At 42.2% G+C, this 60,948-nt stretch overlaps 1 protein-coding gene and 1 pseudogene across 1 annotated transcript; one reads left to right on the top strand and one right to left on the bottom strand.

Annotated features, from left to right (window-relative positions):
* Window positions 1-17,983: 17,983 nt before the first annotated feature.
* NBPF7 (NBPF member 7) lies at window positions 17,984-41,016 on the bottom strand. The gene is given in 9 exon segments (XM_025376113.1): window positions 17,984-18,123; window positions 32,593-32,804; window positions 33,873-33,897; window positions 33,900-33,947; window positions 35,690-35,901; window positions 36,771-36,843; window positions 37,893-38,107; window positions 38,940-39,042; window positions 40,795-41,016. Coding segments are annotated over 9 exon segments (1,203 nt in total). The 5' UTR covers window positions 40,970-41,016.
* A 3,769-nt stretch (window positions 41,017-44,785) lies between these two features.
* On the top strand, window positions 44,786-45,207 carry LOC112618763 (annotated as a pseudogene).
* The last annotated feature ends 15,741 nt before the right edge of the window (window positions 45,208-60,948 follow it).

Consider the following 60,948-nt stretch of genomic DNA (forward strand, 5'->3'; position numbering starts at 1 on the left):
GCAGGCACTATAATTCATTTTGAGGGGAATTGTCTTTGATAGGGAAAATACCTTGGTAAGTAAATTGGGGTGGAAAGTGAGACTCTAAGAATATTGATTAGGAAAATGCAAGGCAGTAAAACGTACTTAAATTGTTCTGCTTTTGAGCAATAAACTGGAAATGTAATGGAGGGGAGCAGGAGGGAAAGGTGAAGAGAGGGAGAGAAAGGAGACAGCAGAGTAGTAAAGCACTGCAATGTGTTCCAAAGGGCTTTTAAAAACATGTCTGTCTAATATTAAGCTAAATTTTTGTTTACTCTTTTGTAAACTGTAAGCTTTCCAAATTCTACTATATTCACAGAGGCCTTGTAAGAGTGGAGATTTTGGTTTACTTTGCTTTTATTTTTCTATTACAATTTCAAAGTGTTGTGTTTATTAAAAAGCACCGTATTATATGTAGACTACAATTTCATTTTTATAAAAAAAATAAGCTGTATAAGTATTCACGGGTGTATAAATTTGTATACATAGAAAAAAATGCAAATCACACCGATCTGTGATTATTCTCAGGGAATAAGACAGGAGTGGAAAAAGAGAAGAACTTTGACTTTTTATGTAAATTTGTATTGTTTGAAAATGGTCACTAGCATGTTTTATTTTGTAATTAGCCAAACAAATAAACACATGAAATAATCCCTTTTCCAGCCGCCTCACCAGGCTGCTGGGAAGATCAATTATGATAATCTATGTGAAAATTGTTTAAAACTATAAAGTGCTCTGAAAGCTCAGAAGTGCTATGAACACATAAGGGATTATTTATGTCTTTGAGCAAAATGTGCCATGACTTTGGTTTCTCAATTCCTTGTTATTAAAATAAGGGAGTTGGACTAGATGGTTTCTTAAACTGCCAGGTTCAGATTCTCTATGGTGTGTCTCTGTTCCTTGCTTTTCAATCCCCAAGCTCTCAAACTCACATCCTCCTGCCTTATGGGCTTCCATAGCATGTCCTCAGGGCTCACCTGGTCTGTAACCTTGGCCTTTGTGAGTCCCTGAAGATTATTCAGCCTGCGTTCAAGGAGGGCTGCTCTCCAGCACTAAATGTACAGGAAGGCTGCCTGTTTGCTGACTTCACTCGGTTGCCATAAGGCTGGATTAGACATCTGTAAACATCTTTAATAACCAGGATTATTTGAGAACTCGTCGTACCTCTTCTGGCTTGGAGAAAGCTATTTAACCAGAAGACCATGGCCTGTGATTTTTTTTTTCTTTTCTTTTTTCATTATACTTTAAGTTCTAGGGTACAAGTGCACAACGTGCAGCTTTGTTATATAGGTATACATGTGCCATGTGGGTTTGCTGCATCCATCAACTCATCATTTACGGTAGGTATTTCTCCTAATGCTATCCCTCCCCCAGGCCCCCAGCCCCTGACAGGCCCCAGTGTGTGATGTTCCCCACCCTGTGTCCAAGTGATCTCATTGTTCAATTCTCACCTATGAGTGAGAACATATGGTGTTTGGTTTTCTGTCCTTGTGATAGCTTGCTGGGAATGATGGTTTCCAGCTTCATCCAAGTCCCTGAAAGGACATGAACTCATCCTTTTTTATGGCTGCATAGTATTCCATGGTGTGTATGTGTCACATTTTCTTAATCCAGTCTATTATTGATGGACATTTGGGTTGGTTTCAAGTCTTTGCTGTTGTGAATAGTGTTGCAATAAACATACATGTGCATGTGTCTTTATAGCAGCATGATTTATAATCCTTTGGGTATATACCCAGTAATGGGATTGCTGGGACAAATGTTAATTCTAGTTCTAGATCCTTGAGGAATCGCCACACTGTCTTCCACAATGGTTGAACTAATTTACACTCCCACCAACAGTGTAAAAGTATTCCTATTTCTCCACATCCTCTCCAGCATCTGTTGTTTCCTGACTTTTTAATGATCGCCATTCTAACTGGTGTGAGATGGTATCTCATTGTGGTTTTGATTTGCATTTCTCTGATGACCAGTGATGATGAGCATTTTTTCATGTGTCTGTTGGCTGCACAGATGTCTTCTTTTGAGAAGTGTCTGTTCATATCCTTTGCCCACTTTTTGATGGAGTTGTTTTTTTTTCCTTGTAAATTTGTTTGAGTTCTTTGTAGATTCTGGATATTAGCCCTTTGTCAGATGGGTAGATTGCAAAAATTTTCTCCCAGTTTGTAGGTTGCCTCTTCACTCTGATGGTAGTTTCTTTTGCCATGCAGAAGCTCTTTAGTTTAATTAGATCCCATGTGTCTATTTTTAGCTCGTGATTTTTGGTTATTTGCTTTCTCTCATTTTTCTTTTTATTTCACATTGGATTCTGATGACTTCAAAATTTCTCCCTCCCTCCCTTCTTCTTATCTTTCTCCCTTTATTCTTTTCTTCTCCCCTGGTCCTTTAAGTCATTTTCTTTCTATTATGTATCCACTTGTTTCTTATCTGTTGTGTCTTACCATATCGCCTCCTCAAAATGACTAGGTGAAAATACGGATTCCTTTATTACCAAATTCCTTGTTTCATTTTGTATTTTATGAAGATTTTTGTGATAGCATTACTTTATTTGGTTTAATTTATATAGAATAAAATGCACACATCTTAACTATTAAACTAGAAGGATTCTGACATATCTATACACTTGTGTAACATTAATCCAGATCAAGATAGAGAACAGTTTCATCACCTTGGAAAATTCCTCCTGCCCTTTCCCAGTCAGTCTTCCCACCAATGATGCAACTATTCTTACTTCTTTCACCATAGATTAGTTTTGGCTTTTTGTCCATTTCATATGAATGAAATCATATAATATATACTCTTTTATGTCTGGATTTTTTCACTCAACATAATGCTTTTGTAATTCATCGACATTGTTGCCGGTACTAATAGTTTGGTTTTTTTTTATATTGCTAAGTACTATTTCATTATATGAATGTAGCACAGGTTATTTATTATTATTATTATTATTATTCATTCTTGGTTGATGGGCATTTTGACTATTTCTGGTTTTGGCCTAAAGTTGCTATGAATATTCCTTTTTTTTCTTTATTTCTTCTTAAAAAAACAACAACAACGGAATACATGTGCAGAACATGCAGGTTTGCTCCATAGGTATACATGTGCCATGGTGGTTTGCTGCACCTATTGACCCATCCTCTAAGTTCCCTCCCCTCTATCCCCATCCCCCAACAGGCGCTGGTGTGTGTTGTCCTCCTCTCTGTGTGTTTTGGTTACTGTAGCCTTGTTGTATAGTTTGAAGTCAGGTAGCGTGATGCCTCCAGCTTTGTTCTTTTTGCTTAGGATTGTCTTGGCTATACAGGGTCTTCTTGGATTCCATATAAATTTAAAATAGATTTTTCTAATTCTGTGAGGAATGTCAATAGTAGTTTGATGGGAATAGCATTTAATCTATAAATTACCTTGGGCAGTATGGCCATTTTCATGATATTGATTCTTCTTATCCATGAGGATGGAATGTTTTTCCATTTGTTTGTGTTCTCTCTTATTTCCTTGAGCAGTGGTTTGTCGTTCTCCTTGAAGAAGTCCTTCACATCCCTCGTTAGCTGTATTCCTAGGTATTTTATTCTCTTTGTAGCAATTGTGAATGGGAGTTCATTCATGACTTGGCTCTTTGCTTGCCTATTGTTGGTGTAAAGGAATGGTTGTGATTTTTGCACATTGATTTTGTATCCTGAGACTTTGCTGAAGTCGCTTATCAGTTCAAGAAGTTTTTGGGCTGAGCTGATGGGGTTTTCTAAATATAAAATTATATCATCTGCAAACAGAGACAACTTGATGTCCTCTCTTCCTATCTGAATACCCTTTATTTCTTTCTCTTGCCTGATTTCCCTGGCCAGAACTTCCAATACTATGTTGAGTAAGAGTGGTGAAAGAGGGCATCCTTGTCTTGTGCCGATTTTCAGAAGGAATGCTTTCTGTTCTTGTGATAGTTTGCTAAGAACGATGGTTTCCAGTTGCATCCATGTCCCTACAAAGGACACAAACTCATCCTTTTTTATGGCTGCATAGTATTCCATGGTGTATATGTGCAGAAAACCAAACACCGCATGTTCTCACTCATAGGTGGGAACTGAACAATGAGATCACTTGGACTCAGGAAGGGGAACATCACACACCGGGGCCTATCATGGGGAGGGGGGAGGGGGGAGGGATTGCATTGGGAGTTATACCTGATGTAAATGACGAGTTGATGGGTGCTGACGAGTTGATGGCTGCAGCACACCAACATGGCACAAGCATACATATGTAACAAACCTGCACGTTATGCACATGTACCCTAGAACTCAAAGTATAATAATAAAAATAAATAAATAAATAAATAAATAATAAAATAAAAATACAAAAAAAAAAAGGAATGTTTCCAGCTTTTGCTTATTCACTATGATATTGGCTACAGGTTTGTCATAATAGCTCTTATTATTTTGAGATATGTTCCATCAATACCTAGTTTATTGAGCGTTTTTAACAAGAAGGGGTGTTGAATTTTATCAAATACCTTTTCTGCATGTATTGAGATAATCATGTGGTTTTTGTCTTTGGTTCTGTTTATGTGATGGATTATGTTTATTGATTTGCATATGTTGAGCCAACCTTGCATCCCAGGGGTGAAGCTGACTTATCTTTCAATAGTCAGGTCCCTCTTCTGCAGGGCATCTGCAGTTTGCTAAGGGTTCACTTCAGGCCCTATTCATCTGGTTTGCTCCCATGCCTGGGGATGTCACTCACGGAGGCTGCAGAACAGCAAAGATGGGTGTTTTCTCCTTCTTCTGGGACCTCTGACCTCGAGGGGCACCAATCTGATTCCACTAGGATCACTCCTGCATAGGATGTCTGACAACCCCTGTTAGAGGGTCTCATCCAGTTGGGTGGCACAGGGAGCAGGACCCATTTAACAAAGCACTTTGTCCCTTGGTGGAGAGGGTGGGCTTTGCTGTGGGGACACCCACTGGTCTGGGCTGCCTGGATTCCTCAGAACTACCAGGAGGAGAGGCTGAGTCTGCTGGTCTGCAGAGACTGCGTCCACCCCTCCCGCTAGGGGCTCAGGCCCAGGGAGATCTGAATTCTGTCCCTGAGCCTCTGGTTGGAGTTATTGGAGATGGTGCAGGGAGGCCCCCGCAATGAGGAAGGATGGGTCAGGTTTAGGCCTGAAGAGGCACTCTGGCGGCAGACTGCCACAGTGTGTTGGGCTGTGGGGACAAGTCTTGGGACCAAGTTGTCCAGCCTCTCTGGCTCCAGCAGGGGAAAAGCCCAGCCTGGAGCTATAGAAATGGGTGCTGCCCTTCCCCCCCGACAGGGAGCTTAGCATGTTAGGCAGTTGCGAGTCCCAGTGCTGGCTGCTGCCCCTTCCCCAAAGAGCTCAAAAGGCTTAGACAGCAGGCAGCTGCAGCAGGTACTGGTCACTCTTCTCCCTGGGAGTTCTGTAGGCTTAAGCAGATTCTAGCTGAGAGGCCGTAAGAATCTGCACATTCTGGGATTGGGACGCTAGGCCCCAGTGGTGTGGGTTTGTGAGTGGGATCTTCCAATCCGTGGGTTGCCCAGTTCCGTGGAAAAAGCACAGTTTCCCCAGCTGGGTAGCACGTTCACTCACCACCTCCCTTGGCTTGGGGGAGAGGGTTCCCCTTTCCCGTGTGGCTCTCAAGTGGGCCACCACACCACACTGTTCTTTCTCTCTGTGAGTCATGCCAGCCTTCTAGTCAATTCTGATGAGAGAACTTGGATACCTTGGTTGCCGGTGCAGGATTCACACAGTTATTATGGTTTTTTTGATGGGAGTCTCTGATCGCTGCTGCTTCTAGTCAGCCATCTTGGCCCCACCACCCCGTGTCTGAAATGTATAGCTGAAATGGATTTATGGAGCCAAACTAAATATAAAAGTAGAAGCAGCAGCAGGAAGAGCTGTGTAGGCACTCCTGGTCCTCAGCTTGAGCACAGGGAAGCCATTCCTGGCTTTATCTCATGGAGGTCCTTGGGGTATGAATATTCTTACACAAGTCTTTTGGTGGACATATGTTTTAATTCCATGCGAGGAGTGGGATTTTAGTGTCGTGTGACAGGTGTATATTTAAGCTTATTGGAAACTGACAAGCTGTCTTTCAGGGCTTTTGAATCATTTTACATTCCCACTAGCAATGCAAGAGAGTTCCAAGTGCTCCACATCCTCAGTAATTGTTAGTAATTGTTAATCTGGCATTGTTAGTGTTTTAATACTTTTTGTCTTAATTCAAAAAGTGAGACATTTATTTTATGTGCTATAACTTAACACAAAGTAAGGGATTACAAACTGCTCAACTATCAACATAGCAAAAGGGCAACCCAAAGAATGGGAGAAAGTATTTGCAAATCATGTATCTGATAAATGAATAATATCCAGAGTATATAGAGAACTCTTAAAAGTCAGCAACAGGCTGGGCGCAGTGGCTCACGCCTGTAATCCCACCAATTTTGGAGGCCAAGGCAGGCAGATCACGAAGTCAGGAGATCGAGACCATCCCAGCTAACACGGTGAAACCCCGTCTCTACTAAAAATACAGAAAATGAGCCAGGCGTGGTGGTGGGCGCTTGTACTCCCAGCTACTCGGAGGCTAAGGCAGGAAAATGGCGTGAACCCAGGAGGCGGAGCTTGCAGTGAGCCCAGATCGCGCCACTGCACTCCAGCCTGGGTGACAGAGTGAGACTCTGTCTCAAAAAAAAAAAAAGTCAACAACAAAACATAACCCATGTTGAAGTGATAACAGCTATCTGCACTCCCACGTTCTTTGCAGCACTATTCACAACAGCCACAAGACATTGAGTCAACCTCAGTGTTCATCAGTAGATGAATGGATAAAGAAAATGTACTGTGTATACACAATGGAATACTATCCAGTCATAAAAAAGAAGGAAATTCTAGCATTTACGACAACATGAATGAACCTGGAGAATATTAAGTGAGATGAGCCAGGCACAGAAATACAAGTACTGTATGATCCCACTCATATGTGGAATCTAAAATAGTTGGTCTCATAGAAATAGGGAATAGAATGATGGTTCCCCGGGACGGGGCTCTTTGTAGAGGTTGGTGACTAGGGGGATGTTGCTCAAAGGATACAAAATTTCAGTTGGGGAATAAGTTCAAGAGATCTATTGTACAACACGGTGACTATAGCTCATAATATATTGCATTCTTGAAAAATTCTAAAAAGGTGGGTGTAAAGTGTTCCCATCACTAAAATATAACCTTGTGAGGTAATGCATATGTTGTTAGATTTAGTTTTCCGCAATGCGTATGTACTTCAAAACATCACATTCTATGTGGAAAATATATACCAATTTATCTGTCAATTAAAAAAAAAATCTGATTCAAAAATGGGCAAAAGCGTTGAATAGAAATTTCTCCAGAGAAGTTATACTAATGGCCAATAAGCATATGAAAAGATGTTCAACATCACTAATCATTAGGGAAATGCAAATCAACACTGTAAAGAGATAACACCCCACGTCCATTAGAATGGCAACTATCAATAAAACAGAAAATAACCAGTGTTGGCGAGGATGTGGAGAAATTAGAACCCCTGTGTACTGTCGGTAGGAATGTAAAATGGTACAGATGTTGTGAAAAACAGTACGGCTATTCCTCAAAAAGCTAGAAATAGAATTACTATATGATCCAGCAACTCCACTTCTGGGTATATACCCCAAAGAATTGAAAGCAGGGTCTTGAAGACGTGTTTGTACACCCATGTTCATAGCAGCATTATTCACAATAACTAAAACATATAAGCAACTTAAGTGTCCATCAGCAGATGAATGGATAAGCAAAATGTGGTATATCCATGCAATGGAATATTATTCAACCTCAAAAGGAAATAAAATTCTGCAATATGGCACAACAGGAATGAACTTTGAAGGCATTATTCTTAATGAAACTAGTCAGTCACAATAAGACGAAAACTGTATGATTCCACTTCTATGCGATAACTTAGAGCAATCAAAATTATAGAGGCAGACAATAGAGTAGTGATTGTCAGGAGCTTGGGGAGGTAGACAGGGGGAGTTATTGTTCATTGGGTGCAGTGTTTCAGTTGTACGAGACAAAAAGAGTTACAGAGAAAGACAATTGTAATGGTTGCACTTTATGAATGTATTTAATACCACTGAACTCTACATTAAAAAATGGTTAAGATGATATATTTTATGTTATTTGTGTATTACCACAATAAAAGAAAAAAACCCAATGGCTACTCAAAGAAAATGTCCCAGTTCTTCTCGAGACGATCAGTCTTTTGTAGGGGAATCAGTATGCCTTACCAGGCCTTGGTTTTCTCATCTTTAAAACAAAGGGGTTGGAGTGGGTGATTTCTGGCTTCATTTCTTACTCAAATAATGAAGTTAGAGGAAAGCAGATGAGTATGGTTGTCAGTGCCTGGGCTTTGGCATTAGACACTCAGGTTCTCATGGGGTTCTGCTGCTTATTAGCTGAAGGGTTTTGAGGTAGATAGCCTCAAGAATCCTCTATTTTCCTTCTAATAAAATCAGATATTAATTACACATCTGCCTTAGGGAAGTTATGAATATTAAATGAGATAATGAATCCAAAGAGTTTAGTATGGTGCTTGATACATAGTAAGAGCTTTATTAAGCTCTTAATATCATTTTTTAAAAGTGGACACTTGGGAGGCCAAGGCGGGCAGATCATGAGGTCAGGAGTTCAAGACCAGCCTGAACAACATGGTGAAACTTCGTCTCTACTAAAAATACAAAAAAAATTAGCCATGCAAGGTGGTGTGCTCCTGTAATCCCAGCTACTCTGGAGGCTGAGGCAAGAGAAGCGCTTGAACCTGGGAGGTGGAGGTTGCAGTGAGCTGAGATTGTGCCACTGCACTCCAGCCTGGGCAACAGAGCAAGACACAGTCTCAGAAAAAAAAAAAAAAAAAAAAGTAAAAAAAAAAACAGTGGACACTTCCTGAAGTATCCCAGTTGTTCCTGTGACATATACAAGCTGGGAATAAAGAAGAGAATATCATTTACTCCCAAGATTCTAACCAAAGTACTCACATTAGGCGGGATATAAATTTTCATGCACAGAGTTTATGCTTGAAAGTACAGGTGTTACTAAGCCAAGGCTCAAAGCCAGCTGTAGGTCTCAAGTACTTTCTACCTCCCTCAATGTTTGGTTTGCTCAGGTTTCCAACCTCTTTAAGGAAAACAAGAAAGATAGGAAGAAAATTATTATTTACCTTCAGTTCTAAAAATTATTCACATCCTTAAATGCTCTCAGGCTTTTTAATTTTGAATTTCAAAAGATGTCTTATCCTTCGCATAAGTAATAGATACATTTTATTTTAAAAATAGGAAGTGAATATGAAGAATTTATGTTGAGGGTGATACTATGGATTTATGGGAGTTTCTTCTTTTCTATGCTTTCAAATATTTATAAAAATTTATTTATTTATTGAGACGGAGTCTCGCTCTGTCACCCAGGCCGGAGTGCAGTGGCGCGATCTCGGCTCACTGCAAGCTCCGCCTCCCGGGTTCACGCCATTCTCCTGCCTCAGCCTCCTGAGTAGCTGGGACTACAGGCGCCCGCCACCGCGCCCGGCTAATTTTTTGTATTTTTAGTAGACACGGGGTTTCAGCGTGTTAGCCAGGATGGTCTCCATCTCCTGACCTCATGATCCTCCCGCCTCGGCCTCTCAAAGTGCTGGGATTACAGGCGTGAGCCACCGCACCCGCCCATATTTATAAAAATTTAAAAAGTCAACAAATAAGTGGACTTCATGCTTTCCGGCTGAGGGAGCCTTGAGGCCCTGGTACTGACATCAGGGGACTGAGAGGGCCGTGTTTGTTTCAGGTCCTCCGCAACGTGGTGGGCATTGGAGTTCATATCATGCAGTCCTACGTACTGAAAGACAGGCCTGCGGCTCATGCTTTCAAATGGGAGCAGTGGGTGTGGTTTGCTCTGGGAGTGGGAACTGCTGGTGATGGGTCCCAGGGTGTCTCTCAGTTGTTTCAGCAATCTTGGCCCTGACCAGCATTGACAAGCCATCTGGAAGCACCAGAGCCTGAAAGTGAAAGCTGAGGAAGTTCCTGTGTGAGGATGTGGCACTACGGATCAACTACAGGGTGCAGCAAAGCTGAGATTGTGACCTTGGTGATAGCAGAGGCTCATTTCTCTGTTTCAGCATCTGCCATAGAGCCCAGCATATAATAAAGGCTCGATGTATGGTTACTGAATACATGAAGGAAACATGGTGGGAATCAATGGGTTTATGAACTAGAATCCCTTTTGGGGCTTTCTGCCCTGTAGAGACTCCCAGCCATTTGGAGGAATAGTTTATCCCCCAGTGGTCAGCTTGGGTAATAGAGGCAAATCCACCTCTTCTGCAAGAACCGGTTGGAAGCAGTCAGGACCCATCTTTTCAGTTAGTAGATTGTGTGACTAGAGCAATTTCATATAAAAACTAGGAAACAGGATTTGTGTTGCTCCACTGAGAAAAGGAACAAGCTATCGATGCTGATACACAGCTCCACCCTCATGCATGGGGAGACCAAGTCCCCCGAGGGTCCCTCTGGCCATGGCACTGGCTACTCCTGGACTTGCTTTGACAGTTTCTTTTCAAATCGATGACAAAGAATGACTTTATTTTGGGCAAGAAATTGGTATTCTAATGAACATGGTCATAATATAGTTGACAGATTATGTGGATGGCAATTTCCCTCCTTGTGGGGTCTCCAAAGGCTTGAAGTATTTCCTTATTTAAATTTTTGAACGTAAAACAAAATTGAAAGACTTTTACAAAGGTGGGATGTTTTTCCCTGTATACCTATCTCTTAGATTCTATCATTAACATTTACTATCTTTGCTTTATCACATATCTATATATTTACCCATCTCCCAATCCATCCATTCATTCATCTTAGGTTTTTGATGCATTTCAAGGTAAACTGCAGACTTCAGTACACGTCCCACTGATTCCTTCAGCATTCACATCCTTTACTAAAGTTCAATATTTATCTACACCTTTTTTCCTTTTGAGGTAAAATTTATATACAATTAAATACTCAAATCATAAGTGAATATTAGATGAATTTTGACAAATGCATATGAAGATATGGAACATTCTCATCACACCCTAAACAGTTCCTTGTGCCCCTTCACCATCAATTTTGATTCCATCCATAGGAAACTACTGTTCTGTGGGGACTTTTTTCCACCAGAACGTCTGTCAGTGTGGTTAAAGAATATGTACTCTTTTGCATATGGCTCCTTTTGCACTCAATAAAGTATTTTTGAGATTCATCCATGTTATTTTGTGTGTCAACAGTTTGTTCCTTTAGCCATTCCATGGAATGAATATATCACAGTTCATTGCTCCATTCTCATGTTGACAGACACTTCAATGTTTCTAGTTTTTGTTATTACAAATAAAAGTGCTATAAACATTTTTGTGTAAATCATTTTGTAGACATATGTTTGAATTTCTCTTGGATAAATACTTAAGAATTACTGAGTCATAGAGTGGGTAGTTGTTCGGTTCTATAAGAATCTGCCAGACTTTTTTCCCCCACAGTGTTTATACTATTGTACATTCCAACTATTAATATATGAGAAGGGAGAAACCTTTAGCTACTTCCAAAGAGGCTTTTCTACATATGTGTAAATTTTTCCAACTGGAGACAGGCTGATGACTTCAGGGACATGAGCATGGGATACAGGACACCTGTCATCACCACCACCATCAAGTTGGGATTCAGGAAGAAGGTTAATCATATAAGAAATCCTGTGACCAGCATGAGCTCCTGTCAGACCACACAAGGCACTTGAGTGAACAGGGCACAGGGGGCCCTGGAGTCATGGTAAGAAAGTGTCTCATTGGTAAAACCTTTTCCTTTGGGGAGGTAAATAAATTATTTCTTCCTTCTTGGTAGCCCTTGAAGATAAGGATGGTCAAACAAAATAATATCATACCTGGAGAAACTCAGATCTTGGTAAGATTTACTAGTTAGGAATCCAATGTTAATGCCAAGAAGCAGCCACCAGTTGGGATCAAATGTGAGCCTATGGATCAAGGTGCGTACTCAGACACACAGAGCTTTCTGAAAGATGTTACCAGTAGTTTTTCCAGGGCAGAGATGGGTCCTTTATTTTTCTCTCTAATCTAGCCCATATGCTTAGCTGAGAAGGTTTCTTCATATCACTTTAAATGATGATGTCCCTTGATTCTTTAGATAAAATTTTTATGGGCATTTTTATTGCATTCTTTATTGCATTAGGATTAAAATTAATGCATCAAATTAATGCATCTTATGGTTTTATTGCACAGTGTTGCTTTGTTTCCTTTGTAAGATGATACAATTTATAACATGAAAGTTTGCTGTCTGTCCCCTCCCTTTATGTACATAAAAAATGAGCAAACATGTGGCCATGAAACAGATGGTCATAGAATTGGTTCAGTGGTTGTGAGTGCAGTAACCCAAGAGTGTCTATTCTGAAATACCACCAGGAATGCCTGGACACAATAGACAAAGGTGGTTCAACCGGACACCTTAGGACACATGCTTCCAAAAACAAAGTAGCCGAAAAGAAACCAAAATAACAGACCATCAGAGCCAGAGGAACATTTGGAGGTAATTCAGTACCTCCTCCTTTTCAACCTACAGGGGAGATGGTGGAACAGAAGCAGGGATGGGCCTGCCTGCTGTGCCCACAATTCACTGGAGATTGTTGTGGTGAAGAATTTCATTTATGACGAAGGAGAAATAAACTCCCATCAGCTTAAAGTCAGGCAGGTTTATTGAAAAGCTGAAGCAGCATCTTGCAGAAGCAAAGCATGGCTGAGGCTTGTGGGCTCTGTCTGGGAAAATGAGCAGCCAACAGTGGCTGATGCTGCCTCTGACTCTGGGGCCATGTGGTCTGTTGTTCCCTGTGAACATCTCTTCTCTTCTCTTGCATCTTCCCTCAGCCTGGCAGTCTCTGTATACTCTTCAACACATAACTGAGCAAGGCTGTACCAGCCCCAGTGCCACCCAGCACTTTAGGTCAAATTAGAAAGGCGTGAAATAAACTGGCCTGTTATAATACAGCTGTTGAAATAACAGTTGAAAATACAATATCTTGACTCCTGGTTGAGTGCTTTATGCTGAACTTTCTTTTCTGAAGAGAGCACAGACTTTGGGATATCAGAATACATTATGTTTCTTGGTTATTTGGGGTTTATGGTGTTCATGAAGCTTTGAAAGCTTTCATCCAGTATGTTTTAAATATTTTTCTATCCCTCTTACCCACTCCGTTCCCTTCAGGGATTCCATTTAGCAGAGTGTTTAAAGTTTTCCCACTGATGGGCTTTTTATTTCTTAAATTCATTTTTTCCTGTGTGTTTCATTTGTATTCGTTTCTATTGCTATTCCCTCTAATTCATTAATCTTTTCCTCTGCAATGTTCAATCCAGTGCATTTTTCAAAAAAATTCAGACAGTAAAATGTAGTTTTCACTTATGGAACTTGATATTTTAAAAGTATCTCCCACATCTTCACTTAATTAAAATTGTAATAACTGCTGTAATGTCCTTGCCTGCTATTTCTAACATATGTGTCATTTTCAATGAATTATTTCATTCTTCATTAAGTCTCATGTTTTCCTGCCACTTTGCCTGTTTGAGATTCTGGGATTTGATGCCACACATTTGATGTCAATGCCTAAATGTGCCCAGTGACACAACTCAGCTTCAGTGTCTGTGCACACCCAAGATTGTGCAGCAGGAGAGGCAGAGAGAGCAGAGGCGAGTGTGCCACACATGGGGGTAGGGAGTACCTCACTTGTGCTTGGGGCTTTCCTCTGCCTCACTGAAAAATAGGTGTTCATTTTCTTTTCCATAAGACCTGCTCTACTTCAGGCCCTGTCCCTCCAATGATCAGGACAGTCCTCTCTCCAGTCTCATCTCTCCAATGGACGGACAATGGTTCAAAACAATTCAGGAGAGAAAGCATTGTCTTATCAACAAATTGTGTTGAGAAAACTGGACATCCATAGGCAAAAATAGAAAAAAATTCACAGATGCTGGTGAGGTTTTGGAGAAAAAGGAATCCTTTTACACTGTTGGTGGGAGTGTAACTGTCAACCATTGTGGCAGACAGTGTGGTGATTCCTTAAAAATATAAAGGCAGAAATACCACTTGACCCAGCAATCCCATTACTGGGTATATACCCAAAGGAATATAAATTATTCTGTTATAAAGATATATGCACACATATGTTCACTGCAGCCCTATTCACAATAGCAAAGACATGGAATCAACCTAAATGCCCTTTAATGATAGACTAGATAAAGAAAATGTGCTATATATACACATGGAATACTATGCAGCCACAAAAAGGAATAAGATTATGTCCTTTTCAGGGACATGGAGGGAGTTGGAAGCCATTAGCCTCAGCAAACTAACACAGGAATAGAAAACAAAACCCTGCATGTTCTCGCTTATAAGTGGGAGATGAATGATGGGAACACATAGACAGATAGGGTCGGGGTGGAGACAACACACCCTTGGCCCTTTCGGGGGGTGGGAAGTGGGGGGAGGGAGAGCATCAGGAAGAGTAGCTAATGAATGCTGGGCTTAATACCTAGGTGATGGGATGATCTGTGCAGCAAAGCACCATGGCACACATTTACCTATGTAGCAAACCTACACATCCTGCACATGCACCCCTGAACTTAAAATAAAAGTGGAAGTAAAAAACAACTAACAAAGAAAGAAAAAAAATCCACTTAAACATCCATACTTGCACAAAAACTAACTCAAAATTGATTATACAACTAAACGTAAACTGCAAATCTAGAAAACTTACAGTAGAAAACGTAAGAGAAAATTTTCATGATGTAGAGTTAGGCACGAAGTATTCTTAGTTATCGTATCAACACAAACCATTAAAGAAAACATTGATACATTCAACTTCATAAAAATTAAAAATCCTTGGTCAGCACAAGACATCGATAATAGAATAAAACATATGCTACAAATTGGGAGAAAAATATGAAAATCCCACATATGATGAAGGACCTGTATAATGGTTAATTGTGTGTGTCACTGTGACCAAGCCCCAGTGTGCCAGGACATTTGTTCCAACATTATTCTGGGTGTGTGCTGGAGGGTGTTTCTGGATGACATTAACACTGGAATAGACAGACTAAGTGAAGCAGACTGTCCTCCCTAATGTGGGTGGGCCTCATCCAATCAACCAAAGGTCAGAGGAGAAGGAAAGGGCCTAATAAGAAGGAAATGCTTTCCTGGGTATCCAGCTTTCCATCTTGGGAATTGCAGCCTCTGTAATCGTATGTCCAAATTTATATGTATATATGCACACACACATACACACATACATGTACATGCATTATACATATATATATATATGTATACACACATTTCATAAGTAGGAAGGATTATATTTTTAAAAGTTCAGTTATTCAATGATAATTGCTGAGCTAGCCAATGAATATGAGGGAGTTCTATTATATGATTCTGTCTCCTTTTTTAATACTATTGAAATTCCACATTTGAAGAAGTAGGATAGGATAACAGCTGATTTTCTTAACATACACTTCAAAGCCCTAGGAATTAACAGGAGTCAAAAATACCACCCAGAACCCTGCCCCTAAACACCAGGGCTAGAGAACCCTGTGGCCCTCAGGTGATTTTATTTAGCAGGGTCTGGGAGCCACACAACTGCAGAGGGAGCAGGAAACACTATGCAAATAGAGGCCAGGACAGCAGGGAGGGCCTGTTCATGCCAGAACACAGGTAAAACTATCCTCAGAAAGTGAGTGTGAAGAAAGACAGATCATGTCTGAGACCTGGTAGTAAAGAATAATAAGCAAAGAAAGAAAAAAAAAATCTACCTAAACATCCATACTTGCACTAAAACTCACTCAAAATTGATTATAGAACTAATCAGTCCATACTTACACTGGCTACTGGGGAATTGAAAGGAAGGGGCTTCACGGTGCAGAGGACCAGAGGTGGCAAGCTCGGAAACCCAGAATTGCTGGGAGATGGGGGGGTGTGGACAAAGGAAGCATCCTCTGGAGACTTGTGGTGAAGAGAATGAATGAAGTAACTGGCAGAAATTAGAGGTCCTGGTAGAACGAAACAGAATCCCAGAATGGGAACACATACCATCCCTGTCCCCTAAAGCAAGACATTTTCTAAAAACTCAAGAAAAATCATTTTTGGCAAGTACCTTATATCTAGTCATGTGCACCATGTACCACGGCAGCGGGAAAACGTTATTAAGCAAAACTCAGCGAGACCCTATTCCCTCATGAGGACTTTCCCAAGAATAAATTCCCTTCCACAAGTGATGCCCAGGACACTCACTTCTGAATCGTTCATGAGCATCAGCATGTTTAATTGTGGACCTAAACCAAAAGCCAAGGTGGAGGCGAGGTGGGAAACACAGGCTGTCACTGGTATATGCTTGGGTTGAACTAACACTGTAAGAAATGGCAGGTTAAGAGGTCAGAGAAGAGGAAAATAATATCTTTGGTTGTCATAGTGGTAAAAATTTAAATTCAAAAGATATGATTAAAAATTTATAAACCAAATATTAGAAGTGTGTCAAGTTAAAAGGGGACTAGTGATGTCAAAACATTTTCAATGCAATGTTAAACATGAGCTACACAATCCTTCCTAAATAACAAACAAAAGGCACACACACACACACACACACACACACACAGAAAAAATAGCATTGATAAAGAAATGTAGTAAATACCATCTACTACTGCATATGATAAATGTAGACTAAAATATGGAAGAGTTTAAAATGTAAACAGGGAAATAATAATGTTTTTATTAATCTGTATCCTTATCCACCAAAACCAATCATAATAAAAGCTTAAAACATTGTATGTAAAAAAAAAAATCTACTAGTCCAGAATGATAGGCAAGAATATTTTAATTAAACAGATTTAAAACATAAACATTTTAACTTTAATAGACTAAAATTAGTCCTGGATGAAAGTTAAAATTTGGGCAGGGAATATTCTTTTTCACAACAGAATGCCAACAGAAATAAGTTCATAGTAAGAACTGAGATAGAAATTTCCAATGTACAAACATAAATATAATAACTGACACAGCCAGGGGTGATTAATTGATGATGAAATTCTCAGAGGAAGATTGTTAGAATATGGGGTATTTATCCTTTTACAAACCACTTTCCAAATTAATTATAAATAAGGTGTCTCTACAAAGGACAGATCTCCCAGATCCCTCCTTAACCACGTAACCAGTCCTGATATAACAACAATGGTGACAGACAAACCGGACCTTCTCTGCCTGCAGATGAGCTGAGGTTGGAAACTCACAGCATTGACTCTGCAGTGTTCCTGGCAAAATGTTTAGGCTGAATTTAATCATAAGGAAATCTTCTGACAACTTCAGAATGAAGACCATTGAGCCAGACAGCTGACCTGTCCTCTACAAACAAGTCCATGTCACCACCATCAATGACAACAACAAAAAGATGAGGAGATACTTTGGGTTCAAAATAACTAAAGAAGTGTAGCTACATTATCTTTCTACCCAAAATGTCTCTTCTCCTTTTTGTTGTGTGATTCGTGGTGATGTGGACTGTGTGAAGGAGACACGTCAGTTGTCCTGCTCAGTGTTCTATATTCTGCAGTTGTCTGATGATTACCTCCTATGAAACTCAGGCTAAGCGTTTTCAGCAAGAACATGGCATTGTTCATATTCTGCACCGGCAGAGTCTCGGGTGACATACTGTCTCCTGCCAGCAGCTCCTGACTCCTGTTCTCTACAGGATGGAATTGAGAGGAACAGGGCTAAGGCCTCTCAATGCTGTTTGTCCATCTGGGAATTGGTGTCCTTGGGTATTCATCACAAGTGGAAATGGGACGGATTGTGGTTTCTCAAATCAACGGATCCTAGTGGGTTGAAATCATTAAGAGCGTTCTGTGTCTAAAATTCAGTCCTCAGCAAAGGACCCCTGCAGTGTTGTATTTGAACTTCAACTTGCTTTGCTGTTTTAGTTTTTTCCATCAAGCGGAAAAGCTACTTTTTGTGACATCTTTTCATCTTTTTCATCCTTCCAGCAGGATTTGGTATCTGTAGGAGAGAGAAAAGTAAAAATGAAAAGAGCATCTATGTCAAGTCCTGCTGATGACTGAGTCTGGAGGGACTGTTAAGTTGTGATAGCCCAGGGGCAAACTGAGCTCCTGCTGGGAGGATGAGCTGAAGCCTCAGCCTCTGGCTAGCTGAAGGGGCAAGTGCCATCCACAAGTGAGAAGAAAACACCGCTGAACTTCCAGTCAGCCTGGAGTGCAGATATAAGGACCTGCCTATGCCCAACCAGCAGCCGATGACCCTTTCGTTCTGATCCTCTTTGTCCGGAGCAGTGATGGCTTTTCACACCTCCCAGAGAGGATGTGCTCAGCGTCAACCATGCACACTCAGAAGCAGAGGGCTGTAGAAGGAGAGGGCCCTTTGCAGAGAAACCCACCCCCTTACAACTCCATGTCCCAGTCTTCTGGGAAGGAGCGGGAGAGCAGACTATGGGAAGAACCTGGACGTGAGAAGCAGCAGGGGCCTCAGACAATACCCACAAATAGGGAAGAGAACAGCAGTGGGAGAATGAGCTGTCATCATAGACAGAGAGAAATAAGGAGTGAGTGCCGCTAAGAGCCATAGATGTGATTACTTTCCTACTCTAAGCTTGCAGGCCAGGGAATCTGCATGCCAGTCTCCACCTGCTGAACGGCAGTTTTCTTTTGATCATTTTCGGTTTTAGGACACTTGAGGCATGAATGTGGCCAATGACTTGATGCCCATGTGTGTTGTCGGTTGAGCCTTCAAGAGCATCACCTTCCAGCTGGGAAGGGTTCTTCATTCCAAGGCAAGGCTCCGAACCCAGCTCTGAAAATAAAACCACAGACAATGGGATCCACTGGCATCCATGTTCTCACTGTGACTTTCCTCCTACCCGAAGAACATCAAATAAGGAAAAGTGGCGTCCAAAGCCAATGGAGTCACTTTGATATTTTCTTTTTGTTGATCTTTCTTACGTTAGCCAGATTACAAGATTGCCAGGAAGCAAAGACACTCCCAATTCACAAAAATATTCAAACAACAGAGGATTGAGAAACACAAGTAGATTACAGGTAGATAAGGCAAGGAAATCACACTGTATCTAGATTGTGCTTTTGGGAAGGAAGAGATTATAAAACTCAAGCAAAATCAAAGTGAAATCAGAACTGAGCTCAAACAGGAGAAGGCGATGGCAGGGCCTGGCAGGGCGGCAGCCCATGGGGCACAGAGGTGAGATCAGACAGAGGTGACAGCAGCTGATGAGAGGAAAGAACCAGGAAGACTAAACATGGAGAAGTTACAAAACTTGCATCATTATATGATCTCCTGCATGTATGTATACCCTATATAACATACACACCAAATATGCTTAATATATATGACAAATGATACAAATGCATATATCTATATATACATATTAATCTAACAAAAATATTATACAGGGATATGGGAGCTATTGAATATAACAGTATAACCACTCTTCTCGTCCATAAAAATTGGAAAAAAATGGAAACATGAGAATATTGAGAAGAAAAAGTGTGGTGAGAAACAAATGACCAGTTGGAAAGCCAGGAGAAATCACCAGGTGAAGGAAAAGAAAACAAAAGGCATTCATTCTGTCCTCTTACCTGGAGCCTGGTTCATGCTCTAGACTCCAGGGAAAATGAGCAAGAGAGGGCGTGTCTGAGCCAGTGGGGTGAGTCTTGGCTGGGGGTGTGGGAATCCATGGAGAAACAAAAGAGATTCCAGTGGGAAGAAATATGTTTAAATATTCGAAGTTATCACGGCACATGTCAGGGACTACGCATTCGCTGACACTCACTGAGCGCCTTCCATGTGTCCTCTTCAGGGACCCAGATGGTGCTCGTTATATCACGTGACCCTCCCTCCTCCTGAGGACTTGGGTCTCCTTATTCTTCAGCTGAGGGCATCGCCTGACAGATGAGCACCAGGCAGCCCCAGGGGCTCCAGGAGGAGATGTTGAGTGGGACGGAGAGTAAGGATGAACACGACCCAGGGTTTTAAGGAAATCTGAGCAGAAGTGGATCCCTGGAAGAAGGAAACTGAGGACGTGGCTGTGGACGTAGTAGAGATGATGAACTAAATGGAGTTTCATAAAAGAGACTGATCTGTACACTTTCCATGAGAAGGTTGCCCTTTTATTTCAAAAAAGGCTGAAAAAGCAGAAGAAGCTGGATACGTCAGGAGACTGACTTGTGGGCCAGGATTTACACTTTTACTGAATGTGCCTAATAGGTTATTATTGAAAGTGTCTGGTAAAGGAAGATTGGCCTCATAAGGGATGGGTAATGAGAGGAAGAAAGCTGGCAAAGGAGACTTTGTAAGAAAGCAGTGGAAGAGGGGTCCCCAGAAAGCAGAGATCCTAACAATTGCTCTACCGCAGACGAAACACCGCATGTGTAGTCACTATCTAAGTGCGAATTTGCCAGAAAGAGAAAATGATTCAATATCATCTATTCATAGGTTTATTGAGCAATTGTTATTGAATCCGGCCCTCTGGAAATTATCATAATTAATACTCTCAATAATGATTACAGGTAGATATGATTTTTCAGGTATCTCACATGAGGGAACTGAGATACAAATAGCAAAAAGATAAAAATCTTGGCCAAAGCGAACAACCAGACAGTGGCAAAGCCAGGGCCTGAGAGCAAATTTGATCCTAAGCCCCAGGCTCTTGCTCACTTCACTGGGTTGGAGCATCGTGGATTTCAACTTGACTCTGAGGGAGCATGAAGAGGCTCCACTGTCTCCTCCACCCACAGCACCATGACCACCAACACCCGGATTACAGCTTCCTGGTCCCCTTTCCTTCCTACCTTGGAAGGGCCATTGCTGCCCAGGATCAGCGTTGGCTGTGAAGCTGCAGGTGGTGGAGGAAACGCCCCGCCTGGCTAAGCCATAGCCGCCGTCAAACCCTTGATCCAGCTGCGGTCGCAGACAATTGGGCACCAGGGTTCTCAGCTCCGGCTGTGCCTGTGAAGCCTCAACCTCTGACAGGTGGTGGCTCAAGTCTCCACTCCAAGGCCGGTGGGGACAAGCTGCCTGGGCGGGAGCTGAAAGAGAAGGGTCTTCAGTAGGAACAACCTCAGTTTTCCATTTGTTACGCATGCCCAGAACGCCTATCCTTGATGTCCCGGCCTCTCAGTAAAGCCACCCAGTGACCCAGGCCACGCAGACAGACATCATGTAAATGCAGGCATGGTCACCTTTCCTGTTTGTGCCTGGGGATGCTGAGATGGCAGGTGCCCAGGCTGGGCGTCCCTGAAGTGAAATACCCTTGTTTCAGCCCAGAGGGCTTTGGATTGGCTAACAAGGTCATGCTAACTATTCTGTCATTATTGATCTCTTTCCGGTGGCCTAGAGGGAAAGTTCTAGAGAGCCCTCAGAGCATAGGAGAGGAGAAGTTGTTTCCCTCCACACACACGGGTATAAGAACAGGGCAAGAGTTAGAGCCACCAGGCTTTGAGAAAGAACCATGGAAAAGGGGGCTGGGATCCTATAGACCAAATACTAAATGAGGAAAGCTTTTCAGGGTTCCAGGACATTTTGAATTTCCTATTGCCTATAATGGTTTTACCACCTGCCCACACATATACATCTTATTGCCATATGAACGGTCTCAGCAGCCATAAGCAAAGTATTAGAGGGACCAGTCCCTTCACGGACACTTAGGGGCCACAGGTATTACCGATCAGCGTGTGTGGTTCTGTAGGGAGATAACACTGAGCATAGTCCTCATCTTACCCGCTCCTCCAGTGGGGTCCGGGCAGCACCCCTCATAAAAATTATCGCTATTTCCACAGGAAGAGGAAATCACACTCTCAGAAAGTGGACTAAGGAAAGACTTCCGGTGGCCTCACGCCAGTCCAGATCTGCCTCAGAAGAAGGACGGGGCCTGCAGGGGCTGATCCACGTTGCTGCAGGGCTCCTCTCTCTCCTCCCCTCTGCACATCCTCATTCTCACCAAGATTTCTCTAAGTTTTCTTAAAAATGCCTTCTGTATATCTGTTCTCCTTCGTCTTCCTGAGAGCACAGACTCATCACTGATGCCTGGCTTCATACACCCCTGCAACTGCTTTCTCTGATTCTGCCATCTCCACACGAGCAATTATACCACAAGCAATTTATCACCCAAAAGCCCTGTTCTTTCCACGTTCCTACTCTGCTTCTGAAAACTCTCCACTGCCCACTGCACCGCTCTCCCTGATCACTCTGCCTGTGTGCTCCTACTATCTTCTGCCCCGTGATCCTATCCAGCATCACCTCCCACCACTCCCTCACACAGAGTCTCCCCTGGGGTCAGGCTGGCTGCTCCCTGGCCCAGCCCTGCACAGGGTGCCTTCCAGTTTCTGCGTCTTTGTCCAGGAGCACTTCTCTTGGCTTGGTGTGGCCTCCTTAGTTACTCAGGGCACAGTTTACTGATCGTTAACCATCAGTCAATCAGTCACTTAGGACACTCTAAGATTTTAAGATAGTTCACATTGGGCAAATGAGAACAACATGCTGAAACAACAAATCTCATTGGTGAAGACTGGGCAAACACAGGTCTCTCTTTCTGATCCTCTGCACTTGCTGTTTAGAATCAATGTCTAGGAATGTTTTTAATTATTACTACTTAATTTTGTCACGTCATTTTGTCCCTCTTTGCTAGACTACTGAGTCTTATTAAACTTATACTTTGAATATTCTTTGCATTTTCAGGAGAAAAGGGAAAATATTTTCTCAAACTTCTAAAATACGGTAGTATTGTGAGTTGGACAGGTGGGAAAAAGCGCTCAATTATAGATCAAGTGATCATTTAGGTTGTATTCTCCTTGGTTCTACCAAGCTTTCCGCTGTAAGGAGAGGATGGATGGAGCAGATCACCTGTGGAAACCGCTGCTGGGGTCAGGGCTGTGCACTGTGCACACTATTCACACACCATTGTCATGAACCCACACACAGGATGCATCCTTGTGTAATTTGACAGGTGCATTCATTCATCTCAACCCATCTGCATGGAGGATTGTGGCCTCCCCAGGCCCCTGTTTCATGATGCTCTGGCAGAGCCGGCCCATATCAGAGGCATGTCACTTCTGAGACATGTGTCTGAGCACTTCCCTTCCTCCTTGTAGAAGCCCTGTCCTGGTTGGGGTGCTCCTCAGACAGAGCCCTGCAGATTTACAGGGGCTCAAGGATGGCCAAGTTGAGAGTAGAAACCCTGGGGACAGGGGCTGGGGAGAGACTAAGACCTTTCATCCCCTGTGTGATTTTCCAAGGAGAGCCCCATGGAGCTGTAGGTCCCCCTGGAGGGGCTGGAGGAGCCACTAGCTCTGCTCACAGACAAAGCGCACAGAGGCATTCCTCCTTCGGGAATCTGCGCCAGGGGCTGCAGGAGTTCTTCGTACCAGGCTAGCAACTTTTCTGTTTCAACTTGAAATCATTCCAAATTAATTTCTACAAAAGAAAAACGGGTGAGCACCCATGTCGGCTCATCCCTGACACGTTCTGCCGCCAACACAGAAATAAATAACAGCGACTGTGCTCTGGAGTCAGGTAGATATGGGGCTTATGTTCCCACCGCAACTAGTCAAGACATCCTGGGCAGGTGAGTGGACCTTTCTGAGCCTCGGCGTCCTCAGCTCTAACATGGAGATGCCACCGCAAACTTGGGAGTGTCCCTGGAGCACTGAACGAGTTACAGCAAGGACAGAGCTTGCTTAGCAAGGGGCCTGGCATACAGCCGATGCAAAGTCAATGTGTATTTTATTTCTGTTTCATGAATTGCTGTGATCCTAAAAAAAGCCTTTGCTTCTTTGAAACTCATGGAGAAATGGAAAACAGGAAAGGGGATGGTCCCAACATCAAAGGCACTTACCAAAATAGCTAGAGGCCAACATTTTTGTTGCTAGTTTCTTTTCTTTCTTTCTTTCTTTCTTTCTTTCTTTCTTTCTTTCTTTCTTTCTTTCTTTCTTTCTTTCTTTCTCTCTTTCTTTCTTTCTTTCTTTCTTTTTCTTTTTTCTTTTTTTGAGACAAGGTCTCCTTGTTGCTCAGGCTGGAGTGTGGTCGTACAATCGCAGCTCTCTGAGGCCTCAACTTCCCAGGCTCAGATGATCCTTCCACCTCAGCCCCCCGCATAGTAACTGGGACTACAGGTGTGTGTCACCATGTCCTGCTAAGTTTTTGTAGAGACAGTGTTTTGCCACGTTGCCCACACTGGTCTCAATCTCCTGAGCACAAGCAAGCCCCCTCCCTCGACCTCTCAAAGCGATAGAATTACTGAAGTGAGTCACTGCACCTGGCATTGTTGCTAATTTCATTATAAAATATTCATATATTTTGGGGGACATCACAGAGTTCCTTGCTCTTACTAGAAGATGATTTGATGGGTAAAATCTCCAACAATCAGGCCAGGCATGGTGGCACATGCTTGTAATTCTAGCACTTTGGGAGGCCGAGTCAGGCAGGTCACCTGAGGCCAGGAGTTGGAGACCAGCCTCACCAACATAGTGAAGTCCCATTTCTACTAAAAAGGCAAAATTAGGCCAGTCTCGGTGGCTCATGCCTGTAATCCCAGCATTTTGTGAGGCCAAGGCCGGTGGATCACCTGAGGTAAGGAGTTCGAGACCAGCCTGGCCAACATGGTGAAACCCATCTCTACTAAAAATACAAATATCAGCCAGGCATGATTGTGGGCGCCTATAATCCCAGCTACTTGGGAGGTTCAGTAACAAGAATCACTTGAACCCAGGAGGTGGATGTTGCAGTGAGCCAAGATCGTGCCACTGCATTCCTGCCTGGGTAACAAGAGCAAGACTCCATCTCAAAAGGCAAAAATTAGCTGGGCGTGGTGGCAGGCACCTGTAATCCCAGCGACGCAGGAGGCTGAGGCACAAGAATTGCTTGAACCTAGGAGGTGGAGGTTGCAGTGAGCCGATACCATGCCATTGCACTCCAGTCTGGGTGACAGAGTGACTGCGTTTCAAAAAAAAAAAAATAGAATGAGCAAGAAGAAATGAACGTTGGATATTTTTCTCTACACATCCTGTGAAGCTGCTGTCTCAAGGGGAAGTTGCTAAGAGGAAGGGTTTTCTGGAGATCGTGGGGACGGGAACCACTCTGCTTTGTTCATCAGTTAGGCCAGCACCTCATCAGATATACGAGTTGTCAATGGCTTCTGTGAGAATATAGCACTGAGACCAACACGTGGTTGAAACTACAATCCCATCCATGTAAAATCTACTAGCGCTCTACAGAGGATGTAAGCTATGGCCTTGCATGGAGGAAAGGACACTAGACTGCTTCAGTGGAGGGAAGCTACCACAGAGGAAATACAATAGCAGTCACCAACCTTTTTGGCACCAGGGACCAGTTTTAAGGAAGACAATTTTCCATGGAGCAGGGTGGGGGGATGGTTTTGGGATGATTCAAGCACATTACATTTATTGTGCACTTTATTTCTATTATTATCACATTGTAATACATAATGAAACAATTATACAACTCACCATAATATAGAATTATTGGGATCCCTGAGCTTGTTTTCCTGCAATTAGTTGGTCCCATCTGAAGGTGATGGGAGACAGTGACAGATCATCAGGCATTAGATTCTCATATGGAGTGCACAACCTAGACTCCTCACATGCACAATTCACGATAGGGTTCAAGCTCTTATGAGAATCCAATGCTGCTGATGATCCAACAGGAGGCGGAGCTCAGGCGGTAATGCTCGCCCACTGCTCACCTCCTGTGTATCATGAACCAACGCAGGTCCATGGCCCCAGGGGTTGGGGACCCCTAAAGTAGAGAATCTAGCTTGGGACACAGAAATCATGAAACAGACCTCCAAAATAATTGAGCAAAACTGCAAGCACATGTGGGTGGCCAGAAAAGAGATAAGGGCACTGCTCAGGGCAGCAGTTAGCAACATAATTTCAGAAAAGAGAGATGCCCTATCTTAAAGAATGACACCATCTGATCTTCGACAAACCTCACCAAACAAACAATGGGGAAAGGATTCCCTATTTCATAAATGGTGCTGGGAAACCTGGTTGGCCATATCCAGAAAACTGAAACTGGTCCCCTTCCTTACACCTTCCTTACACCAGCTATAAAAAAGATTGAGATCATGTCCTTTGCAGAGTGAATGACATGGATGAAGCTAGAAACCATCATTCTGGGCAAACTAACAAAGGAATAGAAAACCAAACACCGCATGTTCTCACCCATAAGTGGGAGTTAAACAATGAGAACACATGGACACTGCGAGGGGAACAACACATGCCAGGGCCTGTTGGGGGTTGAGGGAAAAGGGGAGGGAGAGCATTAGGAGAAATACCTAATGTATGCGTGGCTTAAAACCTAGATGACGAGTTGATAGGCGCAGCAAATCACCATGGCATATGTATACCTATGTCACAAACATGCACATTCTACACATGTATCCCAGAACTTAAAGTAAAATAAAATGAAATAATAAAATAAAAAAAGAAAGTCTGTTATACAGATTTCTCCAGGTGAGCTACTGTTGTCAAGATTTTGCAACGATCCCTCACCATCCCCTTCTCTGGTCTGTTTGGATACGCACAGCCTGCTCTTGTGAGAAGATGCCAGGTGACAGATGAGCCAGTTGGGACAGAAGAGGAAGTTCCACCTAGTGGATGTCTGTGCTTAAAACTAGATCCAAGAGCCAGATTCAAAACAGGCTCAGTATACAGGGCCTGCCTACAGAGATGAACCGCCTCAGCTGTACAAGTTGCACAAAGCAAAACAGATAGGGGCTGCCTGGGAGAACAGTGGAGCTTTGTGACCTTCAGGCTGGAGTACTCACAGGCTATATCTAGAGCAGAGCAGGCGAGCTGATCCTCCAGTGAGTACAAGGTGCTGCTATAAGCCTGATGGCAGTCACACAGGTCATGGGGAACCGAAGGAGTCAAGTAAACTTCATCCAGGGAGTTCTCTGGGACCTCCTGCTCCTCCACCTCTAGCAGCTCCTGCCTCAGTCTGGTGGGTAAAGACGACATAAGGTAAACACCAGAGAGAACCAAAACCACTGCACTCAGCTGGGTCTATAGGGAGGCTCACAGGAGGGACCAGAGGAAGCAAAGGACAGTCCCCTCAGAGAGATACAAGGATGCTTCCCTGTCTCGAGCAGGAGACAGAGAGCAGCAGGTGCTCGGTGCACTGGACAGACAATGAGCTGGGGAGGAAAGAGATGGAACAATCCCTGTGTGAAATGGCCGTGACAGTGCATTCAGCACTTTTGCATACATTTGTTGAAATTAGCATCACTGGCCAAATGAATACAGGCTCGTAAGGCTTCACAGACAGAGTGAGTGCATCCTCAACATCCCTTGCTCTCAATATTGTAGCAGGACGTGAGTAATTTTCACTCACTTTCCTGCTATCAAATACTTGCAAACATGTTATTGTCAAAGTGGCAGACATCAGATGTGCACCTCTTCTTCACTTTAAGCAAAAAGGACAGAAAAGAGGACCGCAGAAAATGTCTGTGACTGATCAGTTCAGCAGAGTCAACTGAATGCTGACTAGTACAATTTACAGAGATTAATAAGGAGAAAAAACAAATACAGGTATACAATGAACAGAGTCAACATTATGAACATGGCTATTTCATGGTTGGCTGAACAGAGGAAACAGGTATATTCAGCACCCTCTCTGATTTTCCCTGCATGTGGAGTCTCCAGATATCAACACTGAATTGACTGTCCATGATTCCTCAGAGTTACCTGTGGCATGCTGGGTCTTGGTCTACTAGCTCCTCTTGATCCCTGTTAATTTCTGCAAATAAATTCAGACAGGGACAGACACATTAAGCAGGTTCCCCTACACACACAAACAATCCACTGTGCAATCCTAACATAGGAACATCGGTTTCCTCAGTGGGAGAACAGGACACTGTGAGAGAAATATTCCCGGAGGCCTGAGGTCCTGTCATGAGAGAGGTGCTCTGGGTTTCTTCCCTAAGCCTAGGGGTGAAATCTCCCTGTTGTGGTAGATCATCATCCCAATATCATCACTCCTGATTTTGTGCAAAGAGTTATGCAACATTTTTCACACCAATTTAAAGCAAATACCCCAACTGCTTTCTAGCGGAAATATCCAGCTTTCTATCATTAAATACCCACATTGTTCATGGTTGCGAGGATGTTAGACACTGAAATTAGCATGAAGGGGGGAATCAACAGACTCTTGAATCAAAATGAATCTTTGGTGCTATAAAGAAACATTGGCTATTCGTGGCATCTAGGAGTGACGAGGCCCAGTCTTGCTTCTGCAAACATAACAAAAGGTGATGGACTGCTCTGCTAAGACAGGCCAACATCGAAGACACAGAGAATGAGGCTTGGTTCATTGAAATCTGGGTAATATCTCTAACAGAAATGTAGTCAAAGATGCCACTGGCCTTGGGCAGGCATAGAACCTGAAGGAACATGGTTGGGGAAGGAAACTTGTAAGGAACACAATAGCTGGCAAGACAAAGTTTATTCAGATTAAGAGGCCTGACAGACACCTGTTGGGCATGTGTTACGTACACTGGTGTGAATTTTTCACACCTGCTTGGGGTCCAGTGTCCTAACAGTTGATCCAGGATGCCACAAGAATGGCCTGAGACTAGGAAGAGGCCAAAGTTCATGGACCCAATCTGACATCTTTGTTTCAGACTCGATTCCAGAGTGATACAAATCTACATGTATATCTAGGTCCAGTTCACAGTGTTGATAACTCTCAGTCCAGCCACGGGTGGGAGGCCCAAGGATTTTGGGGTCCACCTAGGACTTATATCACCTTCACAACGGAGTACTCACTGTCTACGTCAAGAGCCACGCAGGCTTGCTGTTCCTCTAATGAATGCATGGCACTCCTCATATCAGACTGGTAGGAGTCAGTCAGGTCAGGAGGGATCGGAAGAGTCGAGTCAGCTTCATGCCATGACTCCTGAGGGACTTCATGCTCCTCCACCTGTAGCAGTTGCCTATTGAGCCTGTTGGGGTAGGAAGGTCTAAAAATTAATCCATGGAAGATCAGGTGCCACAGAGGTCTATCTGAATTGGGTGGAAGGTTTGAGACAGTGGTTGCAGAAATCAGAGATGGGAATCTATTTAAAAGGAGGAAAAGTATCCTCTAATTTGTGGGATAAAGTGTGGCTTCCAAGGGAATGCGGTGTGGGGTTGTGTTCAGGGAACTGGCCAGATTATAAGGCGATGGGGAGGGAGAAAGGAAGCCCTCTATTATCACCCTCATGACACACAGTATGGAGAGACTACTAAAGCAGTGGCTTCAGTGGTTTTGCATAAAATGAGTTGAAGTTGATATGCAATAGGTACATGATTGCAGCATTAGAGGAAGTGTAGGCTTCAAAACCTTTCACTTTCAGGCAGGCCTCTTATTCTCAATATAGTGACAGGCTATGGTTTTTTTCTAGTTCCTTTTCCTATTACCAAAGTCCTAACACATGATGAAGAGAAACAAGCCAAAATCAAGTCTGCATCACACTGGTTGTGGCCCCGCACCCAAGAGAAAAGGGGCAATTGCAGGAATTCCCTAGTCAGGTGTGTTGACCTGAGTAACCAACTGCAGGTTACTAAATGTCAGAGGGAGGAAGTAATGGGATCCTATGCAGGTGCCACCATGAAAACAGACAATCTTATGACTAGGGATAATTTGTGACTTGCTGAAAGGATATAGATATATATAGATATATATAGCACTTTCTGTTTTACCTAGGTCTGGAGTCTCCAGCTGTCAACAGTGAATGAACAGTCTACAGTTCCTGAGACTTACCTGGGGCACAGTAGTTGTTGGTCTTCCATCTTCTTTCTGTTATTTAGATTTTCTACAAATAAATTCAGACAGGGCTGTCACATTAAGCTGATTCCCCTCCACACATGTCCAATTCACTGTCCAGTCCTAACACAGAGACATCTAACTTTCCAGTATGAGAACAGGATACTGCGAGAGACATATTTCAGGAGGCATAAGGTCGTGTCTTGAGAAAACTGGCTTATTGACTTTCCTGAGCCATGGGGCAAAATCTGCCTGTGCTAGTAGGCCATCATCCCAACATCCTCCATTCTGACTCTGGCCAAACAGTGAAGTAATCCTTTTCCCCACAGACTCTAGGCAAATAGCTAAATTGCATTGTGTGAGGGAGACTGTAATATTCAGCCTTCTTCACCAAATACTCAGGTTTTGATGATTTAGAACAGGGGCCCCCAATCCCCAGGCCACAGACCAGCACCGATACATGGCCTGTCAGGAACCAGGCCATAGAGAAGGAGGTGGGTAGCAGGAGAGCCAACATTACAGCCTAAGCTCCAGCAAATCAACCTGTGTCTACGAGTGATGCCCACACCAATGACACGTCTAAGTCCAGCCAGGAGTGCGAGGTGCAAGGATTACAAAGTCTGCCTGGGGCACCAATAAGAGATTTATCATGTTCACAATGGAGTACTCACTGTCTACAAGAGCCAAGCTGACTTGCTTTTCTTCAAAAGAATACAAAGTTCTCCTATAAGGCTGGCAGGAGTGAGTCAGGTCAGGAAGAACAGAAGCAATCAAATAACATCCATCCAGTAACTCCCGGGGGACTTCATGCTTGTCCACCCTCAGCGGTTCCCTGCTGAGCCTGCAGGGTAGGAAGGACTACAGATTAATCCAAAAAGTTTCAGAGCCCTAGCTGGATTTCATGTGAGGCATGAAGGAGCGATCACAGAAAGCAAATGGTCAACCCATTAAAGAGTTCAATATTCTCCTCTTCTTGGTGGGTTGCAGTGTGGTTGCCATGGGGTGGGTGAGCAATACAGACGGAAAGAGAGACAAGAGAGAGAGAAGCATCAGGTACTGGCCAGATGATGATTTTCTGAGGCAGGAGACTGAGTGTTTCTGTATGGTACAGTCATGACTTACTGATGATCATGTCCCAGAACAGTGGTTTCATCCTTTTTTCTTAAATTGTATTGAATTTTATATGTATTGGCCAAGTAAGCACAGATTTTGAGGCATTATAATATCCCCAAAATCTCATGTCATCAAGTCCCCTTTCTCTTAATCTCGTGGCATGGTATAATAATAATTTTTCTATCAAATTTTCTTGCCGTGGAACACTCACCACTGTGCTAATGCAAAACCAGCAGAAAGCAGATATGCATCTCAGGGTGGTTGAAACCATAAGAAGAACATATCTGCTTGCAGGAAATCTCTGTGACTGATTAGTTGTTCACAAGGTCAACTGGTTTTGTGTACGGAACTTGAGAAGTTAATAAGAAATGGCAAATAGTACAAGTATCACAATGAAAACAGAAAACATTGTCCAAAAGGATCATTTCTGGTTGGCTGAAGGGATGCATTAGGTATATTCAGGACTTTCTGGTTCTCTGTGGATATGAGTTGTACAGATATCACCCTGAATTGACAGTTCCTGATTTTTCTCAATTACCTGGGAGCAATTGTTTCTTGTCTTTTCACCTCTTCAAGACCAAGTTGCTTTTCTGCAAATACATTGAGAGAAAACCAGTCACATGAACTTGATCCCATTCATACATGCACACACTTGTGTCCAAACCTACACAGTGGCATAAATACACTCAGTGTCATAACAGCCTATTGTGAGAGGAACTTCCTAGGAGGCCTCAGCATGAGCCTTGTGAGAAGCCACTAGGTTTACTTTCCTGAGCCATGGAGCAAATCTCCTTAACATAACAGGTCATCATCACAGTCCCTTCTGTCCTGAGCCACAGCACAGTTAAACACATCCTTTTTTACTGAGAGATCCTGGGGATCCACTTCAATGCTTTCTAGGAGGGTTACTGCAGTATTCAGCATGCTTCCTTCTGATAAGTTACCGTTGGTGGTTTTGTAGAATTCACATTTAGATGGATAGATTGCATCAAAAGAATCTCTCATGCTCTGCAGAAACACTGGCCTTTCATCTTGTAGGGAGTTCCAGGGCCCAGCCTTCTTTCAGAGAAACATCAAAAGTCCAATAGTGGTGTTCATGTTCTGGTACTCAGAGATTTCTTAGCTAAGACAAGCCAACTAAAAAGAGACAGTGTCTAGCCTGACAGAAGGGAACAAGAGTAATGACAGTCCCAGGAATATAGAAATGGCTGCCAATGGCCTTGGACAGCATAAAAACTCAGGCTGTTTGGGTAGAAATCCCATGTGAGATGACAGATTCAATCTAAATTGGGAGGACTGATGGATAAATCCCGCATCCAGGCCGCAGGGGTGCATGTGAATTTGTCAGGTCAACCTTGGGTACAGTGATTTGCTAGTGGGGCAAAGATGAAAGATGACATGTGATTTGCAGCTAGGATGGAGCAAAACTCTCTGACTCATGGGATGCCTTCTTCAAACTCAATCCTAGAGCCTGGTTCTAACCAGTATATGAGTATAGGGTCCATCTGAAGGTATAGCATCTGTCATTCTAGACTGGTCGTGGGGTGCCAAGAATAGGGAGCCTACCTGGGAAGCCAAGTGGGGTTTCCTCCCCTTTGGAATTGGAGCGTTCGCTGGCTACGTCCTGAGCAGAGCAAACTTTCTGTTCGTCCAGTGCCAAGAAAGTGGCTTCGCAAGGCTGGTAAGATTGGGACATATCATGGTGACTACAGGAAGTCAGAACACTTTCCTCCGGGGAGTCCTGCAGCACTTCCTTCTCTTCAGACTCCTGCAGCTTCCTGATGTGCCAGACAGGAGAGGAGTGACAAGAGGGATTCAACACCACAGCATCTCAGGTGGTTTCATGGGACACATAAGGGAGTGGTCACAGAAACCAAAGGGGTAGTCTCCTCCAAGACAGAAAAATCTATCCTTCTAAATGTGGGGTGGATGTGACCGCCCTGGGGACAGAGCAAACGCAAGCAGCAGGTGCTCAGCGCGTTTGCCACAAACGAGCTGCTGCGGGAGGTCCCAGACTCTCCCCGTAAACCGCGATCACGACTTGCAGCGCAGAGAACTGACACAGGGCTTGGCTTCCTATGCTTAAATGTGTTGATGTTTACATGCAGCACCCAAGTAAACACAGCTCTTGAGGCATTCCAGATACACAGATCTTATCTTTTCAAAGCCCATTTTTAAAATATTTTGACATAAATTACCATTTCCCTGTTTTGTAATGAAATACTTGCCAACACGCTGACATCAAATATGTAGAAAGTATACATGCATCTCACTCTGGATCAACCACACGGGAGAGAACAGGTGACATCCCTGAGTTTGGTTAGTTCACCTGGCTCAACTGATTGCATATTCCTATGCAAGAGGGGATTAAGAAATTGAAACCTGGCCAGGCGCGGTGGCTCACACCTGTAAGTAATCCTAGCACTTTAGGAGGTAAAGGCAGGCGGATTACAAGGTCAGGAGATCAAGATCATCCTGGCTAACACGGTGAAATCCTATCTCTACTAAAAATACAAAAAAAAAAAAAAATAGCCCAGCATGGTGGCAGGTGCCTGTATTCCCAGCTACTTGGGAGGCTGAGGCAGGAGAATGGCGTGAACCCAGAAGGCAGAGCTGGCAGTGAGCCGAGATCATGCCACTGCACTCTGGCCTGGGAGACACAGCAAGACTCTGTCTCAAAAAAAAAAGAAAGAAAGAAATGTGTAACCTACTCAAGTACCACAATCAAAAAGACAGCATTGTTAAAACGTATAATTTGCAGCTGGATGAATGGATGAGGCAGTTCTGTTCGTCACTTTCTATTTTTCCCTGGATCTACAGTCTCCCGGTGTCACTATTGTACTAACATCCCACAAATCTACAGAGTTACCTGGGGGGCACTGGCGCTTTCCCTTCCTCTTCCTCATGATCATTTTGATTTTCTGTAAACAAATTCAGAAGAGCAGGTCACATTAAGCAAATCACGCTTCACACAAGACCAAATCAGTGTCCAGTCATAGCACAAGGACATAAATATTCTCAGTGTAAGAATGTGATATTCTGGCAGGAACGTTCTAATGTGCCCTAGATTAAGTCTTGACAGAAGTAGATGAGCCTGCTTTTCAGATCCGTGGGACAAAATCTCCCTCATCTGGTGGATCTTAATCTTATATCCTCTGACCTGAGTCAGCACAAACAATTAAATCATTTTCCCTAAGATTTTCAAAAATTGCCCTAACTGATTTCCAGAACTGCTGCTGCAATACTGATTTATCTCTTCATATATCATGGTCAATGAATGGTTAGAGAAATTTATATAGAAAACTGAACTGATAGATTAATTCTAACAACTTTTGCTTAAAAAAGAATCTGTGGGGCTGGCTGGTGGCTCATGCCTCTAGTCCCAGCACTTTGGGAGACCAAGGCAGGCAGATCACTTGATGTCAGGAGTTCAAGATCAGCCTGGCCAACATGGTGAAACCCCACCTCTACTAAAAATACAAAAATTAGCCAGGCGTGGTGACGCACACTGGAAGTACCAGCTACTCGGGAGGCTGAGGCAAGAGAATCACTTGAACCCTAGAGGCAAAAGTTGTAGTGAGCCAAGATCACGCCACTGTATTCCAGCCTGGGTGACAGAGTGAGGCTTCATCACAAGAAAAAAAAAAAAAAGGAAAAAAAGAAAAAGAAAGAAAGAGAAAAGAAAGAAAGAAAAGAAATCTGTGGTGCTACACAGAAACAGTGGCCACTCATGGGGTGAAGAACTCAGGACCCAGGCTTGCTTTATGGAAACTTATAAGCAAGATAAGGGTACAAGTGTTGATGTCCTGGTTTCAGTTGACTGAATAGCTGAGACAAGCTGGTTTAAAGGAGATCCAGACTGGAGATGAGGAGAGTGAAACCAGGGAAAGAACATCTTCAAATAAATGGACAAGGCTGTCAGTGGTCTCAGACAGGCAAAGAAACTCCACGGACATTGTTCAGAGACACAAATTACACCATTGCAGCTGACAAGAGACATAGGGACTGAGCTAAGAGGCCTGACAGATACCTCCTGTACTCCTCCTGTACATGGGTAGCTATGGCTTTGTCACACCTGCCTCTGTTCCAATAACCTGATACTGGGGCCAGGATGACAAAGGTATGACATAGGCCAAGGAGGACAGGAAAGCTCTCTGATCCACTGGTATCTGTGTTTAATATTCCATCCTAGTTTCTCATTCTCTCTCTCCTCTTTCACTTCTCTCTCTCTATCTCTCTTTCTCTCTCTCTCTCTCTCTCTCTTTTTCTTTTTGACACAGGTTCTTGCTCTGTCGCCTAAGTTGGAGTGTCGCAGTGCAATCACGGCTCACTGCAGCCTCTACCTCCCAGGCTCAGACAATTCTTCCACCTAAGCCTCTTGAGTAGTTGGGACTATAGGCATGCAGCAGCATGCCTGGCTAATTTTTTGTATTTATTGTAAAGATGGGATTCACCATATTGTCCAGGCTGGTCTTGAACTCCTGATCTCAAGTGATCCACCCACCTGGGCCTCCCAAAGTACTGTGATTATACGTGTGAGTCACCGTACCTAGCTCCATCCTAGTTTCTGACTCAAACCAATATGTGTGTATACAGCCCATCCTCAGAATTGATCTTCCATAGCCTAGACAGAGGTAGGAGACACAAGGAAAATAGAGGTTACCTGGGAGAATGTTTAGAGTATCCTGCCATTCATCTTGAGAGGATTCACCATCTACAATCAGAGTTGAGGTGGCTTTGTCTTCCTCAAATGTGATTTTTGTGTTCCTGTGTGGCGGGTTGGAGTTACAAGGGCCGTGGCTATTTGAACAACTGATGACACATTCCTCCAGTGAGTCTTCAGGGACTTCCTTTTCTTCAGCCTTCTGCGCCTCCCTGATGAGCCAGGTGGGATAGAGATGACAGAAGATTAGACCGAGAGGGATTGGACCCCAGGGAGTCCTAGCTGGTTTTGACAGGAGGCATAAAATAGTGGTTCCAGAAAGCAAACAAGAGGTTCCCATTAAGAGAGAACAGGCAATCCTCTTCTCTCTGCAATGGAGCATGGCTGCCATGGGAGCCAGAGAGGAAGAGAGCAACTGGTGTTCACTGCACTGGACAGATAGGAGCTGAGGAGGATGAAGACTCAGCTATCCCTGCACAGTACAGACATGACACTCGGCACACACAGAGAGACAACAGCTGCCACACCCTGTGTCTAAGCTGGGTTGAATTTCACATACTGTGGCCAAGGGAACGCAGGCTTTGGACCCATTATAGACTCCAGACATGGTGTGCCTTCTAGGCCTTTTTATTTTAACATTGTGAGATAAAATGTATTTTTTTTTTTTGTCTAGGTACTTTTCCTGGTGTTTAACTTTGCTAGGTACTTCCTAATTCCTCTGCTTGTTGCCTCTTTGCTATTTATCATTCATAACAAGTATCTAAAGACAACCATGGAGAAAGCAGCTTTGCACCTCCTCCTGGTTTTCACAACAGGGTAGAACAGGCCTTCTCTGTGTGTGCAGGAAGTCCCTGGGGCTAGTGAGTTTATTGAGGGTCTTCCTTAAGGTACCATGAAGACAATGGACAAACATGTTAACAGGCCTATTTCCTTGTTGGGTGAGTGCAAGAAATCAGTGTACTCTGCAGCTTTCTTTATCCTGCATCCGGAATCTGTGACTACCTTCACTCCCTTTGTGTTCTTGCTGAGACCTTTTCCATATGTTACCACCCATTACCTGCTCCTGATTATTCAGTCTTACCTGGGGGCAGGTGATTCCTGTACTTTATCGACCTCCTCAGCTTTATCATTTTCATCCTCATCTTCATCATCTTCTGTAAATACAGAAGTGTTCGTTCAGATATTTCCCACTTCACACTCTGCAAGCACAGTCAGCCCAATGTGCACAGAGACATGAACATCTATGATGGGTCAGCATTGAACTGAAAGCTCTCATGTTTTATCTTTAACAAAATGCCCTGGCGTTGTTTCCTGATCCATCAGGCAATGCATTTCTGATCTGGAGGGCCACCATCAAGATGTGGCCAAACACTGAAAAGACGTTTTGCTCCCCATATCACTGGAGGCTTGTGCAGCCTTTCTCTGGCCTTTGGCAGCTGTCTCCCCCATCCCGCCACAGATCTGATTCCCAGGCATGGGCTTGGTGTCCTGTCACAGTTCGCATTTAGAAACTAATTCTTTCTCTTAGGAGAGGACAAACTTGTCCCACAGTCCTCTATACATCAGAAGACTGCACAGGCCCTCCACGTGGCTTCTGCTGTGTTATTCAGGGACATTCTCTCCGTGGGGAGTGCTCCAGTCTAAAGCCCTTCCTACCACCAAATGCCCCCACATCAGGTGCCTTCTCCAACACCACATGGCGAGGGGCTTCATCTCATTCTGAAAAGCAGTCATAAGTGTTCCGGCATTTGAATGATAGAGACACTTGCAAGAGATAATGTGTCTGCCTTTGCAGAATGAGAGACAGTAACCCAGGAAAGATAAATAAATCACTCACCAACAGGTACTAAGAACATTGCTGAAGAGACAGCCTGGGAACTTTCATTCTTAGTCCAGAGCTCTTTTCACTCTAACAAGCGTCCTCCCGTCACAGCCTCCTTCCTGTCCTTTAAAACTAGACAGATACTGCCTCTTGCTCCAAAGACCACCTTCCATCAAGGAAGGAGGGACATTTGCAATACTGTGACCTCCAACCTCATGGGTTTCTCATCTCTGTTCTTACCCAGGAAGTCCTGGTCATGTCATGGCCACATATGTTTAGTGGAAAAACCCCACCGATACAACCGTCATTGTGAAAGTGTGGAGGTCTGGAGTCTCTCATAAGCCTGGGGTTTGGGGTCATCAGGGCCTGTGGCCACCTTACCTGAGCTGAGCTTGTGGACAAGGTGCCATGCCAGCCTACACCCCTCAGCCAGCTGTTCTTGGAGGTCCCGCCGCTGGGACTTGTCCGGCTCATCCGGAGTGAGGAGGGCCTGGAGATGCTGAGTCAATGAGCGGGAGGCATCTCTCCCTTCCCGTAACTTCTCCCTTAACTGGATCAGCTCTCGTGCCTGAGAGTGAACCAGAACTTTATATTGCCTAAGGTGAGAGGGTAGAGAACATTTAACAGTGGAAAGGGATGAGTGATCAGTTCTAATACTGCAACAGAGATTTCTGAGACAATGTCCTCAAGGAGACCTCCAAGCAGAAGGTCAGCACATGTTTAAAGGAATGTCTGTGGCCAAGAGAAAGAATAGAAAATGGTTTACAGGCTTCCTCTGTATCAGAGAGGACTCCTGTAAGATCCTTGATGATATTTCATTCATCTTTCTCTTCTGTAAACAAAAGTAGGTGTCTTCCTAATTCCATTTCAAAAAGACATCCTTTCAGTTCCTCACTCTGGCCACGGACATTTCCATGTGAAAATACGCATAGTGCACCTTGCGGCGATAGATACAAAGTCAGGGACAGAAATGAGGCTGGGTGCAGATGGGGTGAATTGAAAAGATGAAAGAAGAAAAGAATGACAGGGCCGAGAAGGCAACATTGATTGAGTGGAAGAATGAGACGCCGTAACCAGTCAGGAAGTGATTCTGACCAAGGGTAAGTGGGGTGGTGATGACACACCATTTTGAGTATACTGAATGCTGCTGGGTGGTTCCCACTTCTTTGGTTAATTTTGTGTTATGCAAATTTCACCTCAACAATTACTTGTTTGAAAAAGAGAAAACAAGGCTCTGAGAAACAACTGCAACCCATAACTTATTATTATCCTTGTTCTCTGTTTGATAAATATTTGTGTGTCGTGAGCCTGCCATGGCAATTCCTGCCCTTCCCTGACCCAGCTTAGCTCTTACTTCTCCCGCCGAGCTGCTGTACGTCAGAGATTTACACACCTGCCCACCTGCCTGCCCCCACGGGGCCCCCTCACCTGAGCTCCTCAGCTTGCTTGAGCTGCTCTGCGAGCTTCTCCCCCTTGAACTGCAGCTCATCCCTCAGCATAGATTTTATGAGGTCTTTGCACTCTTCATACTCTGAGAAAAGACAGACACGCCTGCCTCAGTGGAAGGCTGGACATGCTGCTGTGGTCACTGCCTACAGGGCAGGAGGCAGGTCCATCCCAAGGACAAAACTGTCCCCACTACCAGGCTCTAGGCAGGGATTTCCACATCTTTACTCTTCAGTCTCCCGAATTTCTGGCATCTGATCCTCCAAAATTTAGAGACGAAGAAAGAGAAACTCAAGGGCACATCAAGGAAATTGACAAGATGATTCAACCACAAGGAAGTGGAGTCAGAATTCACAGCCCCTGAGGTCTGAGTCTGAATGCGGGGCTGCTTTCCCAAGCCTTCAGCCTCTCCTCTAAAACACTGCACTGGGCCATGAAGCAGTGATTTCTTGTAAGTCGGGAAGGCCCCTAGGACTATGGGACTGATGGTTTCCCTTTTACTGGGAATTTCAAGGACAAGTATGACAAAGATTTTTTAAATCTTTGATTTCTAAATCATATCTTCAGATAAGATTTTAAGAATCATATCTGAAACATAAAGTATGAGACATAAGACCATAAGGCCATGAAGGAAATATGCCCAAATACTAATAAAGTTTGTGTTAATTTAGAAACAGTAGAATGAAGAACTAATAGATAGTGTTTACTCTGTGCCAGTAACTGTTCCAGGAGATTGGCAAGAAATAGCTCATGTAATTCACTGCAGCAATTTACAGAGGTAGGTATTATTGTAGTATTCTATGATCAAATGATAAAACTGAGGATTAGAAAAGACAAGCAACTTGGAAGGAGCACAGGACACAGGCCCAGGGTCCCTGCTATGCACACTGCACTGCTACTTCCACACATTCTCGGGTGTGATCTTTCTTCCTCTTTAGGAACAAGAGCCTGTGCCCCAGGAAGCAGGACTTCCTCTCACCAGGGTACTCTCTGCTTTTTTTTTTTTTTTTTTCTTCGAGTCTTGCCCTGTCCCAAGGCTGGAGTGCAAAGGCGTGATCTTGACTCACTGCAACCTCTGCCTCCTGGGTTCAAAGGATCCTCCTGCCTCAGCCTCCCAAGTAGCTGGGGTTACAGGCACCTGCCACCATGCCCAGCTAATTCTTGTATTTTTAGTGGAGACGTGGTTTCACCATGTTGGCCAGGCTGGTCTTAAACTCCTGACCTTGTGATCTGGCTGCCTCAGCCTCCCAAAGTGCTGGGATTACAGGAGTGAACCACCACACCCGGCTCCTACTCCCTGCTCTTGATGCTGTCACTTATAGCTACCACAGGTTCTATTGGGAGCAGACTCCTCTTGAAGCTCCTCAGAGCAGGTACTGGGTACTATCACCAACTTTCCCTCAGGGTCACTAGAACAGAGCTTTACCTTTTGGGCCTCAACAGAAGCTTGAACTGAATAAAAGTTCACTAGTCCCAGACATTTAGAACAACAGACTAGATGTTATTTGTCTGCAGGATCTTATATGGTACAGAGAGGATTCTTGAAAACATGATTGAGCCTCTTGGAGAAAACAGGTCGTTCTCTGCCTGTGTCAGAAAATCAGCAACTGGGATTTGAACTCTAGTCCCACCCCCACCTGACTGCAAACATGGAAAGTTGCCAAATACTTTGGTACCTCTGTCTTCCAACTTTAACAAAATGTTAAAATACCCATTTCTATTTTCCTAGAAGTACGGGGAGGATGAAATTATTTTTGATGGAGAGAGCATTTAGTTTCTCAGAGAGAAGACAGGATGTCATTCATCACTTTCATGATGGTGAGCCTAGAGATCTTACTGTATTTATTCTGCTGGTTGGCCAGGAAGTAGGCCACTTGAGTTACAAGAAATTTCTCTTTTATGTTTCTGAACTGTTGTTTCTTCTCTGCCAGCTGGGGGCGCAATTTCTCATTGATTTCTAGAATGTTCATCTCTGCCTTCTCACTGGACCAAGGGCCGGCAGATACCACCATGCTGACGTTTGTGGCAGAAGAGGTGGAGTCAGGGACTGGGGAGAAGAAACACAAATATATGGTGGGTTAAAAATTGGTGGAATCATATAGGTTTAATCAGGACTGAGGGATGTCAGTAACTGAAATTCTTAACTTACTGTTGAGAAAAACGTGATCACTCCGCACAGCACTTTAGGATCCTTAACCACAAAAACAAGGTTCGAGGTACCTTAGCTCAGAGCTGAAGGCACTGCCCGTAGCTCAGACTCTAACAAGAGTGAGGGAGATTGTGGCCAGCGTGCCAGGTAACGGTCTCCAGTTGCAATAACAGAATTAGAAGGTGGGGGTGTCATGGAATCTTAGGAGCCCTGCATTCCAATTGCCCAGGCTTTGCTGAAACACAGGCACCCTGGTCTCACCTGAGGGTCACCACCAATGGGGATCATTCCTTCAGCATTCACTCTCAGTATTTGTGTACCATTGTGACAATGGCACAGACCCATCTCTTTCCCAATACATCTAAGCATATTCCTCACTGTTTAGCTCTTGTCTGTACAAAATCATCAAGGCAGAAACAGTTTCCCAACAGGTTATATTTTCTTAATGGTAGTCATGAAGTCACCCCACCTGCTCTAAGTTAAAACACATCTTAAGGCTTCTCCACAAGTGTAAGATACCAAACTTTTAACCTGCCCTGATATCCTCTGGGTCTTCTGCAGTTTTTTCTGTATCTACTAGAAAGTGAATGAATAATTCATTTTTTAAAAATGTTTTCTTTTCTTTCTCAGTATTCTTCTTGCTGCATCCCATTGTTATGTTGATTTCTTTTATCTTACTGGGGCACCATCTTGGGTTTTCATCACACCCAAGACCAGTTTGGCATCCCTACGTCCAAAGCTCTTCCTCTATGTGGGTTGATTTGTTTTTTAATGTCACTGAGCACTACATTTTATACTTGTCACTTATGGATGTCATTCTAGTGCCACAAGAGCACTTTTCAAGGTATCAAGTGATAAACATCATTTATATAGACGTCTCCTGAAAACATGTGTGACCATCTATCTTGGGAATTTTTGTAAACTTGATGCTATTTTGTTGTTTCCATTTTGTTTTCCCATATACTGAAAAGAACAGGGCCACGAGCAGTTCTTGTGGAATATGGTTTGATGTATATTTTGTTGAGCTGGACTAACACCATTGATTTTTGGTTGCATTCCACTAACAGAACATGGCAAGATCAAGGTTATGGTCAGGGTTGGTTGGTGATCCTCAGTGTTGCTGTGCAATAGAAGGTGAGTTTGAGGGGAGAGGAACGAGTAGGAAAGAGTGACCCCCTGAACCACCTCCTCACTTTCTCAGCTTTCATTCCCACCTAGGTTTTGTGAGCCTGGAACTTGGGAGACTGTCCTGTAGCCCAGGTCTCCTAAGATTGGCTGGTGGACTTGCCTGAGTTGAGGGTGCAGTGGGTGTGACCCTGGGTTGCCCAGCATTCATGTGGAAGTGAAGGAAGGAGAACTGGATCAATCCCATTTGAAAGCATCCATCTCTGCAGCCCACACCATCCTCCAATGACACTGTAAGGATATTGCTTTGAGATGCATCAAAGGCTTTAAGTCAGTGCATTTTCTGGGGTCTGGGAGTCCTGACATTCTGTGTCAGAATGAAAATCTGTCAAGTATGATAAAACTGCAGGTTCACAAAGTTACATGGCTTACATGAGGTCACACAGGGATGAGTTTTCAGCACTGCCAATAAAAGCAATCACAATAATTATTCAGTAATTACTCATATGATTCATATAATTCAGTAAATATTCACATAATTATTTAGTAATTATTCATTGACCAATTCGTACAAGGCATTTTGTTCAAAACTGCTCATATTTGGACATTGTATCTTCTTCATAATCCTTAAGGTAAAGCTATTATCCATAAGTAACAGGTAAGAAACCTGAAGAAGAGGGATAGCAAATCATGTGTTTGGCCATATTTCTATTTTTTGGTATTTGTGATGCTGGAAGAATGAGCAGAATGAGTCACGGGAAGAGAATTCATTCCTGTATTATTTTCCAGGACAGAGATGTGCCCTCCTAGAGTACTGGGACCAAAATTCCCAAGTGTCTGCAACCTTGCTTTAACAGTACGGGAAATAACCTCTATCACCTGGAATTTCCCTGGAACTTTGGATATGCAAGAGAAGTATGAGACTTGGGTCTTCCCTTGGCTGTGTTTAATTCACTCTTTGATTCACTCACTACCTTCTCCCAGGGTGGGGATTATTCTATTCATGAGGGATCCACTCCCATGCCCCAAACACCTCCCATTAACCCCCACCTCCAACACTGGGGACCACATTTAAACATGTAATTTCGAGGGGACCAATATCTAAACTATAGCAGCCACCATAGATTAATTTTGCTTATTCGTGTGCTTCATAAAAATGGAATCATTTTGGCCGGGCCTGGTGGCTCACATCTGTCATCCTAAGACACTGCGAGGCCGAGGCACGCAGATCACCTGAGGTCAGGAGTTCGAGACCAGCCTGGCCAACATGGCAAAACCCTGTCTCTACTGAAAATACAAAAATTAGTCAGGCATGGTGGCAGGTGCCTGTAATCCCAGCTACTTGGGAGGCTGAGGCAGGGAGAATTTATTGAACCTGGGAAGCGGAGCTGAGATCGCGCCACTGCGCTCCAGCCTGGGCAACGGAGCAAGACTCTGTCTCAAAAAAAAAAAAAAAAGGAATCATTTAGTATGTTCTCTTGTTTTGACTTTTCTTACTTAGGTGGTTATATATGACACTAATTTGTTGGATTGTGTTTTTCCCTTGTTTCATTTTGTTTTGGCCAAGTAATATCCTATTGATGGTATGATTATCACACAATTTGATATCCATTTTTCTGATGGGAGACAGGTTTGCTTGTTGGCTACTGTGCATAAGTAACTATGAATATTCTCGTACAATTATGTTTGTGAATATACATACTTATACTTATTTTACTTATTTTCCTGGGTATCTAAACCTAGGGATGAAATCGTTTGGTGAATGGGTAGAAAATGGTCACAGAGTTTTGAAAAGAAGTTGTATTATTTTACATTTCTATGAAAGATACAGGCCATTTCCAGGTGCTGTACCTTCCCACACACTTAATATTTTCAGTCTTTTAAATTATAGCCATTCTACCATGTGTATGGAGATATCCTATTTTGGTTTTCTCATACCTATTGTTCATTTAGATAACTTCTTATGGAAAAGACCTTTTCAAATGTTTCTGTTCATTGATATATTGGGGTGTTTGTCATTTTCTTTGTAATCTCTAGGAGTTCTTTATATATGTTGAATGAGTCCATTTATATATACATTTTTTGATATTATATAGCAAATAATTATTTCTGGTCTACAGATAGCTTTTAAGTTGTTAAACAAAACATAATAAGCAGAAAGTTTTTAAAAATGAAGTGCAATTCACTTGATTGCTTACTATGGTGAGTGCTACGGTATCTCATCTAAGAAATATTTTCCTATGTCAAGTTCATGAAACTATTTCCTGTTTTTCCTTCACAAGGTTTCTCATTTTAACTTTCATACCGCAAGTTAATTTCAGTGTATGGTGGAGAGTGGTTGTTAATATTAACTTTTTAAAACAACAAATATTATTTCACTCAAAAACGTTTTACTTAAAAGTCTTTCATTTCCCCAATGAAGGGTGTTGGTGTCTCTGGCAGTGCCAGTGCCTTGGTCAGGACGGCAGCGCCTGCCCTGAGCTCTCTGCCTCTCGCGCCCGCCAGCAACAGCAGCACCAGCAGCAGCGACCAGAGGAGCCCCTGCAGAAGCGCAATGGCCGGGTGGATGCCTCTATCTACAGCCTGGTGGCGGACGGGACCTGTTAGGACGTGGCCATCGTGAGCTACAAGGACTCGCCCTCTGTCTGGGCCGCCGTCCCAGGGAAAACTTTCATCAACATCACCCCAGCTGAGGTTGGTGTCCTGGTTGGCAAAGACTGGTCAAGCTTGTTCATGAATGGGCTGACACTGGGGGGCCAGAAATGTACTGTGGTCCCAGACTGACTGCTGCAGGATAGGGAATTGACCATGGATCTTCATATGAAGAGCATCAGTGGAGCCCCCACCTTCAATGCCATTGTCACCATGACTGCCAAGACGCTAGACATGCTGATAGGCCAAGAAAGTGTCCATGGCAGTTTCACCAACAAGCAGTGTTATGAAATGGCCTCCCACCTTCAGTGTTCCCAGTACTGACCTCCTTTGTTCCTTCCCCTCCACCGCTTCCCACAACTTTGCCCCACTTTCCTTCTCATACACACATACACCATTTTAATTCTGGGGGCCATCACCCCACACCCCTTATTGCTGCCAAAACCACATGGGCTGGGGGCCGGGACTAGAGGGACAGACACCCCCTGTACCCATACCCTTCCTGTGTGTGGTTGGAAAACTTTTTCATTTGGGGGTTTTGAGTTTTTTTAATGAATAAAAAAGATTCTACTAAAAAAATTAAATAACTGTACATATGTGGGCATATTGTTTGAATCTGTATTCTTTTACTTTGATGTACTTATGGATACGTACACCAAACTACCATTTTTAAATTACTGTAGCTTTAAAATCAGGTTTGAAATCTAGCAGAGTAAGTCCTCCAAGTTATTGCTTCTTCAAGACCGACTTGCCTATTCTAGGTTCTTTGATTTTCAAATACATTTTGAAATTAGTTTTTAAATTTCTCTAAAATCTCTTACTAGGAATATTAATCAGAATTGTGTGGATGTACTATGCTAACAACATTGAGTCTTCCAATCAATGAACATGATATATATTTCTCTGTTTAGTCTTATTTAATTTTCTCACCAATTGCTTTTAGGGGCCTTGTACCTGCTTCATTGCATATATTCTTAAGCATATAATGATTCCAGCTATCAATCTCTATTATATTTTATTGAATTTCATTTTCTAGCTGCTAATTGCTAGTATGGAGAAATTAAGATAATGAAATCAACTTTATGAAGGTATAATTTAGGTACAACAGACTGCACCACTTTAAAATGTATAATTCAATGCATGTTTACAAATGTATACACTAATGGAACTACTGCCACAACCAAGATAGAGGAATTTCCCTACGCCCCAAAGTTTCTTGTACCCCTTTGCAGTTCATCCGTCTTTCAACCCTCAGTTCCAAGGAGCCACTGTCATTTCAGGTCCGTTTGCATTTTTAACTGTTTTCTATAAATGAAATGATACCTGTGTTCTTTTGTGTCTGCCTTCTTTCATGCATCAACTTCATTTTAAAATCCATCCATATGAGTATTTGCAACAACAGTTAATGCCTTGTAATTGCAAGTAGTATTCCTTTGTGCAGCTATACCATGTTTGTTTATACATTCACTTGTGATTGGACGTTACTATCATTCCAGGTTTGGGCTATTATGAAGCTAACATGAGCATCCATATATGGAAGGCCAGGTCTCACTAATGCAGGCCTCCCTAACTACTGTTTCAGTACTGACTGAGTGGTCAAAATAAATATTAAGAGCAGAAAATAAGCCAGTGCCCTCATACAAAGGCTAGAATGTAACAAAAGCCCACCAAGAGTTTTGCCTAGGCTTTTCCTGGGCCTTAAAGCAAGACAAAATAATGAAGGAATTCTTGACAGGAATCATTTAGGATTAAACAAGTTTTATTGGAGGTCTGAAGGAACTCCCCAAACCTCTGCGATTTAGCAAGAGACAAGATAAGGGTCCACAGTCCCTAGACCCATTAAATTAAGTGAATTTACTGAGGCTCCAGAGGAAGGTCTTCAGGACTCAGACTTAGTTATAGATTGAAAGAAGTTAATCACTTATGTATTTAGATGAATGCACACTTCCACATACACATATAGCTTAGAAGGTATATAAACTCTGGAAACTTTGTAGTTTTGAGTTGGTCTGGTGATAATTTCCAGGCCTTCTCCCTGTAACCAGTTGCAGAAGTAAAAATTCTCTTCCTCCTCAGTTCATCTGCATCTTGTTACTGGGCCATGAGAAACAGCAGCCCGCCCCTCAGTTTGGTCTGGAAACACACATACAGATCATTGTGCAGACATCGTGTGTAAATTCCTAGGAATGGAATGACTGTCCGTCTGATTTGTATATGTTTAACCTTTAAGAAACTGTTAGATTTTCAAAGGAGTTGTACCATTGTTCATTCCCACAAGTATAAGACTTCCAAGTGCGTTGTATCCTCACCAACATGTGCTATTTTCAGCCTTTTTAATTTCAACCATTCTCATGGATATGTACTGGTATCTCATTGTTGTAATGACTGATCTCCCTGATGACTAAACAGTGGAGCATCTTTTCCTATGCTAATTGACCATTCATGTATCTTCTTTTCTGAAGTATCTATTCAAGTCTTTTGAGAAATTGTTTCATTGTGCTGTTTATCTTATCAGACTGCATTATATATATATATACACACACTCTAAAAAAACCCTTTATTGGAGATAAATATGATATCTCCTATATTGTGGCTTCTTTATATGTTCTCTTAATGTTCCCTATTTGGAAATAATGATAGATAATCTTCAAAACGGTGACTCTATATATGTGTGTGTGTGTGTGTGTATACATACATATATGTCCTAAGAATCATTAATTAGACATATATGTGAGTATCTATTTCTGGATTCTCTCTTCTCTTCCACTGATATATGTTTTATTTTTTTCAACAAAACACATGCTCTTGATTTTCATAGCTGTATAGTAATTCTGGAAATAGGTAGTGAATTTATTTACCATTATTCTTTTATAATATTACTCTTTTATTCTTGATCATTGACATTTCCATATAAATGGTAGAATCAGCTTGTAAATTTCTACCAGAATGCTGGTTGGAGTTTTTTTTAGAATTCTAGTGGATCTGGAGATCAATTTGGGAAGAACTGACTTTTTAAATATAACAACTCTTCTGATCCATGACAAGGTTTATCTCCCCACTAATTTAGTTCTTTTATTATTTCTCAAAGCAATTTTTGTAGTTTTTGCTGTACTGGCCCTACATAAACTTTGTTGACTTTCTTTCTTCTTTTTTTTTTTTTCTGAGATGGAGTCTGACTCTGTTACCCAGGCTGGAGTGCTGTGATGTGATCTCGGCTCACTGCAACCTCTGCCTCCCGGGTTCAAGTGCTCCTCCTGCCTCAGCTTCCTGAGTAGCTGGGACTACAGTCATGTGCCACCACACCCAGCTAATTTTTTGTATTTTTAGTAGAGACGGGATTTCCCCGTGTTTTGCCTTATGGTCTTGATCTCCTGACCTCATGATCTGCCCACCTTGCCCTCATGAAGTGCTGAGATTAAAGGCATGAGCCACCCCACTCAGCCTGTTAAATTTATTTATAGGCACATCATATATTTAGATGTTACTTTAAATGAAATGGTATTTTAATTTCATTTTCCAAATGCTCATTGCTAATATACAAAAATACAAAAGACTACTTATATTGAGCTTATATTCTGCAACATTACCAAACTCACTAATTAGTTTTGGTAGATTTTTGTAGATTTCTAGGATTGTTAACATACACAGTCATTATCTGTGAATAAAGACAGCTTCAATTATTTAGTTTTAAACTTTTCAATGCTTTTATTTATTTATTTTCCTTACTTTATTGCATTGGTTTAGATCTCTAGTATAATGCTGAATTGAAAGAGTAACAACAGATATTCTACTTTTTTCTCTGATTTAGAAAATGTCTGGCATATTCTTATAGAACTATACAACTACCTACTCTATGACTCAGTAATTCCTAAGTATGTATCCAAGAGAAATTAAAACAGATGTCCAGAAAATGATGTGTACAAGAATGTTCATAGTAATTTTATTCATAATAGGAAAAACTGGAAACATTCAAGTATCTGTCAATACAAGAATGGATCAATAAACTGTGATACATTCATTCCATGGAATGGCTAAAGGAACAAACTGTTGACACACAAAACAACATGGATGAATGTCAAAAAGATTTTGAGTGCAATAGGAGTCATACGCAAAAGAGTATGCACTCTTTAATTCCATTAGTAGATGTTCTGGGGGGAAAAAAAAAGCAGTAGTTTCCTATGGATGAAGTCCAGGAAGGGGCATGAGGAAATTTTAGGGTGATGAGAATATTCTATATGTTCATATGCATTTGTCAAAACTCATCTAATGTTCACTTATGATTTGAGCATTTTATTATATGTAAATTTTACCTCAAAAGCAAAAAAACTGTAGATAAATATTGAACTTTAGGAAAGGACGTGAATGCTGAAGGATTCAGTGGGATGTGAATTCAGTATACTGATGTCTGCAGTTTACTTGAAATGCATCAAAAAAAGTAGATGAATGAAGGGGTGGGTTGAGAGATGGGTAAATATATGGATATATGATAAAGCAAGGATAGTAAATATTAATGATAGAATATAGGGGATAAGGATATAGGTAAAAGCACCCCAGCTTTGTAAAAATCTTTCAACTTTGTTTTATATTTGAAATTTTTAATAATGAAATACTTCAAGCCTTTGGAAACCCCACCACAAGGGAAATTACCATCACTTCATCTGTCAACTATATCATGACCATGTTCATTGGAACACCGACTTCCTGCCCAAAATACAGCCATGTTTGTAATCACTTTAAATGGAACTGCCAAAGCCAGTCCAGGAGTAAGCAGTGCTATGGCCAGAGGGAGTCTCACTGGAGAGAAAATTGGCAAATACTTCAAACTTAATGAAAATAAGAACAAAACATTAAAATTTGTGAGATGCAGCTAAAGTGATAGGAAAAAATGTATAACTTTATATGTCTATACTAGAGAAGAAAATTTTAAAATCAATGATCTAAATTTATAGTCTTAAGATTCTAGAAAAAGACAAGCAAATTAAAACTAAAGTAAGTAGAACAAAAGAAATCATAAAAAGCAGCAATCAATGAAATAGAAATCAGATAAACAATGAAAAATTAAAGCCAAAAGCTGTTTTTTAAAAGATTAATAAAACTGATAAATACGTACAAAGACAAATTAAGGAAAAGGAAAGAAAATGCAAATTATCTTTTTATCAGGAATTAAAAAGGTGATATCCATGGATTCTACAGACATTAAAGGGATAATAAAAGATCATGGTAAACAACTTTATGTCCATAAAAGCAATAACTCAGATAAAATGGGCAAATCTCTTGGAAAGTACAATTCACCTGAAATGACAAGAAGAAATAGCATGAATATCCCTCCACCTATGAAAGAAATTGCATTTATAATTTTAAAGTCTGACACTAGGCAAAATCTAAGCCCAGATGCTTTCAAGTAGAATTCTTTCCTTTATCTACGAATGACATGATACAAATATTAAATAAATTCTTTCAGAATTTAGAAGAAGAAACTTTTCAACGTTTTTGAGGCAAGCGTAACCCTGATGCCAAAACCAAAGCAAGTATAATGCTGCTATCAGAAGATTTTATAAGAAAAAAATTATATACCACTCTTTCTCATAAACATAGATTCAGGAAATCCTACAAAATATTAACAAATCAAACCCAAATATATAACAGGTATAATAAATCCTGACCAAGTCTAGTTTATCCCAGGAATATAAAGTTTCTTCAACATTTGTAAATCAATTAATGTAATTCAGCCCATTAACAGAACAAAGAAAAAAATTATACAATTGTTTCAATAAATGCAGAAAAAGTATTTGACAAGATTGAAACTCATTCATGATTTTCAAAAGAAAACAAAACATGTGGCACACTAAGAATAGAAGAAATTTTCTTTAACTTACAAAATGCATCTATGAAGAACATAGAGCTAATATCGTGGTTAATCGTGAAATGCTGAATGCTTTCCATCTCAGACAGGGAATAAGGGAATGATGTCAGCTATTCCAACATTTATTCACTAACATCCTGGAGGTCTTAGTCAACATGTAAGTAGAAAATCCTAAGAAATATTCTTAATATTACTAGTATTAATCTGTAAATTTAGCAGGGTTTAAATGGACAAAAGCTAGAAAGCCTCAACAAATGGAGAGATGTAACATGTGGAAGAATGGGAAGATTTTTAATATTATCACGGATGTCATTTTTACTTTGTGTCTCCTGGCTTTCCAGTGTTAATTGAAAAATGTATCCCTATTGCCAATATTACATATATACTTCCTTAAGTTGTCTTGAAAGATTTTAAACTACAATAAAATTTTATTTTACATTTTAGGCTTAAATCCATTTAGAAATTACTTTGAGTGAGATGAGATCCAACATTATTTTCTTCCAGATGGACACTAAATTTTGCCAGCATAGACTATTTTTTAAAATTTATTTCCTTCACTGATTTGACATATCATTACTAAGTATTAAATTTTTATAGACAATGATCTCTAATGAGTTATCTATACTTTTTCACTTATCTATTTATTTGTTGGTTTATATACTGATACCATATAATTGTTCCTAATCAACTTGTGGAGGCTGAGGCAGGAGGATCACTTGAGCCAGGAGTTGGAGGCTGCAGTGAGCTAGGATCGCAGCACTGCACTCCAGCCTGGGTGACAGAACAAAACTCTGTCTTTAAAAAAAAAAAAAAAAAAAAAAAAAAATGCACCTCTCAAGTATACAGCTGAATGCATTTTGACAAATTCATACAATTTTAGTAGACTCATAGAGTTGTGCACCTATCACCAGAATCCAGTTTTAGAACAGTTTCTTCACCTCTTCAATTTCCCTCCAGCTCCTTTGCAGTCAGTCTCTCCTCCCTCATCTGCCCCCACCACTCCAGCCCCAAGCAATCATTAATCTGCTCTGTGCCTCTATAAATGTATCCTTTCTGGCCATTTCATAGAAATAGAAAAAGACAATATATAGTATTTTGCAACCAGCTTCCTTCACTTAACATGTTTTTGAGGTTCATCCATGTTGTAGCATATATGAGATTTTGTTGCTGAATAGAATTCCATTCCACAGATACACTACATTTTGTCTATCCATTTAGCAGCTGATGGACATTGAGATACTTCCAGTTTTTCACTCTTGTGAATAATGCTGCTGTGAACATTCCAGAACAAATCTTGTGTAGACATATGTTTTGATTTTTCTTGGATAGATTTCTAGGTGTGGACTTGTTGGATCATATGGTAACCATATGCTTAACTTTTTAAAAAACTGTCAAAGTGGTTTCCAAAGTGATTATTATTTGACCTTCCCACAGGCAATATTAGAGGATTCCAGTTTTCCCACATAGTCAGCAAGGCTTGGTATTCTCTGTCTTTTAAAGCATAATCATATTCATGAGTGTATGCAGTATATTAGTGTGGTTTAAATTTGCATCTATCTAAAGACTGATGACACTGAGTACCCTGTTATATGCTTTTTAGCCATTTATATTTCTTCTTTAGTAAAATTGCATCTATACCCTTTTGCTGATTTTTAAAATTAGGTTGCTTCCTATTGAGTTAAAAGAGTTCTTTATATATTGTGAATTCAAGTCCTTTGTAGGATGTATGATTAGCAAACATTTTCCTCCAGTCTATGACTATTTTCTTTGTAATGGTCTCTTTTGAAGCAGAAAGGTTTTTAATTTTAATAAAGTCCATTTTATTAATGGTTTCTATTATGGCTTGTGCTTCTGGTATATTATCTTAGAACTCTTTGCTTAACCCAAATTCACAAAGTTTTTGTCCTATGAATTCCTTCTGAACTTTTATATTTTAGCTCTTACAACTAGGTCTATATCCATTTTGAGTTAATTGCTGTGTATGTGTTATGTCAAGCAAAGTGCCACGAGGGAGCTTTGTCTGGATAGCAGCCGGGGAACTTGGAGTTAAGTTATGTTTAGAAGTTATCCTTCCCCAGCCCATGAAACTGAGATTTCCTGCTGCATCTGTTAGTGATTGGCTAATGCCTCGAGGGAAGAGAGATAAGTGGGATATATGGATTATACACTCCCATATACGTCCCGTTTGGGGAGACTGGGTGCAAAATAGTTACAGTAGCCCAAGGATAGTCCTACTAGAAGAATCCTTAGGAGCAAAAATGCACCAAAAGCAGGGAAGGATTGTACAGAGGGGCTAACAGGGATCTCAGGTGATGGAGGTTGGGTTCCTAGGAAGTCTTCTCCTGAGATGGATGCAAAGGGGAACTTGCACATATCAGGGACTCAGTAAACATATGTCTTGGGAGTTAGGAGCAGATTGAAGGTATTTCTCAGTTTGTAAACATTTTTGTCAACATGAAAATGGCAGGCATCTAGACTTATAATCTCCTAAAGAAAAGATAGAGAAATTTGACAACCATGGGTTCCATCCATTTAAGAACCAGTGATCTCTGAGAGAATCCTAAGTGTTAGCTGATATTACCCTATCCCAGCCCACAGACCCCACACTTTTAAGATTTGTTGGGTTTCCTATGTGTGACCAAAGGAACACTAGCCCAATGAAATTGACACTGTGAGTAAATACATACTTCAGGGAATGTATTACTTACCACTCTCACTGCAGTAGCCTTTCTGAAAATGAAAAATGAAACCCTTGATAGTCAACTGAAACACATGGTAGTCAAAACAGGGGAGATGGACAAAATTGGAAAGGCTGGGTTTGTAGTTAAAATTATTGTGTCCTCAGCATGAGGGGTAAAGGGAGAATGCAATTATATAGCTTAGTATAACAAAATCTCTTTCCCACCTCAGAATTTTTTTTTATTTTGTCTGATCTCCAGATTCCAGGCCCAAGTCTGGCACCAATGCCTAACCATGGCAGGGAAGAATCGACTTCCCAGGTACCTTCACGTATTTGGGGGCCTGTAAAGGTGGAGATTCTCAAAGGTAGGATTGCTGGCATGTCCTAGATGTCTCAGAGGCTTTTGGACAGGAAATGCCCAAGTGTGCAAGTGAGGGGATGGTCGCCTTTAACAAAGTCCAGCAACGTAATTTCTGAGAGCACATCCTGTACCAAGAACTTTGTTGTTCTGTTTTGTTTTTGAGACGGAATCTCGCTCCGTCGCCCAGGCTGGAGTGCAGTGGTGTGATCTCGGCTCACTGCAAGGTCTGCCTCCCGGGTTCAACCATTCTCCTGCCTCAGCCTCCCCGGTAGCTGGGACTACAGGCATCCGCCAGCACGCCCAGCTAATTTTTTGTATTGTTAGCCAGGATGGTCTTGATCTCCTGACCTCGTGATCCGCCCGCCTTGGCCTCCCAAAGTGCTGGGATTGCAGGCCTAGAACTTTGATACCCATCCCAAAATACCATATCTATACATTTGAATTTGGAATGTGTATTCCTAACAGTATTTTAGGGTGGAATTTAACTTCACATCATGTAGCCTTATGGAAGCCAATTTGGTATGCAGCTCAATTACTGGCTTGGTCAGGCTATTTCTTGGCCCCATCCCCAAGTCATACAGTACCTCTAAACCGGTTTCACCACTGGGAAAATGATGTGTGTCCAGGATACAATAAAAAGCATTAGAGACAGATTATTGCACACCATAGGGGTGTTCTTAAGTGTGTAATGATTGCAGATAGGATTGCTATCATGCTATTTCTAAGAATAATACTCTGAACTAATTCTCTGAGATCTGGCACTGACTAATGGCCAATGCTGGAAGGAATCATTGTTCCTTTTCTTAGACAAGGAAATTTGAACTCCCGCTGATTTGGCTAAAATCTCCACAAAATTATTTGGAGAAAAGACACAAAGGACTGTTTATTTCAGTTGCTATGATCTCCCTTTACTGAAGGATAGCCTGGGAAAGGAAAAAAGGTAACCCAGTCAATTTTCATTGTAAACAAATAATGACAGACTGCTTGGTAAATACACCAATGGTCCTTACCATTGGAAACCTTCTTACATGTGGAATGCTTTTAGTAAGATGTGTCATATCTATGTAGGTAATCATGGTAGTCAAACCTGGAATCTGTAGATTTACTTGCTTTTGTTCCTTGGAAACTGTCACATAATCTATGCGGCTATCAGCTTTATCAAATGGAGATGACCAAAAATGGCTCCATATTTATGTAAGTTACAATCTCACGCATCACTTACAGAGTTCTTATGTTACATCTGGGCTACATCATTTCCTAATATGGAAGGGAGGCTCTTTGGGGAGTGATGGTGGTGCTCTCACACTTGTGCTTGATTTGTGTGTGTCTTATAATCAGTTTTCTTCTTAAGTACGACAATATAAATTAATAAAATTTGATACTAGGTATGGTTTATGATTCTCATAAGGTTTATTTGCAATCCGATCTTTTGTGTTTTCTCCATTTCAGGTGGATATTCTCTTATGCAATTCCCTGACCTTTCTTAAAATAGAGGTCATGTCCTTTGCAGGAACATGGATGGAGCTGGAGGCCATTATCCTTAGTAAACCAACTCAGAAACAGTAAACCAATACTGCAGGTTGTCACTTATAAGTGGGAGCTAAATGATGTGAGCACATAGACACAAAGAGGGGAACAGCAGACACTGGGGCTTACCTGAGGGTGGAGGTTGGGAGGAGGGAGAGGAGCAGAAAAAATAACTATTGGATACTAGGTTTAGTACCTGGGTGAGGAAATAACATATAGAATATGAGCTTATATAACAAACCTGCACATATACTCCTTAACCTAAAATAAAAGTTAAAAAAATAGTGACCGTTGGCCAAAGTCAAACCAGAATAATCAGTGTGTAGGGTCATGGTTAGCTTATGGATCAAATACTCAGTGGCCTTTAGGTCCCTATTAAACTAAATACGTTGCCGAGGTTCCTTCCCAAACCATATATTCTTTTGTATGTGCCCATTTGCAACTCCAGAAGCATGATGCCATTTTTCACTGCTGTCTTATGATCTTTGTTTTGGACTCCAGTAATCTTAACTTACAAATTGAAGCTTTCTGTTTTATTACATGGACTGAGAGGTCAAGATAAGTACAGCTTATTGAAGTGCATAAAGAGACTCTTGTTTCTTTGCAGAACAATGGAGTTGAGCAGCACTCTTTGTTCTTAATGAATTATCTTTTATATTTATCTGGAAAGTGGGTGATTTTTATATTTATTATTACAAGTTGTATACAGAGTTATTTATACTGCCCCTATTTATCCTATTGAGAAATGAGTTCATATTGTACCAGTAACTCAAAGAAAATTCATCACTCTGAAAATGTACTTTTGCCCACTGAGCAATTACAGGCTAGGACGCCAATGGATCTTAATAAGCTTGGTACATAATTGCTCAATATATGGTAAGTGATAAGCTTAATTTTATTAGCACTCCTGATAAATCATCATAATGTGATTTTCAGAGGGTAGCCAAATCACTTGGAGCTCTGGCATACTGAACCTTGTTTGTGGTCAACAGCTCTACGGTGATGTGGAGTCTTATGAGGCTTCCTGATAGATGAGGGGTATCTCAAGGGACTCTATTTCAACAGGGAGATAATCACAGCTTCCTCATTCCCAGCATAATTTAAAACACCTTTGTTCTCAATCATTTTATTCTCACACACTCTTGGGATCCCGTTTCTTTTTCTTCTCACACACTCTTGGGATCCCGCACCTCCCCCTCAAGGCTGTATCTCTCCTTCTCTCCCATCCACGACGGTCTCCGGGCCCATGGGACTGAGGAAGTAGTTGTCTGGTGGTGGCACTGAGTTTTTCACTTACAAGCTGCCCTAGTGCTGCCATGTCCCACTGAGGCCTCTTTGGTGACTTGACTTCCTTAAACCATTATTTCACTTCAGCTCATCCATGTAGGTTGGAAGAAAATCGGGCCATTTATAAAATGCGTAAGGCAATTCTTCCTCATGTCTCCTAACACAGGCAGCAACTGTGACCTTCAAGAAAACTCTTGCCCTGAGCTCCGAAATCCTCCAGTATGAAAAAGAGAAAAGATAAACTGAGGCTGAACTGCAAGGCTGGACTCTGGGCCTTCCAGATAGGACCCCTCCCTGGAGGAGGGAAGTTCCTTGCTAGAGGTCACCAAGGACAAAGGACTTGCACCACACCTGCTGATTCCTTCTATTTGCCTCTGATTTTAAAACAAATTAAAACATGCGCAGGTGCCTACTGTATATTAATTTACAATATAAATTAATAAAATTTGATTTAAAGAATAAGTTGGTCTTCCAGGTTAGCGCTGCTTCTAGGGCCAGGAGGATCCCTAGGGCTCTCTGTTTGCAGTCCCCACGGGGGCCACAAGAGTGCGCCATGGTGCTTTCCCTTGGAACTCTGCTGGTTTCAGTTCCGGGGAGACTGTGGCAAATATGAGCCCTGCGTATCCAGAGGTTCCTGACTTTTGGTCACACCATTCCAGGGAGCGGCCTAAGGTCTGCACTGCCCAGGCCTCGGGAGTTGGCTGTGGAGGCTCAGAGCGTCAGGTGAAGCAATCTTGCTTGATTTCCTCGACCTTGACCGGAGAAAGATGCATTCATGCTGCTTCTGCTGGTGGAAAATATTCCCTCGTATTTCTCTCAGACTGGGCAAACCTTCCAGTGGTCCGGAGCCTCCTGCTGTGTGCTTTGGGGGGATTCAATTGGGAGAGTGGAGGAGGAGCAGTAACAAGATAGGAGGAGAATGGCAAGAATGGGGAGGTGGAGACATGAGAAAAGGGCCAGAGAGACACATGTGGAAGAGTGGCTGGGGGCGGGGGGCGGGGGGTGGGCGAGCTATCAAGGTGTTCTCTTGTCATTCCCAGAAGGGCAGACCCTTTCTCTGGAATGCCCCCGACCCTACTCTGTGCCCACACATCCTACCCTGGTCGAGCATCCCCTAGCTGCCTTTCTTTCTACAAAACAGCTTCTCATCCCTTTTCCTTTCCCCTGATTATGGGGATTCTTTCATTTTCCTTTTTTTTTTTTTTTTTAAGAGTCAGAGTCTCACTCTGTCTTCCAGGCTGGAATGCAATGATGTGATCATAGCTCACTGCAGCCTTGAACTTCGGGGCTCAAGCAATCTTCCCACCTTAGCCTCCTGAGTAGCTAGGACTATAGGCGTGTGCCATTATGCCCAGCCCAATTTTTTCTTAACCTCAAAAAGGCTTAGATTAGTGAAACACAGGGCCTGGAATTCCATTCCGTGTGTGTAACCCAGAGACATTGGTGCTCCCATGCCCCGGACACCATTACATGAATGGCCACAGCCGCACTGTGTCTAACAGACACAAACTGGAAACAGCCCAGATGCCCATCATCAAGCGTATGCATAAACAGATTACGGTATATTTCGTTAGCAACGAAAGTGGGTGAATCAGTGATGACTATTAAATCCATAACATTTAGTTTAAAAAAAAAACCCAGGCATAAGGGAATACACGTGTATGATTACAGGTTAAAACCTAGACCCATTAGGAGGGCGTGAGAAGCAGAAAATTGTAAAGAACCAAACATCGTGAAAATCAGGTAATGGTCATTGCTAAAGGTAGGAGAGGCGCTGTGGTGCGGAAGGGGCATGTGGGAAGATTCTGGAAGCTAGTATTTAGTTCTGGCTAGTGCTTGCATGTTAACATATGCAAGAATTTATACCTGTGTTTTATTCAACTTCTGTATATTGCATTACACAATTAAAGAAAAAATATTATTTCTTGTCAGTACATATTCTAATAGCTAATATTAGCAGAGCTTTTACCAGGAACCATACTGTGCTAAGTGTGTATTTGGGTTATTTCAATCGGCACAGCATACTGAGCTGTGGGTACTATTATGTCCATATGACACACAGGGAAAGGACAGGAGGTAACCCTGGTCCCAGCCAGGCCAGCGATGTCACCAGGACTCAAGGAGGCCCTCTGTGTAGAGATGGTGCTGGCAACCACAGGCCATACCTAATGTCACAGAGCAACGGCAGTGCTTCGGAGGAGCCTGGAGCCCTTTGCATTCTAAAGCCTTGGACTGTGGTGCCAAGTGCTTTCCAGGGGGGAAAGGCTTGTCCTGACTCCTGGAACCTCTCAAAGCAGGAAGTGTGGAAACTGGCACAGCAGAGCACAGCCAAGTTACCCGCAGGTATTTTGTGAGCCCAGAGGATAGAGTTCCTTGAGGACAGGGTTGTCGGAGTGTTCCAGATGTCTTAGAGGCATTTAGACTGGATGTCTAAAGGCAGGAGCAAGGGTTGGTAGTCTCCAACAGAGTCCAGAAAATTTGGAGAGAATGGACAGCAGAGATGAGACAGAGCCTACAAGATATAGCATAAGATTCCCACATGCACTTCTTATGTGGTCCTGAAAGATCATTCCTGATAGAAACATGTGGAAGCATGCTTGCATGTACACGTATGCACACACACACACACACACAGAGAGCAACAACAAAATGAAAAATAGAAGCTGGCAGCAATGGTGCAGTGACCGTGCTGCAGCCTTTTACTTGAACCTGATGGCACAGGGAAATGTCCTGACAGAAAGGGCAGGTGGTTTATAAGCCCCAGTAAGATGATGTTCTAGAGATATTCCTGGATACCTGGATGTTCCTTAGGAAATGAAAGTAGTCCTGAGGGTTGGATAGAGATGAAGCACTTTATTGAACTGTATTTGGCCTCAGGCCATCTTATCAGAGAATTTCTGCTCTGGTAGATATCCACACAAGAAAGAAAGAGGTTTTAAAGACCCCAAAACTTCTTAGAGCAGTGTAGATTAATGTTTTGTCTACATAGATTGTTATCTGATTTTTTTTAAAGGTTCATTTCCTCCAGAATTAAAGTTGACCCTTAGCTCAACTCACAAATTCCTCTCTGTGGCTGCTTTTGACTTTGGGCTCACTTCTGGGGCAGATGTGATTTATTTTCTTGTGCTTGTTATTAATCCAGAAATGTAATTTCAGCGTGGGCTTGGAAGAGTGCTCTGGGACAGGAAGCAGAAGTGAACAATGGAAGTTAGGTGGATATGAGTCAAAGAAAACTGACCACACTTTCTCTCAGCTCTCCTTTAGAGCATGATGAGCCTCAAGAGCTGGGGGAGGTTTCCATTGCTGTGGGTGCTCCCATTTCAGTAAAAATGTTTGGCGTGAGTTGCAAGTACATTCGCCAGAGGTGGCGCATCAGCTCCTCGTGTCTGGGAATGGAGACTTTCCTCATGGTGCTCTTATTCTGAGCTGGATGTTCCTGTCTCAGTCCAGCCTCTAGCTGGGGTGAGTTATTCTCTAGAGTGAGGCTTTTCTCACAACCATTTTTCTACTTTGTTTAAGACTGTGGGGATGGAGCTTTTTGATTGAGAGACTAAACTACTTAAATCTGGGACTGGAAAGGTATTCTCATTTGTATTCTGCGTGGAGGAATGGGAAAAAGGTCTCATATTTCAATTTCTCTGCTGTCAACTTGATTGTGAGGACTCTATAATAAGCGTGTTCTCTGAATTCTACCTCCTCACCCCAAATTCAGTTTCCTATCAGTTGGGCAGACTGCCACAGTGCTAACCTGAAGCACCCTTGCCCCAGATGTCCCAGAGTTGATTAGTGGCGCTGTTGGCGGAAACAGGGATAGTCTAGCCCCACATGCAGGAGGTGAGACTGCAGGATCTTTCCTGCCCTACAGTTGGTGACTCAGGGTGTAGCCTTGGCTATGTTACAGGCATGATCCAGTTTAACTTCGTGGCTCTTTAAGCCCCCATGGAATGATTGTAAGTAGGTTCAATAACAGATATTTATTGAACAACTACTACATAGAGTATATTACACTAGAGGCTGTAAGAGACATAAAGAAAAAATTAATTCCTATTTTAAGAGTAGTAAAATTCACTAGGGAGAAATAAGAAAGTCTACACATAGTCACACTGAGAAGAAGAAGATATGTGTGTATGTTAATTTCTATTTTTTAAAATTTTTATTATATTTAAGTTCAGGGATACATGTGTAGAATGTACAGGTTTGTTACATAGGTATACACATCCCATTGTGGTCTGCTGCACCTATGAACCTGTCAACCTGTCATCTCCATTAGGTATCTCTCCTAATGCTATCCCTCCCCTAGCTCCCCACCCCCTAACAGGTCCCAGTGTGTGATGTTCCCTGTGTCCA

Source organism: Theropithecus gelada, chromosome 1 (assembly GCF_003255815.1).
Source record: "Theropithecus gelada isolate Dixy chromosome 1, Tgel_1.0, whole genome shotgun sequence".
NCBI classification, from domain to species: domain Eukaryota; kingdom Metazoa; phylum Chordata; class Mammalia; order Primates; family Cercopithecidae; genus Theropithecus; species Theropithecus gelada.